Here is a 72,089-nt window from a genome sequence, read left to right on the forward strand (position 1 = left end):
TACATAGAGTGCCCTCCAGAAAGTCCCAGTCAACTCTATCGTAGGCCTTCTCAAAATCAAGAAGAAAAATCATCAGATCCTCACCACGGAGCTGTGCAAGGCCAGAAGCCTCCCAAAAAGTAAAGATGTTGTCAAGGATACTACGCTCCTTGACAAAACCTGTCTAAGCCCCATGTATAATGCTCTCCAGAAGTGGCTGAATACTCAAACTTAGAGCCTTGGCAAAATTTTTGTAGGCTGAGTTGAGGATGGTGATGGGGCGCCACTGTCGAATCTCATCCAAGGAGCCACCCTCCTTGGAAATGAGGTAGATCCAGCCCTCACTCATGCTACCAAGCATCTCTCCTAAGTGCAGGATATCCTAAAAATCACTACAGAGATCTAGGCCAAGTAGGTCCCAGTACTCCAAGAAAAAATTAGGAGTCAAGCCATCCTCACCTGGACAGCTACCACGGGGGAGTGCACTAAGAGCCGTGTGCAGCTCCTCTAGTTGAAGAGGCATCTCAAGCCTCTGACACATCTCCTCAGTCACAAGGCAAGGCATCTGTGCCCACACTTGCTCTTTGCATGCATCCTGACGCTCCGATTGAGGCTCTTCAGACAATAAATCGCGGTAGAAGTCAGTAGCAATTGCACGCATGTCCTTTGGCTCTGAAGCAACTGACCCATCATGCCTCCTCAAATGATTAACCTTGGAATGCATATGCCAAGGTCCCACTTTCTCAAAGAAATCACCTTTTAGTCTGTCACCCACCTAGGTCCACTGAGATGCCTGCCGATGGAAAGCAAACTCATGGCACCTCTCCTCTGTGTTAACAAGCTCCTGGTGAGCCCACTGTAACTGCTCCTCCAACCAAGGACTGTTTGGATGCTGCTCCTGCATCCTCTGCAAGGAAGAAACACCCCGCCGGAGATGTTGTTCCTCCTCTCTTGCTTCATCTAGGCAAGGAAAAGACTCCTGAAGAAAGAATCAACTAAGCTGATCTAGTCCTGAGGCCACTATGTCAGCAGGAGCATCCTGCATGCCTAATTTGTTTGTCCAAAGAGCCTCCACTTGCTTGTTGATCTTAGAGTCTAGCAAGACCTCTGAGGGATGCGTAGCATTGTGCTGCCCCTTCTCTGCCTATCTATCACTGTGAGGATCACTGGTGCATGGTCTGAAAAGGAGGTCCCTGCTAGAATGCCAATTGTCCCACCCAAGTCATAGAAGTGGTCACTAGTGTAGAAGCGATCTATTCGCGATAGATTCACTCCTCTCACTCTGCTGTCCGAATGAGAGAAGGCTAGGGTGTCTGGGGTCTCACAAACCTAGAATGCTGCCACACATCCAAAACCCTTAGAGTCATACAAAACTTCTCCCAAGCTGCCAGCTCAACTCCATGCACAGTAGTATGGCTACCACCAATCCTGTCAGAGGGGTCCTCTAGCATGTTGAAGTCACCCCCTATGCACTATTGCTCTACCTGTGGTAGAGACTCAACAATATGTGACCAAAACTCTGCTCGTGCATGCGCAACATGGGTGCATAGATGTCTAGAAATCCCACAAGACAACCTTGAACCTACATAGTGATCCACTGAGCCCTGCCTGGCACAATAATCCCTCTACCCACAATGGCTTGCTACAAAGAATACACAATACTCATACATACCGCGCCTTGGATGCCTCCAGGTCCAAAAGTAGTTGACCAAAATTATTATATCGTCCATGCAAAAGCTGGCCACAACGTCTAATGCGGCTCTCACACAGATGATGCTCCTGTAGCAAAATAATGTCAATCTCTCCTCCCACAAGGCATCACTGAAGCTCCTGACATAGTCGGCCCCTCTTATGCTAAAACTAGGGCTCACCTAATCCCTGTACATTCCATGAGACAATCCTTATGGGGAGCGAGAGAGAGCAGCTACTAACGCAACAGCTAGACGTGCTATCTTTGAGACTGGCTTGGATGAGGAGTAATCCGCATCCGAGCATCCTCAAGATAGGCATGATTGCAAAGAGTGCCTAGCCCCAACCCCTAGCCCCAGCCCAAGTAGACAGAGCCGTGCGTAGAGCAACCTCCTCTTTCCAAGAGTCCTCATGTATAAGTACATAGTTAGGCGGGCATTGCGTATCAGCAAAAAAGTGAACCATAATGTGTCTACATCTTGTTGCGTCTGGAGGTGTCACAGCAAACTTGGCCAGTGGCCAAAGAGTCTGAATCATGCCTGTAACCCTAGGTCTCCCATGTGATGAGAGAAATCCAAGGCCTCTATCCCCCTAGCAGCAAGGAAAAAAACATGAACCCTGAAGCAGGGTTCCTCAAGGTCGGATGAGGAGTCGCCTAGAAACCAGGTAGAGTTGTAGGCAAAGAAGTCCCACCAACATCGAATGTCGAAGCTCGTCAGACCACAAGGGACTGCTGCAAAGGGAGACGTCTGTACCAAAAGAGGGGGTCGCAAGAAAGGTTGTCCCTCTCTCCCTAAGCGACTTGTAGTAGCAAAGGTGCTACCATCAAGAGATCTCCTAGCAGCCAAGGATGGCCCTGCCCCGTGGGTCGATTGCGGGACTGGAGCAGGAGGGGGGGTGAGAGAGCAGGGGGAGGGGGATTGACAAAGGTAGGAAAGTGAGGTGGAGAGGTGGAGGGAGCAGGAGACGCGGGGGGGGGGGGGGGGGGGGGGGGGGGGGGGGGGTTGTGAAGATGAGGGGGGGAACTTGGGGGGAGGGGGTCTGTTAATGGTGAGGCGAGAGTAGGGACCTTGTCCTCTTGGAGAGGGACCAATCGGTTCCCCGTGGGAATCCACTGCTGCTAGGCAGGCACCTGAGGACCACCCTGAGAGCCAGGTTGTCGGTGAGGCCCCTGCCGTCATTGACCATGAACCTGCTACCAGCCCTCCTTCGCTTGAGCCCCTGGCTCGGAGGGTGGCTCTACCTGTGTGCTCTGTGTCTCTACCTACTGCTACTGGCCAGCCCTTGCAGGCTGGGGCTAGGCCTTGGGTGTATGTCGGGGCCTCCTCTGTGGATAGGACTTCGCAAGATGGCCCATATGTCGACAAATGAAGCACTAATTTAGGAAGCCCAATACTCCACGCTCTGTCTAAACCAACCCCCACTCACCCGAGGAAGTAGGATGACCTTCGCGAGAGTGTGGTTGTCCCTAACTAGAATGCGAATTGAGGGAATGCTGGTCACCTTGGCAATTGAGGCTGTCGTGCGAGGTGTCTCCAGGATATTCCCAATGACTGAGTCTATCCTGGACAAAAGTGGTAGTGTGAGGTCCCCACCTCGCCATATCAAACAGCGGATCTGATGGTGAACCTGGTGGCCACTAGATCTATTGTGGAAGCAAACAAAGTGGTTCGGGGGATAGCTAGTGGACGATCTCTCATCACAAAGTGAATCGAGCTCAAGCCTACTAGCAATGAGATCTAGCTCCACCTCGCAGGGGAAGCGTACTTAAGCTATCTAGAGATCCTAAGACTCACCTTCCAAGAGGAGAGAAACCCCGAGTGCCTTTTTCCCCATGTTTCAGAGGCACGTACTCTCGAGATTTCACCGCTCTAGGGGCAATGAGTATTACTAATATCGAAGTAGGCACTATGGGGATAGAGAGTTCCCGACCAATCGGGACCACCCATCTCGCTGGCATTGGCAACCTGAGCCAAGCCCCCACTTTCCACCCCCACACTCACACTTCCTTGTGTGACCTAATTACTACCACAAAGGTTGTTCAACATAAACATTCCTTGTTTTAATTCCGAAGCACATTGTTCGTTAAGACAGCCCTTCAACCAGTATTGCAAACAACACCAAGACAGTATTCTAGTAAAAATTCTACTCAAACTTATTCATTAAAATTCCAATGTTCTGGAGGTACAACATCCCCCCTCCAGCGAGAGTTTACTCCTCCCGTTGTCGCCTAGCTGCCCATACAACTAGGTATGTCCACCGCATAGAAAGCACGACATGGACATTCCCACCACTTAACCAGCAGACGTGGGTATCCACCGCTTAACCAGCAGTCGTGGATTCAAGAGCCCTTAACCAGGAACTCTGCCCCCTGTGATCAGGAGGGGTTTCATGACTAATTCAACATTGGAAATAGAATGAACATGCCGAGCTAAATTTTCCCTAGCAGACATTCTTTCCTATTGCAAATAGTATATCCGTCAATCATTTCTTTCCTACTTTAGACTTTAATATACAAATGAATTCAATTTCCGAGGTTGTCGTCAGATTTCTCCAACATGTTTGGGGATATGTTCATTCCTAGCTAAACGTATGCAATGTTAAATTAAACAACTTGAATAAAACTGTGATCTACCTCTTCCATTTCTTTGTCATTGGCTTGTGAGATGGCCGGTGCTTGTTCGACCATGGGAGCTTTTTCTTTTCCATTTGTATTGCTCGTTCCCACCTCGTGGTCGTGGGCACCACCAAAGCGAGTTCTCTTAACCGGGGCCATTTTACTCACTACTTTAAATGATAAACTTGAAGAAAAGAGCTAAAGTCCGAGAGCATCATAACAACCAAATGGCAGATTAGAATTATTAAAGAATCCTCCTTAGGCAAGAGATTAGATTTTTCCTTCGAGACCTAGCAATTTTATGGGTAATTCCTTACTTACCCTATGGGAAATGGCTCTAAGGTTAATTACTTGGCTTAGATGATTAAGAAATTCAGAATTTTACTAATTGATTCACGAAAGAGATGAAGTAAGCAAGCTCATCCATTTTCCTAGAGCAATATGAAGATACAGAATTGCCGCAGGCATGTGTGACATAAAATTCTCTTCTTAATGGCCTAATGACGGATTAATTTTCAGCCTTAATCACATTTTAATGTGGGAGAAGATTGAGTCTAATTTAATTACAACACTATTGAGTGGTAAAAGAATGAATTTCATCAAATCTACACTATTACTGGCTGACAATTTATTAACTATGCTGCCTAGAGAGAGAATCTTTCCTAATCATGCATTAATCCTTGGTTAAGGATGATGAATGGCTGCATAATTTAGCTAATTGAATGATGATTATGTAATAGAGTATAGCTATGGAGATTTAGAGAGCAGCTATAGGGAATTATAGCCAGGATTAAGCATAGTAGCTAAGGAATTTGGAGAATAAAGATGAGAATTAAGAAGAGCAGTAATTAAACCATGATTACCGTGATTAGGGGCTGAGAATCGTCTGATTTTTCTGATCCAATGAATCCTCAAGATGAGAATTTCGGCAGCACCTCCCTCCTTGCTTCTCCTTCAAAAACTGTGTGTGTACCGGCAGCACCTCCCCAAGGTGTGTGTGTGTGTGTACTGGGTGTGTGTGTGTGAGCATGTCTGTGTGTGTGTGTGTGTGCAGGCCTTTAAATAGGCTCCTGCAGGCTGAAAATCGACCAACCTTGCTATTTGCATCTGGGGGAGCGCTGAGTCTCTGCATTGGCAAGTCAAGTTCCCCTACCCACCAAGTGTCCAGTTGGCTTGGTTAACTAGCTCTGACACTTAGTTACTGGCTTGGAAACTCTCCCAGGACTCCCACAAAGAGAGAAGGTGCCCCCTAGCTACTAAAGCTGAGCTGGAGTGGGCTGGAACCATTCCCCCCCAGCCAATTTTGGGAAAAATTGATTTTAGGCTAAAACGGGTCATACGAGTCGGAATTTGATGCCGAAAATTGCTATAGCAAGCTCTAACTAAGGCGTACTGGCCCGAGTACCTGCCATATTTAGCAGCCCCCGAGGTTCGAAAATGCTTTTTTTTCAAATTTGGAGTACGGGTGCAGTTTTTCGAGACGGTCAAAACTGGATGGGTCGAGTGGCCAAAAACTTACTATTTTTTGAAATTTTTTGCAAAAATTATTTTAATTCACATTTAGGAGCTTTAAAACATTCTAAAAATCATGGCACTGACAGAATTCAAAAAACTGCTAAAAATAGTAACTTTTTCTATTATGATCATTTCAAGGTACAATGGTGCTCTTTTTGATCGGGGTCAGAGACCTTACAGGTAGGTACTCCCTCCTCAAACTAGGAAAGCAGAAAAAAATGGGAAGGTCTTCCTCTCAAGGTGGCACAATCGCAATTTTTTGGCTTTGGACTTGGCTTTGGACTCGCTATGCGACCAATGGGCAAAAAATAGATGATTGTGCAATCGTGGACTGTCAAGACGGATTACGATGCCCATGAAACTTTTTAGGGTCGAATATTAGTGTGCTACCCCAACCCCCACAACGTTTCATGGCCATCATCTCTCATCTCCTTGGTCCAAGGGGACACAATCGCCAATTTTTTGGCTTTGCACTCGCCAAGAGCCCAATTGGCGATTGTGCCGCTATGGACTGTAGAGACGGATTGTGATGCCCATGAAATTTGGGAGAGGCTGGGATTAGTGTACTTCTCACACTCCTACAAAGTTTCATGGCTATCTGCTCCCATCCCATAGGTCCACAATGGCACAATCGCCAATTTTTTTGGCTTTTGGCTCGCCAAAAGACCCAATGAGCGAAAAATTGGCGATTGTGCCTCTGTGGACCGTCCATACGGATTACAATGCCCATGAAACTTTGTAAGTATGGATATTTGTGTGCTTTACAAACCCTTGCAATGTTTTATTGCCATACGCTCGCGTCTTGTCTGTCCAAGGTGACTCAATCGCCAATTTTTTGGATTTGCACTCGCCAAGGGCCCAATGTGCAAAAAAATGGTGATTGTGCTACCGTGGACAGTCGAGATAGATTTCCATGCCATGAAACTTTACACGGGTGGGGATAGTGTGCCTTCCCTACACCTGCAAAGTTTTATAAACATCCACTCTCGTCTTATCGGCCAAGGTGGCACAATCGCCAATTTTCTGTCTTTGCGCTCACCGAGGGCCCAATGGACAAAAAATTGGCGATTGTGCTGCGGTGGATCAACGAGACGGATTGTGATGCCCATGAAAATTTGTAGGAATGGATAATAATGTGCTTCCCCCACTTCCTCGATCTAGGGTGGCACAATCGCCATTTGTTTTGGCTTTGAGCTCGCCAAAGGCCCAATGGGGAAAAAGTTGGCAATTGTGCCACCGTGGACCATCAAGATGGATGTGATGCCTATGAAACTTTTCATGGGTGGGTAGTAGTGTGCTTTTCTTTCCCTACAAAGTTTCATGGACATCTGCTCCTGTTTCGTCGGTCCAAGATGGCACAATCACCATTTTTTTGCCATTGGACCCTCGGCGAGCCGAAAGCCAGAAAAATGGCAATTGTGCCTCCGTGCTTCCCCTACCCTCCCAAAGTTTCATGGTCATCCGCTCCCGTTTCTTCAGTCAAGTGTGGCACTATCATCAATTTTTTGGCTTTGCGATAGCCAAAGGGCCCAATGGGAAAAAATTTGGAGATTGTGCCATCGTGGATGATCGAGAACGATTTCCATGCCCATGAAACTTTGCAGGGGTGGGAATTAGTGTGCTTCCATAACCTTTGCAAAGTTTCATGGACATCCACTCCCGTCTCATTGGTCCAAGGTGGCACAATCGCCAATTTTTTGGCTATGAGCTCCCAGTGGGAAAAAGATGGGCGATTGTGCCGTTGTGGACAGTCGAGACAGATTACAATGTCCATGAGACTTCGCAGGGGCGAAGACTAGTGTGCTTTTCACACCCATGCAAAGTTTCATGGACATTTGCTCCCATCTCGTAGGTTGAGGGTGGAACAATCGTCAATTTTCTTGGCTTTCTACTCGTTAAAGGCCCAATGAGCAAAAAAATGGCGATTGTGCCACCGTGGACCCTTGAAACAGATTACAATGCCCAGGAAACTTTGTAGGTGCAAGGATTACCCAGCCCTGCAATGTTTCATTGCCATAATCTGTCATGTCGTGGCACATGCATAATGTGAAAATAAAAATATCTACCTCAGTTTTAATGTTTTTGATGTGTGGGACCAAATGCTACAATATACATAGTGTGATATATGTGAAAACGGATGCCATGGTTGTAGGCACGTACATACCTTTCCAGGATAGCGAGGCCCTAGACGTGGAACTATTGCATGTTTTTTTACATGAATATATGCCTTAATTTCTTTAAAAATGTATAAATATCAAGTGTATCAAAGTGGCATGCTTGTTTTGCCTAGAAAGTTCAATGCGGACGATCTCGACAAACATAAGTGATGCATCCAAAGTGCTTGCCAAGTGGTAAATTGAGATTCAAGATTAAATTTAATCCCAAGGGATTTTTCCACAATTTTAGGAATTTTTCCCAGCTCGTTTGGGCTTTTTACGGGCAAAAATGACATTTTTGGGCTAAAAATGACAAAAATGGTTTAAAAATGGCTCAAAATGCCACATCACTCATGGTGCGGTGACTATGAGGAGTGAGGGAAAATTTTAGAAGATCAATATCAAGACTTTAAGCTCCTCTATGAAGGGATACAAAGCCTGCATCTATGGTATGCTAGTGCAATCCCGTGCTGTTCCAGCCCTGTATTTGAGGTTGTAAGGGCACCAATTAGGGTTTCCCCTCTTTAAATACCTACTTGGGAATGTATAATGAAGTTCTGAAGCTTCCATGAAATGTCTACGACGGAGAATTGAAGCGTTTGTTTAGGTTTTTTATCAAGGCAAAAGAGCACTGCAACGGTGTAATTGGTAGCAAGGCTACACCAAATCATTACACACACAAGAGTTTTGAGTTGATCTTGGTTCTTTTTCAAAGATAAGATTTCATGCCCGCAGTTTTGTTCTTTTTAGTGTGTTTTTAGCCATGCCATGAAACTTTACACCGGCAGGGATTAGTGTGCTTTCCCTACACTTGCAAAGTTTGATGAACATCCACCCCCGTCTGATCGGTCCAAGGTGGCACAATCGCCTTTTTTTTGGCTTTGCGCTTGTCGAGGGTCCAATGGGCAAAAAATTGGCGATTGTGCTACCGTGGATCGTTGACACAAATTGCGATGCCCATGAAACTTTGCAAGGATGGACATTAGTGTGCTTCCCCCACCCCTACAAAGTTTCATGGCCATCCGCTCCCGTCCCCTAGGTCTAGGGTGGCACAATCTTCAATTTTTTTGGCTTTGAAGTTGCCAAAGGCCCAATGGGTGAAAAATTGGTGATTTTTCCACCGTGGACCATCAAGATGGATTCTTTGCATGGGTGGCGAGTAGTGTGCTTTCCCCACCCCTGCAAAGTTTCGTGGCCATTCTCTCCCGTCTTGTTGGTCCAAGGTGACACAATCGCCATTTTTTTGCGAGCCCAAAGCCCAAAAAAAATGGATATTGTGCCGCCGCGGATTGTCAAAATAGATTAGGATTCCCATGAAACGTTGCAGTGGTGGGGATTAGTTTGCTTCCCCTACCCTCCCAAAGTTTTATGGCCATCCGCTCCTGTTTTGTTGGTCGAGTGTGACACAATCATCACTTTTTTGGCTTTGTGCTAGCCAAAGGACCCAATGGGTAAAAAATTGGAGATTTTGCCACCGTAGACGGTCAAGAACAATTTCCATGCCCATAAACTTTGCGGAGGTGGGGATTAGTGTGCTTCCCCAACCTCTGCAAAGTTTCATGGATATCCACTCCCATCTCATTGGTTCAAGGTGGCTGCTCTTGTCTCATAGGTCCAGGGTGGCAGAATCGCCAATTTTTTTGGCTTTTGGTTCGACAAAGTTCCAATGAGAAAAAAAATGGCGATTGTGCCGCGATGAATTGTTGAGACGGATTACAATGCCCATGAAACTTTGTAGGTATGGGGATTAGTGTGCTTTACCCACCCCTGCAATGTTTCATTGCCATACAATCCTCTCTCGTCGGTCCAAGGTGGCTCAATCACCAATTTTTTAGATTTGTACTCGCTAAGGGCCCAATGTGCAAAAAAATGGTGATTGTGTCCTTGTGGAAAATTGAGACAGATTACCATGCCATAAACTTTACGCAGGCAAGGATTAGTGTGCTTTCCCTACCCTTGCAAGGTTTCATGAACATCCACTCCCGTCTCGTCGGTCCAAGGAACCCCATATTAGTAAATTTGGGAATTACCAATTCCCACTTCTAAAAAGAGCTTAACATTTGACCACATGGTCAAATATTATCCAAAATTTTGAGATCATACCTTGAAAGATCTTTTCAAGTACTACTTTGTGGAAGGCTTTGGTCTTAAAAAACAATTTGAAATTTGTTCATATGGCCAAATCTTTAAGACATCCGTGATTCCCAAATTGGCTCTAAAGTCTGTGTGCTTCCCCAACCTGTGCAAAGTTTCATGGACATCCACTCCCGTCTCATCAGCCCAAGCTAGCACAGTCGCCAATTTTTTGGTTGTGCGCTCGCCAAGGACCCAATGGGACAAAGCTTGGGGATTGCGTCGTCGTGGACATTCAAGACGGATTGCGATGTCCATGAGACATTGCAAGGGCATGGATTAGTGTACTTACCCCACCCCTCCAAAATTTCATGGCCATCCGCTTATGTCTTGTTGGTCCAAGGTGGCACAATTGCCATTTTTTTTGGCTTTGGGCTCGCCAAGGCCCAATGGGAAAAAAATTGTTGATTGTGCCGCCGTGGAACATCGAGACGGATTGTGATGCCCATTACTCTTTTCGGGGGGGTTTCTATTAGTGTGCTTCCCCCACCCTTCATGGCCATTTGCTCCCCCGTCGCATCGGTCCAAAATGGCACAATTGTCAAATTTTTGGCTTTGCACTCGCCAAGGGCCCAATTGGCAATTGTGCCGCTATGGACCGTCGACACAAATTATGATGCCCATGAAACTTTGCAAGGATGGGGATTAGTGTGTTTCTCCTACCCTTGCAAATGTTCTTGGCCATCTGCTCTCGTCTTGTAGGTCCAGGGTGGCACAATTGCCTATTTTGTTTTGTTTTGGGCTCGCTAAAGGCCTAATGAGCAAAAAATTAGCGATTGTGTTGTCGTGGACCATGGAGACATATTACAATACCCATAAAACTTTGCAAGGGTGGGTATTAGTGTGCTTTACCCACCCCTGCAAAGTTTCATTTCCAAACGCTCTCGTCTCGCTAGTCCAAGGTGGCTCAATCGCTAATTTTTTAGCTTTGCACTCACCAAGGGATTTATGTGCAAAAAAATGGCGATTATGTTGTCATGGACAATCGAGACAAATTTCTATGCCTTGAAACTTAATCCGGGTGGAGACTAGTGTGCTTCCCCTACACCTATATGTTTTGATGAACATCCACCCCCGTCTCATCGGTGCAAGGTGGCATAATCACCATTTTTTTGGCTTTGCGCTCGCCATATACAAAAAATTAGGGATTGTGCCAGCATGGATCGTCTAGACGGAATGTATGCCTATGAAACTTTGCAAGGTCATGGATTAGTATACTTTCCCTACCCTCTGTAAAGTTTCATGGACATCTGCTCCCGTCCAATCGGTCCAAGGTGGCACAATCGCCAATTTTTTGGATTTGGGCTCGCCAAGGGCCCAATGGGCAAAAAGTTGGTGATTGTGTCACCGTGGACCGTCGAGACTTTTTTGATGCCTATGAAACTTTGTAGAGAATGGGATTAGCATGTTTTCCTCAGTGTCTCAAAGATTCATGGGAATCCACTCCCATCTCGTAGGTCCAGGATGGCACAATCGCTATTTTTTTTAGCTTTGGGCTCGCCAAAGGCTCAATGGGAAAAAAAATGGCGATTGTGCCGTCGTGGACCGTTGAGACGGATTGCGATGTCCATGAAACTTTAAGAGGACATGTATTAGTGTACTTTCCCTATTCCTACAAAGTTTCATGGCCATTCTCTTGTGTCACGTTGGTCCAAGGTGGTACAATAGCCAATTTTTTGGCTTTGGACTCGGCAAGGGATAAATGGGCAAAAAATTGGTGATTGTGTGTCGTGGACCATCGAGACGGATTAGGATGCCCATGAATCTTTGCAAGGGAAATAATTAGTGTGCTTCCCCCACCTTTGCAAAGTTTCATGGACATCACAATCCGTCTCAGCAGTCCACGGTGGCACAATTGCCAATTTTTTACCCATTGGGCCCTTGGTAAGTGCAAATCCAAAAAGTTGGCGATTGTGCCACCTTGGACCAATGAGATAGGGGTGGATGGCCAAAAAACTTTGTAGGGGTGGGAGAATCACACTAGTTTCTACCCCTGCAAAGTTTCATGGGCATCACAATCCGCCTCCACGATGGCACAATTGCCAATCTCTTGCCCATTGGGCCCTTGGTGAGCCAAAAGCCAAAAAATTGGCAATTGTGCCACCTTGGACCAAGGAGACAAAAGCAGATGGCCATGAAACTTTGTAGGGATCGGGGAAGTATACTAATCCATGCCCTTGCAAAGTTTCATGGGCACCTCAATCCGTCTCAACGGTCCACAGCGGCATAATCACCAATGTTTTGTTCATTGAGGCTTTGGCAAGCCCCAAGCTAAAACAAATTGATGATTGTGCCACCTTGTACCTACGAGATGGGAGCGGATGGCCATGAAACTTTGTGGGGGTGGGGGAACCACACTAATCCCTCATACGTTTCCTACGGAAGGACTAGTGTGCTTCCTCCACCCTCACAAAGTTTCATGCCCATCCGCTCCCGTCTCGTCGGTCCAGGGTGGCACAATCGCATTTTTTTTTGCTTTGGGCTCGCCAAAAGCCCAATGGGAAAAAAATTGGTGATTGTGCCGTGGTGGGCCGACAAGATTGCGGGAAGTGGGTATGCTCTATCTTGCATACACCCGGCATGAATGGTCGTCCAAAAGTTGTAATGGAACTGATATTTTGTTATTTACTACAGTTGACATGTGGAAAATGCATACCTTCTCTATGGAATGTGCAAAGGATAGAAGATTCATTATCATTGTATTATTAAGAGCTCTTTGTGAGCTATAGTCACTTTATGTTTGGGCGAACAATGTCCATTCATTTTTGAGCATTTAAAAATCTATAAGTAAATACGTGCAAGAGGAAAATGCTCACTCTTGCACGGGGGGAGATTGAACCTAGTGTCTGCATTGTTCTTCTCTCCTCTCCTCTCTTCTCTCTCATCATGCTGGTGTAGCATTCCATCTAGGAGGTGCGCTTGCACGTGCTCTCTTGCTCTATCTCTTTCTTTGTCTCTCTATGTTCACATACAACTTGGAGTATGTGCAAGGATGGTCGCCAGGTATGCAGATTTGTATGTTTCATGGATTGTGGTATATAGTTTTGGTATTTTGCAGGGCCACCGCGCCTTCCATTTGTAGCGAAAATAACCTCAAAGTTGTTTATTTTCCCAAAGTCTACTATGGAAAATGTATGCTCATTATGAATCCCACAAGAGGATACAATTATCTGTTGAAGCATTCCTAAGAGTCTTTTTACAAATCCATCTGCTAGTTGCAATTTCATACGTGCTTTCTTGAGTGCTGATCTTTCCCATTTTCTTGGTTGCGATGGCTACCCCGACCCCATTTTCAAGTACAGCTATCATCTTCACTCCTTTGTACTCAGGTGGTAAGGTGGTGTTTCCATCGTCTCCTTCACAACAGTCACCCACCTTATTCACTAGTATAGGCTTTGCGTTTGGTTTCTTGGGTCAAGTGTTATCCATGTTTCCATCTGTAGGTATATCATGTGGAGGGATCTTCAACCCTATCTTTTTCAAGTTTTTGCCCATTTGACCCCATAAATGTGGTCTTATCTTTAGAACTTCTATGAGAGTAATGGTGCATATTTATAGAAGTTGACATCAATTTTTGTAGGCTTTTAGTGCTTGTCATCTGTGGAATTGGACTCCATTCAGATGGCACAATCTTCACCTCTGGTTTTGTCTTAGGTTCCCCTATAAAAGAAGGTAAAGTCCATAATGTTCTCCATTTACTCTCTACAAATACTTTTAATAGGGCATAGCTAAGTAGATATTAGAGTAGTTTTCTTAATGGAGAGAGATAATTTTCACAAACAAGATTAGAGAGAGAGAGAGAGGCAGAGATAGCACATGATATACGTGGTTCACCCAATGTTGGCTACATCCACGGAAAAGCAACCACTCAATGGATTTAGTACCTCAAACTAGAAGTAGGTTACAAAGGGATTATACCCTTAATGGAACTCCCGCCTTACTTTACTCTCACCACCTCACACACACCTTGTTTTATTAACTTCACAATGCAAATTGTGTGTAGAAGAGGCCTCCTTTCATAGGCCAAAAGGGTTTTTCTCTCTCATGAGAGGGAGCCATGTGTAGCCTCCCTTGTGGAGTTCTACCAAACATCGAGCGAACTTAGCCGATCAAGCTCAAAACCGAGCAAATTTATTAAGTGAGTTTCTCACGTATATATATACATCTTTTCTAAAAAGAGATCTAAGAGAGAGAGAGAGAGAGAGAGAGAGGGCTTTCTCTAAACCCAAACAATAAATGCCAGCACCATTGCTTCCCAATCATGATTATACAAATCTAGTCGTCCTTATACATGTCACCATTGCTAGCAATTTTTTCTTTTCTGGAAACTCAAATATAGATCAATTGAATAGCTTAGTTCACAAAGATGGAAGATGCAACTCCTTTCCATTTTGGATCATTGTTTGGAAAAATCTAGCAGATGTCTAGAAGGCCATAATTTGTTTGCAACAAATTTCAATCTCTTTTGAGCTTGTGTCTGCTCAAGACAACTAGAGAAGACTCTAGAAGATGGTGCATCATGTAAGAATCCAAAGGTTGCATGCCAATTCGATTGAATAGTGGGGTGCTCTCAACCACAAAGCAAGGTGGTTACATGCCAACCCTATTCACCATAAGTAAGAGAGAAAAATGACACTACACCACCACATAGACAGTTAGAACAATAACAATAGTAATAACACACCAAAATGAGAAACAAACAAGATAATTATATTAGAAGAGCATTAGCTCAATTCGACAACCAAAGCTATTACCATAACCATAAGCTTCATGATGAAGGGCTACAATGAAAGCCATCTCTGATGCACAAAAAAATATCTCAACCCAGCCAATGGTATCTCCTGTAAGAGGTATCAAAAGTCACAATAGAAAACACACAACAAAAATATAGACAAGTATTGTATAAAATTATGATTGAAACACAAACCTGCCATAGAGACCATGATCAACAACCACCCAGATTCTGGCAAATTCGAATATGCAAGTTGCATGCCTGCACGAACATGATCCTCGCTACAAACATCCCAAAGGGGCACAATAGGGGATGCTAAGTGGGAACCACCAAAGGGAAGATCCAAAAAAATAAAATCAGAAGCCCATATGACTCTTCTCCTACCACGCACGCACAAGGTCCCATTGAAGCGTGCACATCCCATGTGCTCATGAACACAAATCCATGCCGGATGTCGAACACTGGCCCTAAAATCAGCAGCAATAGCTATGTAGTCCCCAGAAATGGCCATGCACCGTGAGTCAGACAATGAGGACAGACAAGACAAGGGAATATCAACGATGTAGATAAAAGAAATGGTTTTCTTTGCAACAATCTCCGTAGGAGGTACTGCAATACAAGAGGCTAAACAAAGTGACTTAACTCCAATAAATAAACAAAACAAACAACTACATCGTAAGTGAAATCTCACCATGCTCTTGCTCCATGTTTTCATCCACCCTAGCCTCAACAATCACCTCCTTTCCCTTGTGAGAAGTATTTGTAGCTTAGAAAAAGCAGAAAAACACAATATCACCAGTTTGTAAAGTAAATAATTTAAGGAAAAAGAGAGTTTAAAGCTCTTCAACCATATATGTTTGAGATTGTTTTGAGTAACCATTTACCGGATATCACCTCATCCACTCTAGGAGGTAGAGGCATAGCGATGGATGTGCCACCAACTCTCATAGTATCATGAAGCTCTCTGTCTCTCGCCAATACATGCCCAGAAGCCATGTCTATCCACCATGGACATGTGAGCTTATGTATGGAAGGGGAGTACATGAATTCTTCCCCAGCAAATAGTTGCACCCACTGCTTAGCTAAGAATGGAATCCCTAGAAGAAAGCCTTTTCCAACCAAGGATAATAGAAATCTAAAACAATCAAACAAAATAACATCACTACAAACTTTGTAATTATGAAAAGCTTGAAATAAAAGCATGATCTTAGCTTCAACCAAAGGAAAAAGATAGGGTCGTGCTTCAAACTTGAGCTCCTCAAAGTAAGAGGCAATAGAGCAATCATGAGGCAACAAAATACCACCAGCAATGTTGGTTAAGTCCTCCACAAACTTTGTGGCACTATCAAAAATCCTTTGTAGAAGGCCCTCTCTACGAATCCAGCTACATAACAAGGAAGATGAGAAAAAACTAAAACAATCACAAAAAACTAGCAATTCTACATCAAAGATTCTTGAAAGTCAAAGGAAACTTTACTTACATGTGATACACATGATCTCCTTTCTTTAAACCATAAGAAGTCCTAGTAATCTTGTTTGCCTCAAGAAAGGAAACCCATAACAGTTTTCTCAAGACAAGAGCATCATGCATAGCAATCAAGTTCAGTTTCTCAAGTGTAGCCCAACTATTAGGACCCCACTTGAGTGCAAGAACTCGAACCATCCAATCCGGTCCAAGATTTGGATCAACAATATTTAGCAACTTCAATATTTAAGCAACGAATAAAAAACCAAGTTTGAATAGCTATTACACTATGTGCAAAACACCTAAAAATAATAATTCAACCACCTTCCCAATGCGCTCTCCATATTTGAGTGCTAAGTCATTCAATATCTTCTCCTCCTCCTTTATAAGTTCTTCATTTTTCATTGTGTGCCTAGCTTGCTCTATTCTTTGGCTCAAATCCTTGGACATTTGAACCTTCAACACATACTTAAAAATAAATAATTTGCAAAAAAAACAAGCACATACTCTTTGGCTCAATTACTTGGATATTTTATCCTTCAACATACACAATTGAAAATATATCATTTTCAAAAAAAGCAAACAAGAGATCGTTCTAAAAAGCAAGCCAAAGACACTTACATCATATAAGAGCTTTCCCAAGTATCGACGAGTAAGTGGATACCAAGGCTCCACACCCTTCGAGTATTTCTTGTGGACTACAGCAATCAACTTTTGATCTTTTTCTAAAAGCCACATTACATAAGCTTCATGATCTGCTGCACAAATGTGGGAGTAGTTGACAAGCTCGTCCCAAAGATGGGTGACCACAAGAGCATGTGTGTTCATGATATTCCAAGTTCATATACAATACATACAAAGTCGAAAACATAACATAGACATTTTCTGCTAAAATATATAGAAAGTTATAAAACTTACAAATTCATTCTTTGCAAGCTACTAAGAAGAGCTATCTTTGGCACTCATGTAGGATCAATAAATGTACAAATAACACTACAATGTTTCTCTCGATCAGTGGAGAATATCTCTTTAATAGCAACCGTCCAATCGATTGTTCTATGATTACCCTCCAGATATAGAACATTTTATTAGAGACAACTTGAAGATTTGGTCTTTTAGAAAGCTCAATTTCAAACTCTTTATGTATATCAACCCATATTGGGTCCCATGAAGTAAGAAGGTCCTCTACAAAATATATAAGCATAGACAGAAAAGCATACTCAACTACTATTTATGAGAACAACAAAAAACACAATAGAAATAGACAGTAGGAAAAATCAAAGTAGAGAAACGAAATACCTGTAACATAAGCTTCCTCCTTCTTGAAATTCCAAATTGAAACAATAAAAGCTCATTTCTCTTGCATGTAGCCCTCTTTGCAAAAGCAGATTTCAATCCCCTAACATCATCTCTTAAGCCTCTCACCCTTGCATAGGGGATCAATCGACATAAAGGAATTGGCGGACAATCAAAACAACTAAACATGCGAGTACATTGAAGAATATCTTTTCCTCTATGCATGTAAAGCTTGTGCTCATCCCTTGTCTCAGTATCAACTGCTACTTCATCTCTTACGACATAAGGTACTATTTGTAAACATGCCTCTTGTGGAGCAAGAGATTCATCAACTTCATTTATGGAGCCAAGCTGCAAGTCTTGACTTTGCATCTCCTCTTCCTGTGTCTCCAAACCTTTTGTCATATCTGTGATAGATTTTGCACTTATTTGATCATTGCTCTCTAAGATACTAGAAGCTTGAGTTGAAGAAAGTCATCTCCCTCTGCGACCTCGTCCAGGAATTGAAGGACTTGCAAAACACAACCAAAACCAATTTATTTACTTCACTGAAATTGCTTCTAGGCGTCCATGCCAACGCAAATGCCTAGAGTCAATTCAAACAATCAAAAACTTTATCTTATTAATCATCCACGTCGGCGTGGATCGTTAGAGGGAGCTAACAGATTTAAAAAAAGCATGACCAATTATAAAAATTTATCTTTAGAAATCCCTTCTATCCATCCATGTCACCGTGGATGGCTTGAGGGAGCTTCCTGAGTCTCATGAATTGTGACTAAAATCACTACAAGAATGAATCACTACAAAAAAAACAATGTCACTAGAAACTCCTTCTAGCCATCCACGCCGGCGTGGATGGCTACAGATAGTTCTAAGAGAAGCTATGCAACTCTGCAAATCTCTAGAGAGAGCTCATATATAGATAAATTCACAGATTCAAAACTTCTTTCTAGCCATCCGCGGCGGTGTGGATGGCTACATATAGTCTGAGCTATGCAATTTTGCAAATCTCCATAGAGAGCTTATCTATAGATAAATTATCACATTCAAAAATTCATTCTAGCCATCCACGCCGGCATGGATGGCTATAGATAATTCCAACAGAAGCTATAAGACACCATAAATCACAAAAGCAGAAAATTTAAGGTTTAGAATGCACATTTGTTGTAGTTTAGTTTATCCTTCTGCAAATGTTAGAAAGCTTTAAAAGGTTTCTGTAGTCTTTAAAAGAGGCAAAGATTTAAATTAAAACTAGTAACCTTACAAAACATTATCTTAAACATTGGAAAAAAAAAACTACCTGTAGCCATCCACACTGGCATGGATGGCTACAGGTAGTTTACAAATGTATTTGGCTGTGGGACGCATGTTTAACCTCACCATCCTATCTTATTGCAGTATTAGAGAGAACCACAAATAATTTGTCAATCCATGAGATGAAGCTGACTCGCCTAGTGCATAGAGGCTACAAGAGGTTGTTAATCTCTCGAAAAACAACTAATAACTCGCATCTAACTCAAGCTACACTCCAGTGACTGAAATCACCAAAAACCAATCGCTCATGGACAAACAAATCACATCAGTTACAGCATCAAATGACATCCAAACGTAATGAAACTTCTAGGACATGTTTATAAGACTTAAGCACACATGCTTATGGTCTCAACCCCACTCTAGGTCAAGTTCCAAAATCGCGATTATTAACAGCAGTGGATTTTTGACCTAGTCGTTTTCGACCCAAAATGCATCTAAATGCTTAGCAATGATGCCCCAATACCCCGCCTATGCTTAGTTTTTGATTTGAAAGTGTAAATTCCTAGTTATGATAAAATTAGGATGCGGGTCGGCGATGCCAAAAACTACGAACTATTGTGATGTGTTTACGTCAATGCGTAGAGCTCTTACCCGCGGTTTCAATGCAACAAAGGTGACTGCAAGTGACAACCAGGAAGGAGTAGGAAGAGCGAGAAGGAGAGGAGTGAGCGCCGTTAGCTCACGGTGTGTATTTCATTATCCAAAAACTTAAGAATAACTTACAAAAATTGGCTTTTATACCTTAGCCAAGGTTTTTGGTGGTCAAAACTAATAATCTAAGAGTTCTACCAAAGATGGGTAATGACGGATTGATACATCGAGGTATCATTTCCACGGAGAAAAAATAGACATCTGGTATCATTTCCTAGACAAATGATCTTCTCGTTGATGTCAAATTCCCTTTTTCACAACACAATGAAATCAAATTCCATAAGAATTATGAACCATCTCACTATTCTTCTTGTGCTGCATGGCTTGTTGACCAAGTACAACAAATCTTGGTGGTCCACAAAGAACACAAATTTGTTGGCTAATAGGTAATGTCTATACTTTTTAACAACATAGATCATTCCTAATCCTTCCCTTTCGATGGTGGTGTAATTCTTTTTCGTCATGTTCAACTGTCGGCTAGCATAAGAAATAGGAAAGTCAATTTTCTCGTCTCCTGGTTGAGCTAGTATACAACCGATAGCAAAATTGGAAGCATCTACATGTATGTGGAATATCTTATTCCAATCTGGTGCTTTCAATATTAGAGCTGAGGTGAGATATTGCTTAAGCTTCATGAAGGATTCTTCACATGCCTTGGTTCACTCAAAGTGTGTAATCAAGCTATACATGGGCTTTGCAATTATAGCGTACATGTAGATGAACCGTCGGTAATATCCACAATGCCCCATGAAGGCTTGTACCCCCTTGACTATTGCTGGTCTAGGCAAATCAGCAATGACATGAATTTTTTCAATATCAGTAGCTATGCCATTTTTAGACACTATATGTCCAAGAGTTTTTCCTTGTCTACCCATAAATGTGCACTTTTCACGATTTAAGAAAATCCTATAAAGTATACATTTTTTGAATACCTTTTTGAGGTGTTCAAAATGATCAGCTCGGATTGATGAATGTACGCATAGATCATCCATATATACTTCTAAGAATTTCCTAAGATGTTCTTTAAAAGCATGGCTCATCAACCTTTGAAATGTGGCTTGAGCATTAGTTAACCCAAACGGCATAACCCAATAGGCAAAAATACCCCATTCTGTTCAAAAGCAGTTTTATGCTGATCTTTTGGGTCAACTAAAAGTTGATTGTATCCCGAAAATCCATCTAAGAAGCTGTAAGCTTCTTTCCCTACAACTCGTTCCAAAACGTGCTCAGTGATTGGAAGAGGAAAGTTGTCTCTAATGGTAGCTGCGTTCACCATTTTGAGATTAACACACACTCATAATTTTCCATTTGTCTTGGGTACTACCACAATCGGAGACACCCAATCTGTGTGTTCAATTTCGTAAATGAATTCGGCTTCCTTTAGTTTTTCAATCTCTTCTGTTATCTTCCTGGCAAATGTTTCATTATACGTGTATGTCCTTTGTCTACTTGGTTTCGCATCATCTCTCATGGGTATGGTATGTTGAAAGATTTCTGGATCAACACCCTTGAGATCCTTCTAAGACCAAGCAAAGATATCTCGGTATTCTTTTAGCAAGCTCAGCAAGAGCTCTTCTTCTTTCTCTGTTAGGTTGTTTGCAATGTAAGCAGGTCTAGGCTCTTCTCCTGGTTCAGCCAAGTCTATCTTTTTAGCGTTTTCAGGCCCTTCATAGGACTTGCCTTGTTTTGACTACGATTTTTTCATCTTGGAGAGTACACTTTTTGTAATGTGATGGAACACTCATTACATCCTTACCATCCTCTTCCGTGGTTTCCATTTTGATCGTATATATCTCCTTTAGACCTTTTTTCAACTCTTGATATTTCGTTTTCTGCTCAACTCGGGTCATGAGTGGTTTCTTATCCTGTGGGTTTGCTTGAGTATCCTTCCTTGTTTTTCTCGATGTTTTAGACATTTCTGAATTTTTGTTTGAAGGATATCTACCAGTGATTTTGTCCTTGACATAATCATTTGCATCTATCTGCATCAGGAATTGTGTTCCACTAGAGACTGATGGCATAGGTCGTGTTTTCACGTTTTTGGTGTCTCTTTTTCTTCTATACCATTTTTGTCTTCTTGATTTTTGATTGGGAAAGTCAAAAAACTTTTCCTCCCCTCCTTTCAAGAGTAGCTTGGCTCTCACATGTTCTTTTTTGACCCCAAACCTTCTGAGATAGCTGAGTGTTCATCTAACTCATCTATTGCTTCATAGTAGAGGTCTGAAAAGACATGTTGAGCTTTCATCAAGTCCTTGGGTTCCTCATCTTCGTCTTCAATGTTGAGGATTGAAATCATTTGGATGGGAATTATGTCGTAGACATCCTCATTGCAAAATTGAGAAGGCATAGACGTATTCACACATACATCTATGGTCGCTAAAATTTGAGTCCACTCGAATGGCTCAAAAAAATGCTCTAGAAAGGGTTCAGGTACATAGGCTTCGTCTGTGCAGTCCCTTTCTAGAATACATTCTTCTCATTTTAAGCTTCTGTTTTTTGAAGCTCCACACATCCAAATAGGAGTGTCTTTGTTTAACCAAGATGGAAGCTTAGTTTCAGCCAAAGAGACTGAATCAAACTCTTGTATGGGTGTTTTCAAGACATCTCTATAAGTGTGATCTTTTAGATTTACACTTGTTATAGATCCCACTTACTTCAAGTATAGATAATTGTTTCCCCAATCTTGGATAATTTGTACCTTTCACATGAAAGGTATTCCCAATATAATTTCATAATTGAGTTTTTCCCAAAGTCCACTATGGCAAAAGTGTGTTGATATTCAATTCCACAGGAATTGACTATCACCTTTTCAAGCATCCCTAATGGTCTCTCAATGTGTCCGTCAGCCAATTGCAATTTCATTCAAGTTTTTCTAATGGCTGGTTGTCCCTAGGATTCCCATACTGCTTTCATGGCTATGGTTATGCCTGCTCCACTATCCAGTATTGCCATGGTTTCAATGTCATTATATTTCACCGGAAAGGTGGTGTTTCCTTTTTCCCCTTCGTAATAATCTCCAACTTTGCTTATTAGAACGGATCGAATCTCTTTGTTGTCCATTTCATTTTTTAATTTTCCCAATTGTTTTGAGATTAGCCCCGTTATCCCTACCTTCTCTAGGGTTTTTTGTAGATCATTCCATAAGTATGGTCTGAGTTTTAACAGTTCTCCCAAGGTAAGAGTGCATTGGCTGAGTGTAGACATGATTGAATGAATGTTGGCTACTTCTAGGGTCTGTTGAGCTCTTTCACTTGAGTGGTTTTACACACTATGGATTCATCTTTGTTATCTCCCAAGTAAGAAGATAATGTTTTCAAGGTCAATGGCCCTTGACATTTCCGAAGCTTCAGATCCGCAATCGCCATACAAGGATTGTACATCCATGTTCATATCAGAAGGTAGGTTATCCAAACAAACTTCCTCTATAGGAGCTAACTTTAGAGTCAGGCTCCCATCATTGATCTCTCTAACTTTTTCCCATAAGTGTCCTGGCCAGTCTTCCTCTATGAATGGAATATAAGTTCGGCACTATAAGTTCTGGTTCTTTTGTTTCAAGGTGGGGTTCTGCCACCACATCGGGATTTTCTTTAGGGTCTCTTACCACAAGCTTCTCAGGTTTTGTGATACTTTCAAGCTTGGGTTTTTGTTTTTCTAGCATTTCTTGTGTGATTTTTACCAAATTTTGATAAGCTTCCAACTTAGTTGCCTCCATGTCTGGAGAAGGATAGTTTTTCCATTTGTTTTTCATGTTTTGGCCTGCTTTATGTCCTGCTTGGTAGGCTTCCAAGGCTGTGTTAATATGATCTATCATAATAATCAATATCTAATTCTCCTAAATGATTTTCTCATGTTAAACTGATCATTTAATGCGGGGAAGTGACAGGGGAGAAAAAGCTAGAATATTGGTTAAGCTAGCAGTCGGCCACCACAGTAGGGATCCAAAGGAGGGAAAATAGGGATCCAAAGGGGGGGGCATCTACAAAAGAGCTATGTGCAAACAATGGGCTCAAAAGATCCTAAGGTTCAGCCCATTAAGACTTCCAAAATGCTAAGGTTCCCAAATTCAAAGGTTGTGTCCAAAGGCCAAACACTAGAGAAATTGGATGCTTAGTGTGTGTCACAAAAAGACTTTGTTAATCCCTACATAGGAGGGGGTGAGCCTTGCAAGTAGTGGATGAGAGAGAAACACACACACACACACACACACACACAAGCTCCCTTTACACAAAGGGAATGAGGGACACATGTCAGCTCCCTAGCCCAAATTCCCACAAGGTGTACCCAATTCCTATTCGATGGCCTTGGAGGTGGACCAATGAGAATTAGGCTAGAGTAAATCTAGTTTAATTAATTTAAAAACACTTAATAAAAGAACCAATAAGAATTAAGCTCTCTAGAAGACTACTGGACAGTCTCCCAAGGGGACCAATGAGCATTCAACAGCCCAATGGCTTGCCTGATTCCTATTGGCCAGGAGCCAAAGGGGTCCAATGAGAGTTTAGTTGAATTAAATAATCACCTAAAGCTCTCACAAAAGGGGAAAGGGGGACACATGTTAGAAGGATATCACTTATGCTGCAGCCTGCTTAATTACCATTGGCTAAGCCTGGGGAGGTCCAATAGGATGCTAGCAAGAGCAAAAAGCAAGAGGAGTCGACCAAGAGAGAGAGGGGGCTGATTTTTGCAAGGCATTAACACACACACACAGTCACACAATCTCATGTGTGAAGTAAAGAAGACTCGCTCTCCTTCTCAAGATTTAATGGAAAGCTTACCACCTACTCCAAGCTTGTGAGAAGGGAGGCCTACACCAACAACTCTTGATTTTGTGATGCAAATCCAACCAAGATCCAAGCTTCCATGCATGCTCATCTCCTCTACCATGCTAATTACTAAGCTAGGCTATGCTAATATGAGTGATTATGTGAGGAGATGTACATCTTTCTCGTAAGAATACTCCTTCTTCCTCTCAATCTACTCTCATACCCCGCTAGCTCTCACCATCTTTGAAGGTGTGTGAGGTCTTCGGTCTGAGACCATGAGGGAATTGATGTTGTGTTTGATAAGTGTTTTGCATAGTGCATGAATTTTCCATCTTCATTGCACTATCTAGTATTGAAGGAACACAAGAAATTGTATTGTAAAATGTCTCTCTTGATTGGAGAAACCATAATACAAAGCCTTTTGGAGGGGGGACCGACTACATGAAAATCCGGTCCTCAACTGTTGTCAATTTCTTAATTTCTCTCTCTTTTGAAGTATTTTTCATGCTATCTAACTAGTTGTTATGATTTTTGTTGCTCTCTCCAACTCTTGTTATTCTCATTAGGAAGCTATTCTAATGAAATGCTCACTATGTTCATGCTATTTTCCGCTACACACAAGCTACTAGACCATTAAATGTTACATTGGCATCAGAGCACAAGGTTTCTCTTTTCTTGCTCAAGAAGGGAGGTCCTCAAGCTAGCTATAAATGGTTGGTACTATTAATTGCATGTGAGTAAGTAGAATAGGGATTTTTCAACCTTGCAGTGTGCCTGCCTTTGTGTAACCACTATTGAGCTAGTAGAAGCTTGACAGGAGCCAGTCCTGTTTTGGTGTTGAACGACCCTCTCTTCTATTCCTTGCAATTAATGGTATTCAATCCACGGGTACAGTAGCTTGAGTGCGTTTTCTAAAGGGGTAAAGAGGAGTAGCAACTAGGGCTTGAAGTGACAAAGTACACCTAAAAGTTGTTAGAATGGCTGACAATAGAAAAGAGAGTGAAATTAATGTTGATAACTCTGATTTTTCTAATGAGCAAGCTAATAATGATGCCCCGATGCTTGTTAACTATCTTGTTTCTAGGCTTCAACAAGCCATGGGCAATCCATCCCTCCAAAGTGAAGTGCAACGGTAGCTTCATGCTCATGGGATTCTCTAACCTCCCCACCATGACGAGAGAACACCTAGGAAGCCTCCTTGTGATACTTCCGAAAGAGGTCTCTCTCCGATTCGGGAAGAAGAAGAGGATCCCTATGAAGGGCTCAGAAATTTTCTCCTTGATGACGCATCTCCTTCTCAAAGGAGAATTCAAGAGCCTCCACCAAAGGAACGAGAAAGAAGTGAGTCTCCTGCCACCTCGGCGGAGATGGCTCCACGAAGACAGCGGGCTAAACGCTCTCCATTGCCTCCAAAATGGAGAAGACCATCAAATACTTCTCCACACCATACTTCAAAGAGGGATGACAAAAGGCAAGAGAAGAAAAAGGCGAGAAAGAGGACACCCTCTTCTCCATCTTCTTCATCCTCTTCCTCTTATGAAAGTGATGGTGAAGACAATGAAGATCAAGGCAAGCAAAAGGCAAGAAAGAGGTCACCCTCTTCTCCATCTTCCTCAAATTCTTCATCTTCTGAAGAAAGTGATGGTGCAACCTTTGAACCATCAAAAAAGAAGAGGCCATAGGAAATCCTATGCCGTGTGGAAGAGTTCATCCAAGCTCAAGAATTTCAAAGAGGTAGGGAAGAGCATATCTTTCCTTACCCATGTTGTTCATCATGTCATTCATCCTTTTGAGCATATCTTCTATGGATGAAAGTGGTGCTATAGCAGCCGTTCCCACTTGTGCTGGTTTAGTGGATGTTGTTTTCTCACTTTGGTTATCCTTAGGGACATCTTCTTCGTTAAAAATATCACAATTTTCTCCTAAGTCAATAACATCTGACACACACTCTTCTAGGGTTGTATTTTTATTACTATAGAGTATAGCATGAAGTTCTTTGTTTAGCAGTCCCTCTAGAAACAAAGATACAAGTCGTTCTTCTGCAGGTATCTCTAGACCTGGGCATCTGGCAATGTATTGTTTCATTTGAGTTGCACAATCCCTAACAGACTCACCATGTTTCTGTTTAAAGCTGTAGATTTGAGCTACCATATTATGTTTGATCCCCATTTTGGAACAAGCAGCTACAAATCCTTGAGCTAATGTGTTCAAGTCCATGATTGGCCTTGGTGGAATGTTTTGGAACCATGTCAATGCTTTTCCTTCTAATGTCATTCCAAACCCCTCGAAATGAGTATGGAAATCGAATATACGTTTTGCTCTTAGCACTTGCTTAAAGCTTGCTAAGTGGTCATATGGATTCCCTGATCCACTGTATTTTTTGACCCATTTTTGAAAATTCTTTTGTTGACATATCTAAGATTATGGTATTTAATTCTAACCCCCATTTGTCTACCACATCAGGGTTTTCGACTTGTAGATATTGAGTTCCGTTTCTGTCCATGTACATTTTTCCTTGTTTGTTTGCCATAATCTCTTCTTTGAACTCAATACCATTGTCATCAATGCGAATAGCATACTCCTTGTTAGGGTCCAGGTAAACCTGAGCTCCATTGCGGTTAGTCTTATAAAAAGAGAGTACATGCTTATAGTGCATTGTTGTTCCGATTTTTGAGTGAGTCGAGTAAGAAGACATTTCAGATGTTGAATCTGAAAAAGTGTCTGAGACTTCTTCAAGGATTGTGTGCAAGGAATTGCCTTGATTCAAGCTTTCTTCGGTGGATACTCTACTAGAGGTTTCTCTGTGTATGCCCTGATTTCCTAGTACACGACCAGATCTAAGGTTCATAAAGACTGGTGAAGCCCTGGATAGAGTACTTACCTTTGGATTGACTTGTTGTCAATTTTCCACTTGATTCGATTGCAACTTTTTGTCAAGCTACTAATTCCGCGTCTGCAACGTGATTCCTGTACAAATTTGATCAAGTTAGCTATTCTTTTATAAAGACAGTAGAGTTTTTGCTAATTGTCGTGACTGGTCTATGTGTATCACTTCAATTCGAGCTATGGGAGTCAACAATTGACTTTCAGATTCACCTTTAGCAAAAACTTCCTACGACGTTATAACTCTCTTCTTCAATGTGTGTGTGCATTCTTTGTTTATGTATGTGTGTGTGCGTTTTTGTTTATATTTGTACTCTTTCTCTCTCTCTCTCTCTCTCTCTCTCTCTCTCTCTCTCTCTCTCTCTCTAAAACACTATGTGTGTGTGTGTGTGTGTGTGTGTGTGTGTGTGTGTGTGAGAGAGAGAGAGAGAGAGGGAGAGAGAAAGAGGGGAAGGGAACATGAGAGTGAGGAGAGGGAAGGAGCATACCTGGCTCTCCTTCCTCTCCTCGTGTGTGTGTGTGTGTGTGTGTGTGTGTGTGTGTGTGTGTGTGTGTGTGTGTGTGTGTGTGTGTGTGTGTAGAAGAAAGAGAGAGAGAGAGAGAGAGAGAGAGAGAGAGAGAGGGAGAGCGTTACCTGCTCCTTGCTTGAGGGCGCCGAAAAACTCAGATCTGAGATCTGAGTTTTTGGGTGCTCTCTGTTATTTTTTTTAGCCCAGCCAGCGTCGCTATGAGCGTCGAAAATTTACTTGTAAATTTGCGACGCTCATAGCGACGCCGGGATTTTTTTTTTTTGAGTGTCGCTGTGTGAGCGTCGCTAATATGAATAGCCTCTTGTAGTGAAGGTGGATATGTGAAGTGAGGATCAGATTGATGCTGGCATTGGTAGAGTTTCTCAAGACAAGAAAGACAAGAAAGTACCTCTCTTAGAGATCAAGGCGAGTGTGATTGACATGATTAAGTGCATGCCATTGCAAAGGAATTTATTTATTGTGCTCCATCAAGCCAAGAAAGTGGTCTCTACTGATGAGCTCCCAGCTCATCATGATGGGTATATTGCTTGTGAATTACCGCCAGCTAGTCATTCTTCAGGTATGAGTGGTATGGAGCAAAGACATGATAGTCACATGTGGACAGAATATGTCACTTGTAGTATTGATAGTTTTGATGGTGCTGTCAGATTTACTAGATGTTCTGGGCATTTGTGTTGCATCAACATTGATTGTCCATTTTATTTGCACTCAAATATGTCCAATGAGTCTCAATGGCGAGGCCGGCTTGTTAAATCTAGTCTTAAAGGATTGATCTCTTCTCAGTATGCCACACTGGTATGCACTCATTGTGGAGAAATTCTCAAATGTGTTTCTACATATCCTGCAGTTATTTACTATTGTTTGCCTACAGATAAGCATAATTGTACTAGGTGTGCTTTGCATCTTGGAGACCATAATCATCCATGCACAGAAGGGAGGAGTCGGATGGTTGAAAGTCACATAGATGAAATTTTGCTTGATCGTGCAAGTCGAGATCCTTTGGTGACTGCAAAATAATTGGAGCGGGCCACCACTCATGATCTTATCATGGAAAAGCTTATTGGAGCAGGCTCGACTGCAAGTGCTATGATTGGAGATTTGGAATTTGCTGAATTCCTTGACAGTGTGACTCCCCTGTCAAATAAAAGGAGAGTGGAATGAAGCTTGGAGTTTGCAAAACGATCAAAGAATATCACTGCAAAGGGTCTTGAGGTAGTGCTGACTTGAAAAGAAAGTGTAGATATCCTTTCATCCATAGTATCCTTTTCCCAGGCCAATTGGGTGATAAGGTACAACCTCATGTATTTAAAATGTCAATTAAGGGACCGAGCAGTGGAGTTGATTTGGTGAATCGGATGCGCCTTGGAGGTAATTTAGAGCAAATTTGGGTGCACTTTGATCATGTTCACCGTGTACAAAGATGGCTGACTATGTCAGTGCATGTCTATGACCCTTACGTACGAGAGTTGCTCACCATTGCAATTGTTGAGTTTAGCATGGAAAATAAATATGCTCAGATTGAATTTTGGAAGTTTCTGAACAATGTGGGTAAGGAACAGGGTTTTGATTATCCAGAGTTCAGGGGATTTATGGCAGATGAAGCAAGTGCCAATTGGATTGATGTGCGTACTATTTATTTTGGAGGAGCAAATAAGTCTATTCCAAACAAAGAGAGATCATGTTTGTTTCATTGGGAGCAAAGTATGGTTTGACATACTATCAAGTGCATCCATCGTGCATTTCAAGAGGAGCACAAGATGTTGTGCCACAAGTGGAGAACTGCACCTACAGAGAATGCGTCTGAGCATTGTAAGGGAGAGCTTAAAAGATTTTGGAAAACAGTAATGGCCATTGAAGGGGAGATTGCTTCGTTGGAGACATGGTTGGCTTGGTGGGATGTACGAGTGCCTCATTGGGGGGAAAGATTTGTATCACAAGGTGTTGCAGGAATCTTTTTCTCTATCACAAACTTGTGAGTCAAAACATGCTAGTATACATGCCTCTGTTCGTTATAAGGATCACATAAGTTTGTATGAGGCAGTATGTGCAGATATGGATTTAGTTGTAAGGTCCTCCTCTTAGCCCTTACCCTTGATGACATATCTAAGCTGCCGACTTTTCAAATACAATTGAGTAAATTTGGTCTATAGTCAAGCACCCGAGCTACCCACGAGACACTTTCAGTTTTCACCATGGAAACATGGATATAACCAATGCAATGCTATCCACGAGACACTTTCAATTTTCACAAATGCAATGCTATCCACGAGAAAGAATAAGGATAAGGTGAAAAAAAGTAACTTGTTGGAAGTAGCTTGTTGAAGAAGCCACTTGTTGAAAAATAGCTTGTTGAATAAGCCACTTGTTGCAAAGTAGCTTGTTGAAAAAGCCACTTGTTCAATTGAAAAGTATCCACGTGTAGGAAAATAGCTTCTTGCATAAGCCACTTGTTGGGAAAGTAGCTTCTTGCATAAGCCACTTGTAGGAAAGTAGCTTCTTGCATAAGACACTTTTAGAAAATTAGCTTCTTGCATAAGTAACTTGTTGGAGAAGCTTTGAGAAGGACGAAAGCATATCAAGATTTGCAAAAGTAACTTACCACAATAAGTTAAGGGCCTTATCGAATTAATCTTAAAAGGAGGCCTTCCCTACTCATTAAACACTTCGCTACACTTCACTTCGCTACACTTCACTTCTCTTCACATTTTGATAGTGAGCTATGAAAGCCAAAGCTAATCCTCCCTCACACACACCCTACACACACTTCTCTCCTCAAGAGAATCCATAACCATAATCCAAATTACCATTACACTCTTCACCTTCTCTCTCCTACCTACAAGCTTTCCATAGCTTCAGTTTTCTTAACCTCTCTCTATTCACATAGCCAAATCGGTGGTTTCAAGCAAAGGGAAGCGAAAAAGAACCGGCGACATCAATACACCTCATCGTTGCTCTTCCAAAGCAAGGAGAAGACTCTGCTAAAGACACATTAAGTTTGGAAACCATAAGCCTCTTCTAGCAACATAATTAATCCTCTCCATGGTGGTAAAGGTACACCTAAATCCCTTCTTAAGAAGAATTTGTTAATCATTCATACACTATTACATGCATATTTTATGATACACTACATGTCCACTCTTAGGAACTTTGCTATTTTTACACTACCATGCATAGAAGGGTTTTACTCTTGCATAAGCACTCAAAGGAAGTTTTGATTAGTTGCCCAAGATTGCAAGTTGGTGCATTTCAAAGTTTTGTGTGTAGCACGCAAATACACACCAAGAGAAACTCATTATAGAAAGCATATCCATTGTTCATTTCAAGTTTGTTTTGCAAATTCAAAGGGGGGAGTAAGGGGATAGATTCACGAATGTCATGACCGTGTTGCTTGAACATAAAACTCCCAATGCTTTCATGGAGATGCCTCAATGATGGAAAGGATAAAAAGGGATCAAAATGGGATACATCGAACTTGGGGTTAACTTGAAACTTTCGTCGAGACAAAACCTTAAAATTCCAAGACATTCGTTGATTATTAAGGTCTTGTTTGAGTAGAAAATTAAAAGGAAATAGGAATTAAGGGATTATAGCTCAAGGAGCTTAATCTAAATTTAAACTAGGATTAAAAACTTTATCAAGAAGATTGACATGGCATTAGAAAATTTCGGAGGTCATTTGGAGGGCCTTGTAAGAAATTGTATTTCTTTCTCTAGAAACTTTTTTTAAAATGCACTTGCACCTTGTGAGTACGTCCAAAAGGACAACCAGACACTTTAAAAAGTAGATTTTTATTCCCAATCGTCCTTGAAAACGGTCACTTTTTTATTTAATGCGAGCGTCTTTTTCAGGAGGCAGGTGCGGCGCATTCAAGGCAGCTTACGTCATCACTGAAAGTTGAAAAGTCACAAACTATCCAATAGTGATAGATTTTGAGGCTTTTGACACCACCAATGCGTCCGGAATACCAAAATACCCTAAAAACGAATGTCTACTTGTCTCATTCCGACATCCGGAGAGGCAAAAAATGTCAAAAAACCCCAAAAAATGGGCTTTTTACTTAAGGCGCGCGAGGAGGCATTCTAAAATGTTAGAATGCCCCTCTGCGCGCCGTTAGTACAAAGCTTCTTTTAGTGATTTTTGGACAATTATCTTTCAAGAAAGACTATCCATGTTTCTCTATTGCACTTTTGCACCATGCTCTCTCTCTCTCTCTCTCTCTCTCTCTCTCTCTCTCTCTCTCTCTCTCTCTCTCTCTCTCTCTCTATCCTTTCTATAGCTTAGCATATTTAAAGAGAGAGAGAGAGTGAGAGACTCCCATTACTAACGGCGCGCGTGGAGCATGTTTTGAGCTCAAAAAAGACCTCCTCGCGCCGTTAGTATAAGGTAACAGAAAGACTCTCTCTCTCTCTCTCTCTCTTTCCCCCGCCTTACTTCCTCTCTCTATAACACTCACACATACACACATAAACACATACACTAGTGGATGCACAATACTAAAGGCGCGCATAGAGACATGCACACCGGTTGTGCCTCTCTACGCGCGCCTTTAGTAGAGAGAGAGAGAGAGAGAGAGAGAGGGGCTGTGTGTGTGTGTGTGTGTATGTTATATTTGTGTGTCTGTGTGTTTGTGAGTGTGTGTGTGTGTCTCTATGTGTGTCTGTCTGTGTGTGTGTATGTTATATTTGTGTCTTTGTGTGTTTGTGTGTATGTTATATTTGTCTGTCTCTGTGTGTGTATGTGTGTGTGTGTGATCAAAATGCACTTTGTAGAATTGTAACAATGGGTGTGCGTGCTCACTCTTATAGACCCGAAATTATGATCTCTAAGGCTAAGATGATGAAGAAAAAACCTATGTGATAGATGGAGGCCTTTTTAGAGATTTGTTGACATTTTCCTCTCAAAAATCTCCCTAAAAGAGAAAAAAAGGGGCTTTTTACTAATGGCGCGCGGTGAGGCATTCCAAAATTTTGGAATGCCCCCTCACGCGCCGTTAGTAAAATGTTCTTTTAGGGGTTTTTGACATTCTTTGCCTCTTTGGATGTCGGAGCCAAGCAATTAGACATTCATTTCTAGGATATTTGGGCGTTCCGGACGCATTGACAGTATCAAAAGTTTCAAAATATTCCACCACTTGATAGTTTTGTAACTTTTTGAATTCTAGTGATGACGTAAGCCGTATCAAATGCACCGCATCTACCTTCTGAAAAAGGTGCTCGCATTAAATGAAAGAGAGTGATCGTCTTCAAGGACCACTAGATTATTAAATGACGAGAGGGACACCTTTTATATTTTTGTTAATATCAATCTATTTTTCTACGTAATGTAGGCTCTTCTCTCATTGGAGGAGCTTATTTTCCTCTCTCTTCCAAAAGGCCCTAGCATAATATAGAGATTTAAGTGTGAAATTGTCTTCATGTTTGGAAAAAGGCCGGCGCAGGTGTTTACCATCATAGTATTACCTTGGGAAGGTGCATTTATCAAACGGTTTGGTGGATGGGTGGGCGGATTCCGGAGAGTTAATTGTTGGCCGGAAATTTGAACCCAATTTTAGGTTGTCCTAGAAGTAAAGTTCAAGAGTAGGGGAAAGGGACTCCGATCTACGGAGCGGGAGAAATACTTGGGATTGAGGGATTCATGTAGTTATAATACACTCGCCTTAGGGGAAGGCATTGACGGATGTGCTCGGTCATAACCTGGGAAAAAGTGTCAATGACCTTGAGCCAAGGGTGAATTAGAGAACTCCCACCAATTGACCCTGGAAGGTTGAGTTCCAAGTTAGTCTGATGACTTTGATTGGTAAGTTTGATTGGTAAGCAAAGGTTCTTTGGGGCTAACGGATCCATATGAGAGAAAGTGAATGTTGTCACCCCCTTGAGTTGGCATTGAAGGGCCTGAGGAGTCATGTCTTCGTGTCGGTCTCAAGCGGGAGGGATGTCAAAGATCACGGTGTATCCATGTGGAGATGGTATAGCCAGTGGTCCCCGGGCATGGCCCTCACAAGTGGTATCCGAGCGCAATTTTTGTCCTTCGATAGATAAAGGACTTACTTGACTCTTGTAGAAAAGAGTGAGATAATGGAAAGTAACTTCTCAAATTGCATGAAATCTTTCAGATGATGTGGACCTCTCAAGAAGAGGAAGTACTCAAAATTGTCCATAGGCAAATGGAAGAAGAAACTATGGAACAAAAGGAGGCCATGTTAGAACACTTTGTTCACCTCCTTTTTCCTGCCAAAGGGACACCTGGAGCTCAACAAATGTGGAAGACCCAATGCAACATAACTGAAGTAACTCTTTGGGGCCACGAACACCTTCTAAATAATCTTCACTTGGCCATGATGAGGAAGAAATTGAGACTAGGTCCCAATCGCTATTGTATTATTAGTTCTCATACCATAGAATATGAAAGCAAGCTTCTTATATTAAAAACCAATCTCCCTCATGATAAGATGTTTATCTACCCTCAACAAAGAACAGCACTTACTGGACCATTTACACATAGCCCTTGGAAACAAGTTGGTGAGGCTATATGTGCTTGCAAGTCACTTTCTTCTCAAGTCCACATACTTGTATTTTTTGAGACTTGTAACCTTAGGGATTTAAAGTCCGTACTGACAAAGCAAGAGATGGAAGAACTTGATATATAGAAGTTACTAAAGAAGTGCAAGCCTATATCAGTAATTATTTCCCTGAGGTGTAAAAGTTTTTGGCATAATAGAAAAAAAAGGTTTTGAAAGAGAGAAAAATAACAAAGAGTCTACCTTTAAAAAGAATTTAACTAGTCTTGTATATCTGAAAGAATCTTAAAGTTGGGCAGATTTGAAGTAATTCTAGGGATGGATTGCCTGAGCAAACATAAAGCCAACATCCATTGCAATGAAGGAAGCATCTATTTTTCAAACTCAAACAGTGAACAAGTCTTAGTGCAAGGCAGAACAGGGAAAACTCCCCTAAAGGTGGTCAAAGCCAGTCGTTTGGTTAAGGGGTTAAAGAAAGGACTCTCAATTTATGTTATAAGACTCAATAAACCAAAGACCAAATCATAAGAATTAGAGCCTGAATGGCTAAATGAATATCAAGATATTTTTCCATAGGAATTGACAACTCTTCCACCGCCTAGGGAATTAGTGTACAAGATCGAGATCATTCCCTGGTGCCCAACCAATAGCAAGGACTCCCTCTACAAGATGTCACCTACCAAATCCATAGAGTTGAAGAATCAATTGACTCAGATTTTGGAACAAGTTTTCATCAAACCCAGTGTCTCTCCCTGGGGTGCTCTTGTACTCTTCCAAAAGAAGAAAGATGGAACGTTCATACTTTGCATAGATTTTCGAGGCCTAAATGAGTGCACTGTCAAGAACAAGTATCCCTTACCTCGCATAGATGACCTGCTTGATCGACTCAGTGGTTCCAAATTTTTCACCAAGATTAATCTCAGGTCAAGCTATTACCAAGTTGGGATAAAAAGGGAGGATATTCCAAAAACAGCTTTCAACACAAGGTTTGGGCATTATGAGTTCACCGTCATGCCTTTTGGCCTAACTAATGACCCTACCACATTTAGCCATCTCATGACTGACCACTTCAGGACAGAGTTAGATGATTTTGTTCTAGTCTTCTTTGATGACATCCTTATATATTCAAAGACTAGAGAAGATCACGAACGGCATGTATGCCATGTCTTGGAGATTCTCAGAAAAGCCCAACTCTATGCCAAGCGGAGCAAATTCTCTTTCTTTGTAGAGAAGGTTGCCTACTTGGGATACATAGTTTCGAGAGATGGTCTTTCTCCCGACCGAGCTAAGGTGGAAGCTATAGTTCAGTGGCCCATTCCCAAGACTGTTTCAAAAGTACGGGGATTCCTTGGCTTAACAGGATGGTGTAGAGTATTTTTCAAAAACTATGCACTCATCGCAAGCCTTCTCACTAACCTCACTAAGAAAGAGGAACCCTTTTTCTGGTCTGACAAGAGAGATAGAGCCTTCAACAAATTAAAGGAGATCTTGGCCAGTGAACCTGTTCTCAAACTTCTAGATTTTCAAAAAACCTTTGAAGTGATAATGGATGCTTGCATACAAGGTATAGGTGTAATCCTACAGCAAGAAGGCCTTCCCATAGCCTATGAATCACGACAGCTCAGGATTCATGAGAAGAATTATCCCACCCATGACCTCGAACTACTAGCTGTGGTTCATGCCCTCAAAAAGTGGAGACGCTATTTTCTAGGTCAGATGTTTGAGCTTGTTAGTTACCACAAAAGTCTCAAGTGGATTTTCAACTAGTCAGATCTCAATATACGGAAAAGGCGATGGGTTGAATTCCTACAAGAGTTCACTTTTGAGATCAAATTTAGACCAGGCAAGGAAAATCAAGCTGCAGATGCTCTAAGACGATGAGTAGTGGCCCTTGCCATTACACTAGTCTATTCAACTCTACCCAAAGAAGTTCAAAATGCCCTCCAAAACGATGAGCAGTTCGATCCGTTGATCCAAGAAATCCAAGCTCAAGTTCAGAAAATATATTTGGAAGACTACTCTATTCAAGATGGACTCTTATTCTTCAAGAGTCGATTGTGCATACCTACATGCTTAAGGATGCAAATACTAAAGGAAGCTCATGAAACTCCTCTTGTAGTGCACCCAGGTTATCACAAAATGTTTGCTTCTCTTAAACAAAATTTCTACTGGCCTGAGATGAAAAAGGATACTTTAGAGTACATTAACAAGTGTTTGGTATGCCAAAAGGTGAAGGCTGAAAGAGTTAAGATCCCTGGGAAGCTACAACCATTCGATATACATGAAATGATGTGGGAGTGCATCAGTATGGATTTTGTAACAGGGTTACCCAAGACTGCTAGAAATTTTGATTCTATTTTTGTGGTGGTGGATAAACTCACGAAAGTAGCTCACCTTGTCCCAGTCAAAACCACTACCTCTACAGCAGATATTGCACAAATTTTTATAAAATAAATTATCAAATTACATGGAATACCTGCTAGGATAATCAGTGATCGTGATGCCAAGTTTACCTCTAAGTTTTGGAAGGCCATGTTTCAATTCTTAGGCACTCAATTAAACTTGAGTTCAGCCTATCATCCAAAGACAGATGGACAAACAGAAAGAGTTAATCAAGTCATAGAAGATATGTTGAGATCATATTGCAATCAGCAACCTCATCTTTGGATCAAATATTTACCCTTAGTGGAATTTGCTTATAATTCTTCCTACCATAGAAGCATAGGAATGTCACCATTCAAAGCTCTTTATGGACAAAACTATATCATTCCTCTTAGAATGGCCGACCCAAGTCTCCTAGTACCTGCAGCAGCAAAGAATACACTTGAAGAAATGGATCGCCAAATCAAAATATTAAGGGAGAACCTTAAGAGAGCAAGTGACAGGCAAAAGAGTTATGCTGATTTACATAGATCTCCTCGGATTTTAAAGACAGAAGATAGAGTTTTCCTTAGGGTCAAGCCAAAGAGAAGTTCACTCAAATTGGAAAAATATAAGAAGTTAGCATATAGATATTGTGGACCCTTTGAGATTCTGAGAAGGATAGGGTACCAATCTTACGAACTCGCTTTACCCCCTCACTTGCATGTGCACAATGCTTTTCATGTTAGCTTGCTAAAATGATATGTTGCAGATCCCATTCACATCCTAAATGCTGAAGATACTATTCTTATCACAGAGGAAGAATTCTAGATGGAGCCTGAGAAAATTTTAGACATGAAGGAGTGAAAGCTACGGCATCGAACAATTTGGGAGGTTTTAGTCCAGTGGAAGGGCTATCCCATTGAAGATGCCTCTTGGGAAGATTGGGAACACCTTACTTCTTAGTTTCCTCATCTTTAGGATTCTCCTCTTTTTTTGTACTCAAACTTAACCGTCTTAGCCCATGTAACTACAAATCCAAGTTCTATCTTACTAAACTTTTGTAACCTAACCTTTTGTTAAATAATAACAAGATTAGTGTTTTCTTTTACATATTGTGACTCGGATCTATGTATGGAATTACAAAATCCATAAATAGATTTAGCTAAGTTTGAAATTCTCTCAAGGACTTCTATCAAACACAAGATATGAGAACTCAACCAATTTCATTATATCGATTAAGAAAAAAAAAATAGAGGAAGAAAGACTTAAGGCAAGGACCAAGATCTTAGAACATGATGAACTTGTTAAGGGATACAACAAAGATACATTTTCTAGAGGTCAATAAGCCCGTCCATTACATGATCACAAAAGAAACTATCACAAGCAGGGCACATATTAGGCCTCTCATCAGTAGGAAAGATTCGCTGTGAAATTATTGCACTGATCTCTCTAGTATGAGGTGGGAAGTTAAAGGGTCCTCTAAGTGGTAAACCAAAGTGAGGGTAAAGATATATCTTTTGATGAGGAAGAAATTGAGCAAGCAAAAAGACTCGTTCTGAAAAACCTTGATGCATTGACCCCATCACGCAGTAATACCGAGGACCCAAACCCATAGCTTCAGTAACCATAGCCAAACAGACATTATTATGAAAGTGATCCCAACCCCAAAGGGTCACCCTTGTTACACTTTGAAATGTCCACCATTTGGTTTGAGCTACTAAAGTTTCCAAGTGAGGAAATAGAAGGCACCCATATCGCTCCACAAAATCTCTCCTCACAGATTCACTTGTATGTTGTAGATGAGGAATGGCCAAAGATAAAACTAGCTCTTGCCAACGATCCATAAGGTAAGATAATGAGCAAAAATACAAACCTAATAAATTTTGATAAGATATGGGAATAAGTGAAAGACAAAGGGAATAATACTGTAAGAAATGAAAATATGATTCACTATATATAGGCCAGCCAGCCAACGAAGTCTAAACTAGCATTATCCAAAAGCTGAAAGTGTAACTTGCGGATCAAGATCTACCAACTTCCTTATTTGTTTTGAGTTGAGGATAGCTCTTTCTTTTTGTTGGGGAGTTTGTAAGGTCCTCCTCTTAGCCCTTACTCTTGATGGCATATCTAAGCTGCCCACTTTTCGAATACGATCGAGTAAATTTAGTCTATAGTCAAGCACCCAAGCTACCCACAAGACACTTTTGGTTTTCACCATGAGAACGTGGATATAACCAATGTAAAGCTATCCACGAGACACTTTTGGTTTTCACCAATGCATAGGATATTAGTTTTATCCCAAGATATTAAAAAAATCATAAGAAAGAATAAGGGTAAGGTGAAAAAAAGTAACTTGTTGGAAGTAGCTTGTTGAAGAAGCCACTTGTTGAAAAATAGCTTGTTGAATAAGCCACTTGTTGCAAAGTAGCTTGTTGAAAAAGCCACTTGTTGAATTGAAAAGTAGCTAACTTGTAGGAAAGTAGCTTCATGCATAAGCCACTTGTCGAGAAAGTAGCTTCTTGCATAAGACACTTGTAGGAAATTAGCTTCTTGCATAAGTAGCTTATTGGAGAAGCTTTGAGAAGGAAGAAAGCATATCAATATATGCAAAAGTAACTTATCATGATAAGTTAAGGGCCTTATCAAATTAATCTTAAAAAGAGGCCTTCCCTACTCATTAAACACTTCACTTCACTTCTCTACACTTTGCTTCACTTCACGTCCCTTCACTTCTCTTCACATTTTGATAGTGCAAGCTTGATAGTGAGCTATAAAAGCCAAAGCTAATCCTCCCTCATACACACCCTACACACACCTCTCTCCTCAAAAGAAGCCATAATCATAATCCAAATTACCATTACACTTTTCACCTTCTCTCTCCTACCTAAAATCTTTCCATAGCTTCAGTTTTCTTAACCTCTCTCTTTCCCGATAGCCAAATCAGTGGTTTCAAGCAAAGGGAAGCGAAAAAGAACCGGCGACATTAATTCACCTCATTGTTGCTCTTCCAAAGCAAGGAGAAGACCCTACTAAAGACACATTAAGTTAAGAAACCATAAGCCTCTTCTAGCAACATAATTAATCCTCTCCACGATAGTAAAGGTACGTCTAAATCCCTTCTTAAAGAAGAATTTGTTAATCATTCATACACTATTACACGCATATTTTACAGAACACTAGCATGTCCACTCTTAAAAACTTTACCATTTTTACACTACCATGCATAGAAGGGTTTTACTCTTGTACAAGCACTCAAAGGAAGTTTTGATTAGTTGCCCAGGATTGCAACTTGGTGCATTTTGAAGTTTTGTGTGTACCACGCAAAGACACACCAAGAGAAACTCATTATAGAAAGCATATGCATTGTTCACTTCAAGTTTGTCTGCTTTCAAGTTTGTTTTGCAAATTCGAAGGGGGGAGTAAGGGGATAGCTTCATGGATGTCATGACCGTGTTGCTTGAACATAAAACTCCCAACACTTCCATGGAGATGCCCCATGGATGGCAATGATGAAAAGGGACCAAAATGGGATTCATTGAAGTCGAGGTTAACTCAAAACTTTCGTCAAGACAAAACCTTAAAATTCCAAGAGATTCGTTGATTTATAAGGTCTTGTTTGAGTAAAAAATTAAAAGGAAATAGCAATTAAGGGATTATAACTCAAGGAGCTTATCTAAATTTAAACTAGGATTAAAAACTTTACCGAGAAGATTGACATGGATAGCCCTAGCATAACATAGAGATTTAAGTGTGAACTTGTCTTCATGTTTGGAAAAAGGCCGGCGCAGGTGTTTATCTGCGAGATACAACGGGGGATGGTCCTTTTTGGCTAGGACTGATAACAGTTGGTCTATGTTTTGAGCTCAGGTTCATTCAGTGCCCTAGAAATGAGATTGAATGGGAATGTGTCACGGCCGGGTGGATGTGACCCGCATATGCATCTGGAAATTGGCCTAGTCCACGTAGGCCTAATGCCAACGGGGAAAAGGAGGAAGGAAAAAGTATCCATGGAGGTATCATGATAAGGGAGGAGGATGTGATTTAATTAAGGAACTCTTCAAATTGTTTGGTAAAAAGGAACCTTGGAAAGGTTAGGAACCTAAATGGGCTATTTCGCAATTGTCCTCATCAGCTGATTTTTTGCTCTTCTTCTCAGGATTATTGATTTAAAAGGAACCTAAAGTAGACTATCTTTGAAGCCTTTCCCACACAAGATAAAGAAAGATAAGAATGGGAATTTGTGTAAAGGCGCCGCCTTCTCACGTGGCAGAGGGGACAAGATACCCGAGTCCTGGGAGGAGGATTAGGATATGCCTGGAGAAGTATATGTGATTGCTTAAAAGATAACTAGATAATTTTACTAATATTGTGGTGTGTGGTTGTGTAGATTATGTGTCCGACCACCTAGGGTGGGAGGACACTCAGTTCTTGGCATGTAGTCTCTATTGGCAATATAAGGAGCTGTATGACTCTCTTGTGGGCAAACTCATTTGGGTTTTATTCTTGTCCACATGTGAGCACACCACATTGGTGGAGGAGACGTGCACGGGTAGTTAGGGACCTTGCTTTATTTCAGTTCTTGCTCTGTGCACGCAGCCATGGAGTTCTTGCTTGACACAGGGTAAAAAGAGAGAGAACTAGAGAAGGGCTGGTGCTGTCATCCCATATGCTCGCACCTTTTTCAGCCGCAGCCCCAATCCTTTTCGACGTGTAAAGTGTGCCAGCCTACCATTTATCTTCTGCTCCACACACATCGTCATATCTATCCTTGATCTCCACTCTTTTCACGCCATGAAAGTGTCACCACTGTTGCTCATTCATCATGATCACTGGAGCTTATCACAATACCTGCACGAATCCCTGTACTCACAACCCTGGTTGGCTGTCTTCCTGTATGATTATCTCAAGCTCACTCCAAGCTGACAATACACTATCCCATCAGCACCCTCTTACCAATTATGGACCTACGCACGCCGGCCATACACCTCAATTAACATCAACCCAATCTGGAGTTTCACTGCATGTGCATGGCCGAGTCACTTTGTACATGATGATGAGCAACAGAACATCGATTTATTGCTTACGGACAGGTGCTTCTTTGCGGAAATCAACAGCATTTTCTCTCAAATCAAGCAGTTGTTGCTCATGCAGCCCCACGATCAGCCCTTCTCCTGCCTCAATTCTGACCTCTTCATCCCCGTCCATATGCAAGGAGTCCCCGACAAATTCATACCCAGAAGCTGCGGTCTCTATACCTGCAGGCAGAGGTTGCTGCTGCTTGTAAACTACATTCAAGAAGGAGCGTTGTCTCTTGAAGACGCCAGTCATGATGCTGATGCTTCTCCTCAAACTACGCAGCCTCCAATGAACATTTCTCTACTTCTGCAACCACCGATCTCTGCAATAGCTCTTGCATTTAATGTTTTCTCTTCTGAGGTGTTCCTTCACCATACCCAGACTGTGCTAACTCTGCTGGCCCTTGCCCAAATCTCAATGCAGCAACCTATTCTTGCTACTATGCACCTGGTGCTCCATAATCAATCAGGTGCCAGTGAACAAATGGAAGATGTGATTGAGCCGGATAATTGCAACTTCTTGATGCAGCTATTGTTCACACACCAAATCGGCGGACAAACACTCTCCAAGCAGTTTTTGCTGCCATGCAAATGCTTTGCCCAACTGGCAGTCTCGCCTTTTCTCAGCGATCATGATTCTCAACAATTTTGCTATTTTGCTTGCAGCAGAGGCTCTTCTTTGTCATCAATCAGATTATTGGCTGATCTGAACCAAGCTGATTTGAGACCTAATGATTGAAGAGCTACCATAACTAAAGAAGGTTTGTTGCTCTGACTGCTCACCCACCAAGGAGTTGCTACAGTATTAGTATTGTTGGAGACGTGCCTTTTTGTGGTGATCACATCTAGCCCAACATCTCCATTATGTCGTAGCTTTATGTCTCTAGCCTTACTTTCTGTTAGCTGCTTACCAGTGTTCAATAAACCATTGCACCAAACCCCTTTGATGAGATTCAATGTATGTCACAAAAAGATCGCATCCAAGTCGCTATGATGCAGTCCCCATAGTCTATCCGGTATAGCCATTTGCATTGGGATAGCGACCTGATGCCATGCTGTAAGGTTTCTAGTTTCTGAAACCTTAAAGGTTGTATAAAGCTTAATCAAATTGATATGATTATTGAAAAAGCAACATAGAATTGTCCGACCATGGCAAATATTGGTATTTTTGGAATCTTAAGCATAGCAAAAACCCCGGGCTAGAAATTTTGTGTATTGAATTCCGATAAAAACTGGCATAGTTATGACCCCTGGAAGTTTACACTGTGAATTGAGTAAAATCGGTAAAATTGAAGGGTTGCAGTAATCATTTAAGCATAGACTTTATTAAAGGCCTCCTAGATATTTACAAGATATTTACCAATTAAGCAAAAATAGGTCAAAATATAACGGAATTGATATTTTACAAGCTGGCAAGTAATGGGAGGGTCATCACTGACCTGCCAGGGACTCATTTAGCAACAGGGGGCGTTTTTTGACCTGTAGGGGACTGCTTGAACTGCAAGCAACTGCCTTTTTCAGCTGGTGAGAGCTTATGAGTGCCAGAAAACTATAAATAAGACCCCTAGCTTCACATTTACACAGACTCGGAGCTTTGATACTCTCTCTCTCTCATCTAGAGAGAACACTATGTAGAAATCATTAGAGATTAATCTCTAATTGATTAACCTAAATGGTAATTAGCATAATCCTTCTTAATTAGCAAGGTTACATTAAGCTATTTTGTTAATAAATCAAATATTAGGCCTATGTATACTCATAAAACCTCTCTTAATTAATTAATCTCTTCTAATTATTTTAATTAAGCTTAGTAATATTAAGCTAACTAAATATCCTATCATATTAGGGCTGAAATTAGCCAAATTAACCATGAATTAATGGTAAATATATTAATTAAGCTTAGATTAAGTTGAGGTAATTATTAGAGTTGCATTAGATAGTCATTAAGCTAGAAAAATTATCATATAATTTTTTGAGTAATTTTCCTAATTAATTAGGCATAATTACTCTATTTTTTGAGCAAATTAAATAGGGAAAGTTAGTAAATTAATTTCAAATGCTGTGATATATTTATCACTAGTTAGATAGGTGTTAAGAAACCCGTGATAGTTAGGATAAGCTCAGAAAATCAATCTAGCTAATTACTTTAGTAGAAATACTCTATTTTTTCAAAAATTTAAATAGGGAAAATTAGTAAATTGATTTCAAATGCCATGATATATTTATCAGTGATTAATTAGCTGTTGAAAAACCTGTGATAATTAAGAGAAGCTCAGATAATTAATCTAGATAATTACTTAAGCATAAATACTCTATTTTTTGAGCAATTTAAATAGGGGAAATTAGTAAATTGATTTCAAATGCTGTGATATATTTATCAATAGTTAATTAGGTGCTAAGAAACCCGTGATAATTAGAAGAAGCTCAGACAATTCATCTAGCTAATTACTTTAGCAGAAATACTCTTATTTTTCATCAATTTAAAATGGGGAAAATTAGTAAATTGATTTTAAATGCCAAGATATATTTATCAATGGTTAATTAGGTGTTAAGTAACCCTTGATAATTAGGAAAAGCTCAGATAATTAATCTATCTATTTACTTTAGCAAAAATACTCTGTTTTTTGAACAATTTAAATAAGGGAAATCAGTAAATTGATTTTAAATGCCATGATATATTTATCAATGATTAATTAGGTGTTAAGGAACCCATGATAATTAGAAGAAGCTGAGATAATTTATCTAGCTAATTACTTTAGCATAAATACTCTATTTTTTGAGCAATTTAAATAGAAGAAATTAGTAAATTGATTTCAAATGCTTTGATATATTTATCAGTGGTTAATTAGCTGATAAAGATCCATGATAATTAGGAGAAGATCAGATAACTAATCTAGCTAATTACTTTAGCAAAATTACTTTGTTTTCAGAGAAAATTAAATAGGAAAAATTAGTAAACTGATTTTAAATGATGTGAGATATTTATGAGTGGTTAATTAGGTGTTAAGAAACCCGTGATAGTTAGGAGAAGCTAAGATAATCAATCTAGCTAATTACTTTAGCAAAAATACTTTGTTTTTTGGATAATTTAAATAGGAAAAATTAACAAATAGGTTCAAATTGAATTGAGTTATTTATTAGAGGTTAATTAGATGTTTGGAAAATTGTGATAACTATACTAATCTCAGATAATTACTTTAATTAATTATCTTAATGGAATTACGCTGTTTTTAAGGATAAATTAAAGGGGAAAATTAGTAAATCATGTGCCATGATTACATGTTATTTATTAGAGCTATATTATAGGGTAAAAAGACCGTGATAATTATGCCAAGTTTAGAAAAGTAGTATAGATATTTATCTAAGTTAAATAATACTATTTCTAGCTAAAAACTAAAGAGGGAAATTAGTAAATCATGCTATATGGTTACATGCTATTTATCAAATCTATATTATAGGGTAAAGAGGTCGTGATAATTATGCCAAGGTTAGAAAATTAGTATAGATATTTATCTAAGTCAAATTATCATAATTTTAGCTGAAAATTGAAGATGGAAATTATATAATTAAGTTTGAAAATAATAAGATAATTATCAGACGTCAAAAATATCCTTATCTACTTGTGGTAATTATACCATAGTTAATTGGTGAGGTTAAAAAATTATAATTGACCAAACATCCTATTTTTAGTGAATGATTAATTAAAATAAATAGACTTTGTGGTCAAAAGTTTTTAGAAAAATTATAGTAAGTGTAAACCTATGATATCAAGTTGAGGAAATGAAATCTTTAAGATAAATTAAATACAATAAATATTGAGCCCAAAATAAGTAGATTATTAGCTTAAAAGTCAATGGAAAAATTAGGGAAAAAGATATAGAAAATTATAATAAAATTAGGAGAGCTTAGAAAACCCTTAGGGAAGTGGTGGAAAAAGTTATCATACCTATATAGATAAATAAGAAATTACTAGGTCAAGAATTTACCAATTAAGACTATAAATTTAACCTTGGATGGGTTACGATTGAATACAAGGTTAAGTCTAGATTTTTGAACTATTTACCTAATGATTAGACGTCCTTTTTATAAGGAGAAGAAGTTATGATACCAAAAAGGACCCGAGAAAATCCTACATCTGATGATGAGGACGTAGCTCCAAAACGAACTAGAGTGTCGCACGAGGAGGAAGCCGGGCCTAGAAGTAGGCCTACGGAGGAGAGTCTTCAGGCAGCAGCGCAACAACAGATGGCCAATCAATCCCAGGTGGGTTTCCCATTATTCAATTAAGTCTTTAATTAGTTTAAGTTCTTTTATAAGTTAGCATTGCATACGTAAGAAGGATAAACTGGTTGAAAACGGAAGGTAAACTCCCAACGTGCATTTGTTTATAATGTAGGAAAGAATTGTTTGGGTTAAAACTGGTTGAAATAGGAAAGAAATGTTTGACCATCCTTAAGACAGCTTGTCTCAAGACACCTCCGACTCCTTAGTATAAATTGATGATAATGATTGGCTTTCTAGCCTCGGATAAGTCGATTATCCCCATGAACGTTGTGTTTCTACTCCGTGTAATGTGTTGATGTTTCTACATAAGTTAGGATACCGCTTTTTATCCTAGGGGAGCCGCCCGGTTGTATGGGCAACTGGTTTGGTGTATGGGCACCCGGAACCTTGGGTGTGGGTTTATCTACTCCGGATTTGAATAAGGAATGGGTGCCGTTTTTCACCCTTAGGTGGTCTTGAGACAAGAGTATTGATCATGGTTATTATGGATAATGTTTTGATTGACAGTACCCTGTCTTAAGTTTAAAGATGTCTGTTTTCTAAAACAATGCTTTCAATGTTGTCTTCAAGGAATTACTATGATGGAACGTTAAAAGAAACCATTATTTTAAATGTTTTAAAACAATGTGATAGTAAAATAAATGAATCATGTGTGAGTGCGGGGTGGCAAGTGGGGATTGACTAAGGTTGTCAATCATGGACGGGTGGACCTAATTAGTCAAGTAACTATCCATCCCTGCGCACTAAAACGTTTAGAAAACTTCTTAACTTGGAAGAGGAGTCCACCAGCGGCTGTGCCCTCACATCTGTTGGGGGAGGAAAAGCGTTGGTTGAGGATACCTTAGCCCAATTGTGGTAGTTATAGGGCCAAAATAGTTTTTTTGGAATTTTAAAAGGTTGTCCCGTTCCGCTGCGAGACAGGACTAGGTCTTCTTTTAAGGCTATAGACCCAAGCCATTGTCAATGGTAAGAGTCTATTCCTTGGATTTTTCTTCTTTAGAGACTCTGATTTTTATCAGACCTAGAGACCTGTCAAGGATCCCATCCCGATCTCGGTATAGGCGGGATGGGGACCTTACAAGTGGTATCAGAGCATAGGTTTCAGAGCCTGGGTTAGTTTGGAAAAATTTCGTATTGTCTGAAAATATAAAAAGAAAATATATGTGTGTGTGTGTGTGTGTATGTATATATATATATATATATATATATAAATATAGAAAAATAAATAAATTTGGTTAACTAACCAAAGGCTTATGCGTCGACAATTCAGGAAGATCCTGTGATTGAATATCGCAAATTCCAAGTCTTTGAGCTCATTTATGAGAGTGCTTGTCATTCTCCAAACTATTTTTTTCGCCGGAGCGTGATGGAGCTACTGATGAAGGCTCACACTCCTCATTCGACTCAGATAGATAAAGGCTGGGAGCTTGAATGGAGCAATGAAGGCGGGACATATTACATCAATGTTCGGAAGCTGGGATGTCTTACCACGGATTTAAAGAAAATATGCTGCGTTGAGGAACTGAGAGTGGTTCAGTTGTACTACTTCTTGGATACAAACTCGAGTATCATTGTTCCCACTTATCCAAGAGGCACGGGGAACCCCTGAACGAATGGGTATGGGATAAAGTGGTGGAGATAATTCCATATCGAAGAATCAGAACTTTTCTTAGAATACCCCTAAGAATTTGGACCTTATAATTTACTTTCCGATTTCCAATTAGTATAAGAACTATTATACCAATCAGTTAGAAGATTGTAGAAATTTGACTCGTTTGTATCACCATATTCCAAATCAGCCAGTTATGCGGATCCTTTAAAGGTCGCAAAAATTTACAACAAGTTAGGATGAGATACCTAAGGCTCTTTTGTAAGGCTATCCTTGTAAATATTCACCTTATAAATAAAGAACCAAATCTTTTGAATTGAATATCTTGATCTTGTGTCTATTCTAAAGTTAAATCCTAGTCGTGTCATAAGTCTTTAAATTGTTAGTCCATCGATCTTACGAAACCATGTAGATACTTGCTTCTATTCTTTGTACCATGCTTGTTTCTTCTCAAACAAGTGCAACCCCCCAACTTCAAAGGTAAAGGGGTCAACATGGAACGAGATGCAGAGGTATGGATCAAATCCATGAGGCATACATCAATACAGAATGCCCTTCTCAGGGCTAAGCCTCTTGCAGCTGAATGAACCAACTCTACAAAGAACTATAATGGATTTAGTAACTTTAGGGGAAGAGACAGGGAAAATTCCAACTAGGGATATCAACAACGTGGAGTAGCTGCAGTAGTGAACTAAGAACAGATCTTTCCAAACGTTAGGTGCTATGGATGCAATCAAATGGGACACTTTAGAAATAACTGTCCAGAAGAACAAAACCCTCGAATTACTGCTAGAGCCATTCCTCAAAATCAAGGAGATAATCTAAGAGGAAGTAGAAATGGAGGACAAGGTAGAGGAAGAGCAAGAGGAGCCAGATCTTATGCAATCATAGGAGAAGCAACCCTATGAATAAGAAAGATAAAAGAGCCACTCGCTTGGCCATAGTTAGCAATCTTAGAGCTTTGTAAACCACTATAAATCAATAATGTAAAAACTTGAGTTACTTATATATTATAATGGAATACATGATTTTCTTCTCCAAAATTACTTAATGAATCTAAAGTTAAGTTGGTATTTAATCAAGAAATTAAGGGTTGATCTAGCAAATGAGACAGAAGTTCTCGATAGTATGAAAAGAAATTGAATCTTGAGATTGAGATAGTTATTAAGCAACCAACTCACATTCTTTGTGCACACGATAACTTTCCTTGGAAAATAACCTAGATATGAAAGTATTAAGGTAACGAGACTAATAGGAAGACGAAAAGAACTCTTGGTATGATACTTCTTAAACCCCCTATACATATTGTTGGTCAACCGGGTTAGAGCACAGAGGGGATACCTCTGGTGCAATGATAGGAGCTTGTGCCGAACGTCGATTGCTCAGAATGGCAAGAACACGCTGAGCGCATTCAGATTGGCAAAGCTAAAATACATGATACTTGTCGAACGCTGATTGCTCTAAATGGTCAGTTAGACCGAGCGTGTTCATGTTGACAAGGTGGATATATGGATCTTTATGGAATTGAATTAACCTGGTTTTTGAGATGATACAAATGGTTTGTAAAGGTTTTTAAGATGGGCTCAACACTAAGAGTTTCTTGAGGAAAAATTGGCTAGCAAGTAACTCCAACTAGAAACTAGAAAGAACTCTTAGAATAATCAGTAACATTTGGTAAAGTGGAAAGGTTATCCCTTCGAAGATGCCACTTAGGGGGGATGAATTTCTCTTCTCAAAGATTTTCCCAATTTCGGTTGAGATGAGGACATCTCAAATTCTTAAGTTGGAGTGATTGTAACGTTTTCAGTTTCTGAAACCTTAAAGGTTGTATAAAGCTTAATCAAACTGATATGATTATTGAAAAAGCAATGTAGAATTGTCCGACCATGGCAAATATTGGTATTTTTGGAATCTTAAGCACAGCAAACCCCGGGCTAGAAATTTTCCGACTTGAATTCCGATAAAAACTGGCATAGTTATGACCCCTGGAAGTTTACACTGTGAATTGAGTAAAATAGGTAAAATTGAAGGGTTGCAATAATCATTTAAGCATAGACTTTATTAAAGGCCTCCTAGATATTTACAAGATATTTACCAATTAAGCAAAAATAGGTCAAAATATAGCAGAATTGATATTTTAAAAGCTGGCAGGTAATGGGAGGGTCATCACTGACCTTCCACGGACTCATTTAGCATCAGGGGGCGGTTTTTGACCTGTAGGGGACTGCTTGAACTGCAAGCAACTGCCTTTTTCAGCTGGTGAGAGCTTATGAGTGCCAGAAAACTATAAATAAGACCCCTAGCTTCACATTTACATAGACTCGGAGCCTTGATACTCTCTCTCTCATCTAGAGAGAACACTATGTAGAAATCATTAGAGATTAATCTCTAATTGATTAACCTAAATGGTAATTAGCATAATCCTTCTTAATTAGCAAGGTTACATTAAGCTATTTTGTTAATAAATCAAATATTAGGCCTATGTATACTCATAAAACCTCTCTTAATTAATTAATCTCTTCTAATTATTTTAATTAAGCTTAGTAATATTAAGCTAACTAATTATCCTATCATATTAGGGTTGAAATTAGCCAAATTAACCATGAATTAATGATAAATATATTAATTAAGCTTAGATTAAGTTGAGGTAATTATCAGAGTTGCATTAGATAGTCATTAAGCTAGAAAACTTATCCTATAATTTTTTGAGTAATCTTCCTAATTAATTAGGCATAATTACTCTATTTTTTGAGCAAATTAAATAGGGAAAGTTAGTAAATTAATTTCAAATGCTGTGATATATTTATCACTGGTTAGATAGGTGTTAAGAAACCCGTGATAATTAGGATAAGCTCAGAAAATCAATCTAGCTAATTACTTTAGTAGAAATACTCTGTTTTTTCAAAAATTTAAATAGGGAAAATTAGTAAATTGATTTCAAATGCCATGATATATTTATCAGTGATTAATTAGGTGTTGAAAAACCTGTGATAATTAAGAGAAGCTCAAATAATTAATCTAGAAAACTATAAATAGGATCCCTAGCCTCACATTTTACACAGACTCGGAGCCTTGATACTCTCTCTCTCATCTAGAGAGAACACTACGCAGAAATCATTAGAGATTAATCTCTAATTGATTAACCTAAACGATAATTAGCAGAATCCTTCTTAATTAGCAAGGTTAGATTAAACTATTTTGTTAATAAATCAAAGATTAGGCCTATGGATACTCATAAAACCTCTCTTAATTAATTAATCTTTGCTGATTATTATAATTAAGCTTAGTAATATTAAGCTAACTAATTATCCTACCATATTAGGACTGAAATTATCCAAATTAACAATGAATTAATGGTAAATATATTAATTAAGCTTAGATTAAGTTGACATAATTATCAAAGTTGAATTAAATATTCATTAAGCTAGAAAAATTATCCTATAATTTTTTGAGTAATTTTCCTAATTAATTAGGCAGAATTACTCTATTTTTGAGAAAATTAAATAGGGAAAATTAGTAAATTGATTTCAAATGCTGTGATATATTTATTAGAGGTCAATTAGGTGTTAAGAAACCCGTGATAATTAGGAGAAGCTCAAAAAATCAATCTAGCTAATTACTTTAGCAAAAATACTCTAGTTTTTTAGAAATTTAAATAGGGAAAATTAGTAAATTGATTTCAAATGCCATGATATATTTGTTAGTGATTAATTAGATGTTAAGCAACCTGTGATAATTAGGAGAATCTTAGATAATTAATCGAGTTAATTACTTTAGGAGAAATACTCTATTTTTTTAGTAATTTAAATAGGGGAAATTAGTAAATTGATTTCAAATGCTGTGATATATTTATCAATGGTTAATTAGGTGCTAAGAAACTTGTGATAATTAGAAGAATCTCAGAAAATTAATCTAGCTAATTACCTTAACAGAAATACTCTGTTTTTTGAGAAATTTAAATAGGAGAAATTAGTAAATTGATTTCAAATGCCATGATATAATTATCAACGATTAATTAAAGAATAAGGAACCCGTGATGATTAGGAGAAGCTCAGAAAATTAATCTAGCTAATTACTTTAGAAGAAATACTCTATTTTTTGAGCAATTTAAATAGGGAAAATTAGTAAATTGATTACAAATGCCATGATTTATTTATCAATGGTTAACTAGGTATTAAGAAACCCGTGATAATTAAGAGAAGCTCAGATAATTAATCTAGCTAATTACTTCAGTAGAAATACTCTATTTTTTGAGCAATTTAAATAGGGGAAATTATTAAATTGATTTCAAATGCTGTGATATATTTATCAGTGGTTAATTAGGTGTTAAAAAACATGTTGAGCCGGGTAATTGCAACTTCTTGATACAGCTATTGTTCACACACCAAATCGGCAGACAAACACTCTTCAAGCAGTTTTTGCTGACATACAGATGCTTTGCCCAACTGGCAGTCTCGCCTTTTCTCGGCGATCATGATTCTCAGCAATTTTGCTATTTTGCTTGCAGCGGAGGCTCTTCTTTGTCATCAATTAGATTATTGGCTGATCTGAACCTAGCTGATTTGAGACCTAATGATTGAAGAGCTACCAGAACTAAAGAAGGTTTGTTGCTCTGACTGCTCACCCACCAAGGAGTTGCTACAGTATTAGTATTGTTGGAGACGTGCCTTTTTGTGGTGATCACATCTAGCCCAACATCTCCATTATGTCGTAGCTTTATGTCTCTAGCTTTACTTTCTGTTAGCTGCTTACCAGTGTTCAATAAACCATTGCACCAAACCCCTTTGATGAGATTCAATGTATGTCACAAAAGGATCGTATCCAAGTCGCTATGATGCAGTCCCCATAGTGTATCCGGTATAGCCATTCGCATTGGGATAGCGACCTGATGCCATGCTGTAAGGTTTCCAGTTTCTGAAACCTTAAAGGTTGTATAAAGCTTAATCAAATTGATATGATTATTGAAAAAGTAATGTAGAATTGTCCGACCATGGCAAATATTGGTATTTTTGGAATCTTAAGCACAGCAAACCCCGGGCTAGAAATTTTCAGAATTGAATTCCGATAAAAGCTGGCATAGTTATGACCCCTGGAAGTTTACACTGTGAATTGAGTAAAATCGGTAAAATTGAAGGGTTGCAGTAATCATTTAATCATAGACTTTATTAAAGGCCTCCTAGATATTTACAAGATATTTACCAATTAAGAAAAAATAGGTCAAAATATAACAGAATTGATATTTTAAAAGCTGGCAGGTAATGGGAGGGTCATCACTGACCTGCCAGGGACTCATTTAGCAGCAGGGGGCATTTTTTGACCTTTAGGGGATTGCTTGAACTGCAACCATCTGCCTTTTTCAGCTGGTGAGAGCTTATGAGTGCCAAAAAACTATAAATAGGACCCCTAGCTTCACATTTACACAGACTCGGAGCCTTGATACTCTCTCTCTCATCTAGAGAGAACACTACGCAAAAATCACTAGAGATTAATCTCTAATTAATTAACGTAAATGGTAATTAGCCTAATCCTTCTTAATTAACAAGGTTACATTAAGCTATTTTGTTAATAAATCAAAGATTAAGCCTATGTATACTCATAAAACCTCTCTTAATTAATTAATCTCTTTTTATTATTGTAATTAAGCTTAGTAATATTAAGCTAACTAATTATCATATCATATTAGGGTTGAAATTAGCCAAATTAACCATGAATTAATGGTAAATATATTAATTAAGCTTAGATTAAGTTGAGGTAATTATCAGAGTTGCATTAGATAGTCATTAAGCTAGGAAAATTACCCTATAATTTTTTGAGTAATTTTCTTAATTAATTAGGCAGAATTACTCTATTTTTTAGAAAATTAAATAGGGAAAATTAGTAAATTGATTCCAAATGCTGTGATATATTTATCACTGGTTAGATAGGTGTTAAGGAGCCCGTGATAATTAGGAGAAGCTCAGAAAATCAATCTAGCTAATTACTTTAGCAGAAAAACTCTTTTTTTCTAGACCTAAAAAACTAGGTGAGCGGCCTCCACGGACACTCACCAACACCTCTAGAGTGTCGAGGTCACATGCACCTACACTCTGATCGTTTGCTAAAGGACGATCACATCAAGAGTGTCTCTGTTTACGAGGCCACTCATTATTCCTCTACCTTAGGCTCTAGGCCCTCAGCGGGAATCCAAGGTAGTACCACTCAGGACCCGCATATAGCAATTTAAATAGGGAAAATTAGTAAATTTATTTCAAATGCCATAAAATATTTTTCAGTGGTTAATTAGGTGCTAAGAAACCTGTGATAATTAGGAGAAGCTCAGAAAATTAATTTAGCTAATTACGTTAGCGGAAATACTCTGTTTTTTAGCAATTTAAATAGGGGAAATTAGTAAATTGATTTCAAATTGTGATATATTTATCAATAATTAATTAGGTGCTAAGGAACCCGTGATAATTAGAAGAAGCTCAAACAATTAATCTAGCTAATTACTTTAGCAGAAATACTTTATTTTTTGAGCAATTTAAATAGGGAAAATTAGTAAATTGATTTTAAATGCCATGATATATTTATTAGTGATTAATTAGGTGTTAGAAAACCCGTGATAATTAGGAGAAGCTTAGATAATTAATCTAGCTAATTACTTTAGAAGAAATACTCTATTTTTTGAGAAATTTAAATAGAAGAAATTAGTAAATTGATTTCAAATGCTGTGATATATTTATCAATGGTTAATTAGATGTTAAGAAACCCGTGATAATTAGGAGAAGCTAAGATAATCAATCTATCTAATTACTTTAGCAGAAATACTCTATTTTTTGGACAATTTAAATAGGGAAAATTAGCAAATAGGTTCAAATTGAATTAAGTTATTTATTAGAGGTTAATTAGATGTTAGAAAAACCATGATAATTATGCTAATCTCAGATAATTAGTTTAATTAATTATCTTATTGGAATTACGTTAATTTTAAGGGTAAATTAAAGGGAGAAATTAGTAAATCATGTGCTATGATTACATGCTATTATAGGGTAAAGAGGCAGTGATAATTATGCCAAGGTTAGAAAAGTAGTATAGATATTTATCTAAGTCAAATTACACTATTTTTAGCTAAAAACTAAGGAGGGAAATTAGTAAATCACACTATATGATTACATGCTATTTATCAAAGCTATATTATAGGGTAAAAAGGCCGTGATAATTATGCCAAGTTTAAAAAAGTAGTATAGATATTTATCTAAGTCAAATTATACTATTTTTAGCAAAAAACTAAAGAGGGAAATTAGTAAATCATGCTATATGATTACATACTATTTATTAGAGCTATATTATAGGGTAAAGAGGCCGTGATAATTATGCCAAGGTTAGAATTGTAGTATAGATATTTATCTAAGTCAAATTATCCTAATTTTAGCTGAAAATTGAAGATGGAAATTATATAATTAAGTTGGGAAATAATAAGATAATTACCACAGGTCAAAAATATCCTTATCTACTTGTGGTAATTATACCATAGTTAATTGGTGAGGTTAAAAAATTATAATTGACCAAAAGTCCTATTTTTAGCGAATGATTAATTAAAATAAATAGACTTTGTGGTCAAAAGTTTTTAGAAAAATTATAGTAAGTGTAAACCTATGATATCAAGTTGAGGAAATGAAATCTTTAAGATAAATTAAATACAATAAATATTGAGCCCAAAATAAGTAGATTATTAGCTTCAAAGTCAATGAAAAAATTAGGGAAAAAGATATAGAAAATTATAATAAAATTAGGAGAGCTTAGAAAACCCTTAGGGAAGCAATGGAAAAAGTTATCATACCTATATAGATAAATAAGAAATTACTAGGTCAAGAATTTACCAATTAAGACTATAAATTTAACCTTGGATGGGTTACAATTGAATACAAGGTTAAGTCTAGATTTTTGAACTATTTACCTAATGATTAGACGTCCTTTTTATAAGGAGAAGAAGTTATGATACCAAAAAGGACCCGAGAAAATCCTACATCTGATGATGAGGACGTAGCTCCAAAACGAACTAGAGTGTCGCACGAGGACGAAGCCGGGCCTAGAAGTAGGCCTACGGAGGAGAGTCTTCAGGCAGCAGTGCAACAACAGATGGCCAATCAATCCCAGGTGGGTTTCCCATTATTCAATTAAGTCTTTAATTAGTTTAAGTTCGTTTATAAGTTAGCATTGCATACGTAAGAAGGATAAACTGGTTGAAAACGGAAGGTAAACTCCCAACGTGCATTTGTTTATAATGTAGGAAAGAATTTTTTGGGTTAAAACTGGTTGAAATAGGAAAGAAATGTTTGACCATCCTTAAGACAGCTTTTCTCAAGACACCTCCGACTCCATGGTATAAATCGATGATAATGATTGGCTTTTTAGCCTCGGATGTCGATTATCCCCATGAACGTTGTGTTTCTACTCCGTGTAATGTGTTGATGTTTCTACATAAGTTAGGATACCGCTTTTTATCCTAGGGGAGCCGCCCGGTTGTATGGGCAACTGGTTTGGTGTATGGGCACCCGGAACCTTGGGTGTGGGTTTATCTACTCCGGATTTGAATAAGGAATGGGTGCCGTTTTTCACCCTTAGGTGGTCTTGAGACAAGAAGAGTATTGGTCATGGTTATTATGGATAATGTTTTGATTGACAGTACCCTGTCTTAAGTTTAAAGATGTCTGTTTTCTAAAAGAATGCTTTCAATGTTGTCTTCAAGGAATTACTGTGATGGAACGTTAAAAGAAACCATTATTTTAAATGTTTTAAAACAATGTGATAGTAAGATAAATGAATCATGTGTACGTGCGGGGTGGCAAGTGGGGATTGACTAAGGTTGTCAATCATGGACGGGTGGACCTGATTAGTCAGGTAACTATCCATCCCTGCGCACTAAAACGTTTAGAAAACTTCTTCACGTGGAAGAGGAGTCCACCAGCGGGCTGTGCCCTCACATCTGTTAGGGAAAAAAAGCGTTGGTTGAGGATACCTTAGCCCAATTGTGGCAGTTATAGGGCCGAAATAGTTTTTTTGGAATTTTAAAAGGTTGTCCCATTCCGCTGCGAGACAGGACTAGGTCTTCTTCTAAGGCTATAGACCCAAGCCATTGTCAATGGTAAGGGTCTATTCCTTGGATTTTTCTTGTTTAGAGACTCTGATTTTTATCAGACCTAGAGACCTGTCAAGGATCCCATCCCGATCTCGGTATAGGCGGGATGGGGACCTTACACATGCCTATGTCGAGATGTATGTTTTCTCTCTTGTCGATTCTAGCCCCCAAATTCAGTCCCTAACTCCCAAGCCCTTGTAAGCTCACTCCCCCCATATGAGGTCTTGGAGTTGATGCAGTCCGTTCAATCATGTCGAGTCCCTTCTCAGTCCAATCTTGTAAAAAGATGTCCAATCTTGTAAAAAGATGTCCATCTTTTTCTCCCTAAGGGGGGAGATGTGGTGTGTGGTTGTGTAGGTTATGTGTCCGACCACCTAGTGTGGGAGGACACTCAGTTCTTGGCATGTAGTCTCTATTGGCAATATAAGGAGCTGCCCGACTCTCTTGTGGGCAGACTCATTTGGGTTCTATTCTTGTCCGCATGTGAGCACACCACAATATTAAAGGAAAAATAAAGTAAAAATATTATATAAAGAAAAAAGGTGGGAACGACCTGATAAATGCACATTTGTAAGGGTATGCAACAGTTTGCATGCTGCTTTCAAATTCTTGAAATGTATTCTTGGTTTGACATGATTGGAATACTCTTCTCTACTATCATAGTATTACCTTGGGAAGGTGCATTTATCAAATGGTTTGGTGGGTGGGTGGTTCCAGAGGGTTAATTGTTGGCCGAAAAGTTGAACCCAATTTTATGTTGTCCTAGAAGTAAAGTTCAAGAGCGGGGGAAAGGGATTTTGATCTACAGAGCGTGAGAAATACTTAGGATTGAGGGATTCATGTAGATTATAATACACTCACCTTAGGGGAAGGCATTGACGATTGTGCTCGGTCATAAACGGGAAAAAAGCGTCAATGACCTTGAACCAAGGGTGAATTAGAGAACTCCCACCACTTGACCTTGGAAGGTTGAGTTCCAAGTTAGTCTGACGATTTCGATTGGTAAGTTTGATTGGTAAGCAAAGCTTCTTCAGGGCTAAGGGATCCATATGTGAGAAAGTGAATGCTATCACCCCCTTGAGTTGGCATTGAAGAGCAGGAGGAGTCATGTCTTGGTGTCGGTCTCAAGCAGGAGGGATGTCGGAGATTACGGTGTATCCATGTGGAGATGGTACAGCTGGTGGTCCCCGGGCATGGCCCTCACATTATCTGTGCTTCATAGTGTGAAATATAATGCCTATTTGAAAGGTGTTGGGATCTCCACCGGTCCCAGTATTCAAGATTTTGCATATCGCTTCATGAACCGACCTTCATATGCTTCAGTGCAGTAGGAAAGAAACTAGTTGACCTCACACATTCTTCAATGCCAAAAATGGGTGTCAATAGTCCTGAAATAAGGAATAGAAATATACTCCAAGAAAAGAGTATTAGAAAAAAGAGGCCAATTTTTGTTGATGCAAATATGTCTTGGAGGAGGATAGCCACAAGCCAGAGTATGTTACAATGACAACTTCAATTGGTGGGCTTCAGCACCAAAAAAAAAAACTTCAAGGGATGTCCCATATCCCGAAGTAAATGTAGCAAAGTCAATTTGGCCAATAAGGAGAACAAAACCTGGGCAAAAGATGACTGGTTATGATGTGGTGTCAAAAGATGGAGATTGATGTGGGCGGTTCATTTTAATGATTATTCAATGGATGACAAAATAGGGGTGCTAACTCCTTGTTTTTGGGGTCCTAGAAAATATCCTCCATCTGGTTCACAAGTGGGAGGCCTTGTGGAAGGGTTCATTTGGTTTTGTAACTCCAATAACATGCACACGTGGAAGGTTCACAACATATTTGAAGGGCCGCCAGGTCCAGCTCCCAGTGTTTAGGTGGTCGTAGATGGCACAAATTTGCAACCTCAAGAGGTAACGCAATTGCAAGCCAATCGTTTTCTTTTTGCAAGCAGGAGTGACATCAGGAACAAGAATGCATGACACAATTCCATTGAACCAAAGATTTGCTAGCAACATCCGTCCCAAATTTAGAGATGGAAAGATTGTGAAGTGGAGATCAAGATTAACAAAGGAGTTTTATGGCAAAATTGAAGTGGGTAGAACCATGGCAGCAGAGTTGGTGCGAGAGGTCATTATGGTTTGCAACAAAACACATATTTTCTATGTTAAGACTATGGGGTCAAGTGCAAAGGGAGTGACATACTCAGTGACAATGTCAGATTTTCCTACATGTACTTGCAAGGATTTTCAAAGCCGAGAAAGCAAGCACCTTGTGTATATGCCATGTAAGCACATTTACTTAATATTTCTACAAGTGCTTGGTGTTGACCCTCATGCTCATGAATTCATGCATCAGGCTGCTCTAACAAAATTGGAGTTAGTTCCAAGCACTTGGAGGTTCACGGGTGCTGACGCGGCCTTAAAGGCTTGGGGACCTTGCAATGGTTTTGAGAAGTAGTTTTTTGGGTGATATGTGCTTATGAGTATTAACTTTTGCCCCAAATATTCTCATGCGGTAGTATTTTGTTTGTTGCACTCTCCATTTTGATTTGTAGATGCAATACACCTTTTTGGTTAATTTCAATGTTGATGGAAGGTTTTTTGCATGTGTTAGTGATAAAACAATTTAAAGATTATTTTTATAGTTAAAGAAACTATGTAGGGAGTGTCTCTAACCAATAAAAGTCCAAGATATATACAACTAATATATTGCATAAGGATATAAAAAAACATTGTACGTTTTGCAAAGTTTATGGTTTGCTCAATTTTGTATCAAGAAAAATTATAAGTTTTTCTCGGTTTATGGTTTGCTCAGTTTTATTGGCTCGGATTTTGGGATCCCCCCCTTGTGTAGACAAGTACGAGTTGAATTCTCCCATGCACCCATGTGTGGACGCCCTTAAGAAGACAAGTCTGCCTAGAAATCCGCCATCACCATTAAACCAGGCCACCGAAAAATTGGCCAACCGATCACCACTATTTGACTACTTTTCAACTGTCGTCGGGCCATAATATTTCAATGAAAAGGAATATTCCGACTGGGTCTTACAAATGCATGTTTCTTAGACTAAAAGTTACAAGGGATGAATCATGCTCCATACTTAACAAATACTTCCATCCTTGCATGTCTGTATAATGATTGTATATCCCCAGGATAAATCTCATGGTCCATATTGATTATTGGGAGGGGTGTTGATTGCAGCATGGCATTGCCATCTTTTGGGTTTTGATTTCTCCCATAAGGATTGTTGCCACCACTCATCCAATTTAGGTATTGGCTGTATCTCATGAGACTTGGCCTCATCCGTTGTGTTTGCAACCACCCTCATATCCAATGGATTTTCCTTCCCTGGTTTTGTTGGTTCACCCGTTTTGTTTCTTTTAGTATGATTTCATCCTCTTTTTTAGGTGTAGGCTCTACTTGTTAACTTAATTATATAATTTCCATCTTCAATTTTCAGTTAAACTTAGGATAATTTGACTTAAATAAATATTTATACTATTTTTCTAATCTTGACATAATTATCACGAACTTTTTATCATGTAACATAACTCAGATAAATAGTATGGAATCATATAACATGATTTACTAATTTCCCCCTTTAAATTTCATCCAAATTTGGTATATATTTTGACTTAGATAAATATGTATACTAAATTCTAGCCTTGACATAATTATCATGGCCTTTTTATCATGTAATCTAGATCTAATAAATAGCATGTAACCATATAGCATGATTCACTAATTTCCCTCTTTAGTTTTTAGCTAGAATTAGTATAATTTGACTTAGATAAATATCTATACTACTTTTCTAACCATGAAATAATTATCATAGCCTCTTTATCCTATAATCTAGCTTTGATAAATAGCATGTTATCATAGCAAATGATTTACTAATTTCCCCTTTTAATTTGTCCTAAAAACAGTGTAATTCTGTTAAGATAATTAGGTAAACTAATTATCTAAGAATAATATAATTATCACGGGTTTCCTAAGATATAGTTAACCTCTAATAATTATCTTAAATCATTTTGAATCAATTTGTTATTTTCCCTCTTTTAATTTGTCCTAAAAATAGTGTAATTCTGCTAAGATAATTAGGTAAACTAATTATCTGAGGTTAACATAATTATCATGGATTTCTTAAAATGTAATTAATCTCTTATAAATAACTCAAAGCATTTTGAATCAATTTGCTATTTTCTCGCTTTTAATTTGTCCTAAAAATAGTGTAATTTTGCTAAGATAATTAGTTAAACTAATTATCTAAGGTTAACATAATTATCACGGGTTTCCTAAGATATAATTAACCTCTAATAAATAACTCAAAGCATTTTGAATCAATTTGATTACTTTTCCCTTTATTTTTCTCTCAAAAGTAGTGTAATTCTGCTTAATTAATTATGAAAATTACTCAAAAAATTATAAGATAATTTTCCTACCTTAATGACTGTTGAATGCAGCTCTGATAATTACCTCAACTTAATCTAAACTTAATTAATCTATTTCCCATTAATTTATGATTAATTTGGATAATTTCAGTCCTAATATGATAGGATAATTAATTAGCTTAATATTCCCAAGCTTAATTACAACAATCAGCAGAGAATATTTAATTAAGAGAGGATTTATGAGTATACATAGGCCTAATCTTTAATTTATTAAGAAAATAGATTAATCTAGCCTTGCTAATTAAGAAGGATTAGGCTAATTACCATTTAAGTTAATCAACTAGAGATTAATCTCTAGTGATTTCTGCGTAGTGGTCTCTCTAGATGAGGGAGAGTGTGTCAAGGCTTCGAGTCTGTCTGAAATTGTGAAGCAAGGGTCATATTTATAGGTTTCTGGGCACTCACAGGCTGGAAAATGGCAATAACTTGCATCCCAAGCAGCCCTACAGGTCAAAAAATGCCCCTTGCTACTAAATCTAGTCTGAGAGAGTTCATCATTACCCCACACAACCCCCCAGATACACATAATCAATTTTTACTAATTTTTGTAATTTTTAATGATGAAAATTGGAAATATCAGTGATTTCTAGAACCTTAGGATAAGAAAGTCTTTATTGATAATAATTACTGAAACCATCCAATTTTACTTAACTAATTAAATTCCTAGTGTAATCTTTTAGAGCCCGTAACTTTTCCAGATTTTATCGGAATTTTGTTCTGAAATTTTCTAGCTCGGGGTTTGTTGTGCTTAAGATTCCAAAAATACCAATATTTGCCATGGTCAGACAATTCTACATTGCGTTTTCAATAAACTTATCAGTTTGATTAAGCTTTATACAATCTTTAAGGTTTCAGAAACTCGAAACCTTACAGAGATAGACAAACTAAAGGATGCTGAGTTTATCTACGAGATTGAACACACCAATTGGTGTCCTCGATTGTGGTAGTACCCAAAAAGAATGGCAAATTGCGTGTCTGTGTAAACCTCAAACAGATAAATGATGCCACCATCGGCGACAACTATCCACTACCAATCACATAACATGTTATTGAGAGAGTTGCGGGGAAGGAGGCCTATAGTTTTCTAGATGGTTCTCAGGCTACAACAAGTCAACCATCAAAGCAGAAGATTAGTATAAGATAGCTTTTGCAACAGAGTGGGGCATATTCGCATACAAGGTAATGCCTTTCGGCCTGATGGCCAATGCACCTGCCACTTTCCAAAGACTAATGAGTCATGCATTCAAGGAATATCTCAGACAATTTTTAGAGATATACATGGATGATCTTTGTGTTCATTCTCACCTGAGAAATGATCACATAACGCATCTAGAGAAATTCTTCGAAAAGTGCAAAACTTACTGTATTTGCTTAACCCCTGAAAAATGTGTCTTCATGGTAAGACAAGGTAAAATTTTGGGCCACATTGTGTCCAAAAACGATATTTCCACTGATCAAGAAAAGATACAAATAATTGCCGCACTACCGAGACCAACAAAAATGAAAGAAGTGCATGCATTTATGGGACACTATGGTACTACATGCGCTTCATATACATGTATGTTGTAATAGCTAAGGCGTTATATGCCCTCATTGCTAAATTTGAATGGATAGAAACAGTTTGAAACAGCAATTAATTTTTTCTCCAATTTTGCAAGCCCCTGATTGGAGTAAGATCTTTCACGTTCATGTCGATGCATCAGCCTATGCCATAGGCTGCATATTAGCCGAGCTAGTAGAGAAGAAAATGGATTTTCCCGTTTGCTACTCTAGTTGGCAGCTGAACAACGCGGAGAAAAATTATATCACTACGGAAAGAGAAGGTCTAGGCATTAGGGAGAATATGCGGTGTAGATGGGCCTCTTTATTTTCTATCAGCTTATGGAGGTGATTAACATTTTGATGAATAGGTATACTCCATGTGTACAAGAATGGTGGATCTGTAAGAGTAAGGATGCACTTTTCCCTCCAAAAAGGAGGTGTAGAATTTTATGGTTTTTGGCCTTCTATAACTCCCACGTATGGTCTCCAATTTGAGTGGAGATCATAGATCTACAATCTACACGTGGATCTCTTTCCATAGATATGCTACATGATATGGGTTTACCTGCTAGATTTAAATTCCATTTTGGAGGGAAACTTTGAATTCAAATAAACTAGCCCTTTTTCCTATTTGAATTCAAAAGTTGTCCTTTGATTACTTTCTAAATACAAAAGGTTTGACTTCCTTAAACTGCCAAATAAAGAGGCCCTCCTAGACCCCATTCTCTTCCTAATGAATGATATATGCTGTCAAAAAATTTAGACACTATCTTCTTGCAAACAAGTTTTATTTCTTTGTAGATCACCAAGCACTATTATATCTGGTAAACAAACCTTGCAACACTAGAAGGATTGTTCGTTGGTTTATATTGTTGCCTGAGTTTGACTTCATAGTAGTCGTAAAAAAGGAGACTACACACACACACACACATGAGCATATCATCTTTTGAGATTGTTCCATGGGGAAGCACGTGAAGGTATTGATGTGATGATCTTCCAGATTTGTACCTGTTTAACATTGAAATGGTTCCGAGGTGGAGTGAAGAGGTCATCCCTCTACTCACAATCGGATCATTGTAGGTGGAAAGACAACCATCAATAATACATCGAACAAGAAATCTCCAGCTTTTAGCAGGATGACTATATAAGCATAGAAAGGATAGGAGTTTAAGACTATGTGTACAATCGGATGAATATGAATTCTACCTCAAACAAGCACATATAGAGCATACAGGGTTTCACAATGGAGAAACACAAACATACCAAACACTAAAGAGACTAGGAGGCTACTGGCAAAACATGGAAAACAACATCCATACTTATGTAAAATCATGTGATATCTGTACAAAGCAACCTCTAGTGGAACACGCCACTCTGTTTCGAGTAGTACAAGCACCCAAATGGAGTACTCACATAACTGAGTACTTAAAAAACAAGACCTTCCCAGAGGGATGGGGTAACGCAAGAATGAGAACTGTAGCAGAAGAAGTAAAACATTATTTGCTAATTGCAAACCAACTATATAGGCGGGGTAAGGACAAAAAACTACGGTTGTGTGCTACAAAAAGTAAATATTTCTTTATCCTAGAACAAGCACACTCGGGTCTGCTGATAAAACGCAAAGCTAGTACTTCATTCAGGCATATGGTGGCCAACCTTGTATAGGGATGCAAGGTATATGTCAAACGATGTGATAAATGTCAACGCACAAAACCACCCCTACAGAGAGATGAAATGCCATTACGGCCAATGATGGAAGTGCGCGCTTTTGCCAAATGGGGCATTGACTTTATTGGCCCCATCATACCTCCTACATATAGGTCGCACGCACAATACATCATAATAGCAATAGATTACATGACTAAATGGGCAGAAGCAAATGCAACATAGAAAAACGATGCACGGACTATGGCTCAGTTCCTTTTCAAACATATCTTTACTAGATATGGTCTACCCATTGAAATAGTGAGTTATAGAGGAACATACTTTTTGAACAACGTCATTAAAAGCTTACTTGACGAATTCATGGTGATCCATCGCAAATCAGCACCCTATCACCCACAAGCTAACGGACAAAGCCGAGAGCACCAATAAAATCTTATGCACGGTGCTCACCAAAATAGTCAGTGACTCAAGAAACGATTGGGATCAAAAGCTACACAGTGCATTATGGGCTTGCAGAGTAGCTTTTAAAACTTCCATCGGGACCACTCCTTTTAACCTTGTGTTTGGGATTAATGCAATTCTACCCATGGAATTTTTAATTAAAACACTACAAGTTGCAACACAATTAGGATTGATGGGACACAAGCTATTGAAGAGACTAGACACCCTGGAGCAATTAGATGAAACTACAGTGAGAGCGATAGCCGGGATATATGCTCAAAAAAGACAAATGAAATCTTTCCATGATCAACATGTGATTAGCAAGGAGTTCCAAAAAGGGGATTACATTTTGGTGTATATCCTCAAACAACACTCCAGAAAACTCAAAGAGCGAGGGATGGGGTCGTTTGTAATACATGATATATCACATAGTGGTGCCATCAAGCTTGCAACATTGGAAAGAGAGGAGATGCCTAATTGGATGAGTGGCTGCAGATTAAAGAAATATCTTCTTCCGTTGACACCAAAAGAACTCCAAATAATACATGCGGCAGCTCAGTGCAGAAGTCAAGCCCATGACATTCGGGAACACACACAACAAGAAGCCAAAATCAGAATATTAAAGCAGAAGGAGTAGGCAAACTTTTCGAGAAATAACCAACATAACAATTGTACCAATTGCCCTCCAATAGAATCCATACAAATGGAGGCTACATGGTTAGGTGGCATAGATCTACGCATTATGTTGCAACTTGGAGATCACACCACCACGCATGCATTAGTGGACACGGGGGCAAGAGAAAAAGTTGCCAACTACTCCACTTTCATGCAACTAACAAAGGAACCTCTAACGCAAAATACTATGGGGTTCATTCAAAGTGGCAAACAAAGGCACAATGGACATTCTAGGACATGTCAATTTGCCAATAACTATTGATAGAACAGTTTATCCTCACCAGTTTCATGTAGACAAGGATAAGAATCTTAACAAGGTAGTTATTCTAGGAGTGCCATGGGTGCGCACTTATCAGGCCACATCAAATTGGCGTGATAATACATTGTAGCTAAGGCAAGATGACAAATCTTTTGACACATCATTTGTACAAACAGAGTATGTATGGGAACCTCTCCAATCGGCATCTGCTCTAATCCAGCAATGTAATCAAAAAAATTTGGGTAAAAAGTCTATTATGCAAACCAATCCAAAGACATTATGGATACCCAAACGACATGACAATGCAAGTCCACCCATGATGCATCAACAGAAACCCACCCTTGAAAAACCATCCAAGGATTTTGTCAAGCAACCTAGGCCAATCCAATCTCAACATCGACAACAAAAAGAATTGTAGTGGGTATGGAAACCAAAACCACTTCGCTAGTCTACACCAAAGAAATTTTAGTGGCGACAAAAACAGATCCCTCAATCACCAGACAATGCAGTGTCACAACTTTTAGAGGCCACTGTCAAACAAAGAGCGCGTCTTCTACAATTACTTTTGTTTGGACCACGCAGCTTCAACCTAACCTCACCATCGAAAGCCACTCAACTTATTGTTTAGAACCCATATCTTGCACAACACTTTGCTACCCCATGCATATCCTCAATTCACATCATAGAGCCACAATATACGGCTATGCATAGACACATACTTTGTACCCATGCACTTTTTTGCATGTTCGTCTGGGACGATTCACTCTAGGAAGGGAGAAAATATAGCAAGATACTCATCATTTTGTGCATATTATCTTCTTTTCTTTTTCTTTTCCTTTAACAGTTTTTCAGAGCTTTTTAACTCTAAGCAGGCATAACCATGAGCCATATTGACACCATGTTGCAAAAAGTGTTGGAACATGGATCATGATCCATGTTCTTCAAACCCTAAAATCAAAGAGATTTGCATAGTAGTATCCCCATATGCCCATGAACAACCTCCACTAGTTGGGATTTCAAAATGCTTTCCAATATGGATTGCGATCCATGTACCTTGATGACAAAATCAGGGCAGGAGTTGTTCACTAGTTACCTACAGGATGCAAAATTATAACTGACCATGCAAAAATACTCACAAAAAGGGTTTTTAAATCATCAAACCCTGATGGTTTGTTATCTTCAATCTACAAATGGTCATTTGACAATAATCAAAGGAAAAAAGGTTAGTTTCCAACAAAAACATTATGGAGTAGGGTTAGGAGAAGGATATGAAGCTACCCTATTATCCAGAGCAACAATTGAGACATCTTGGGGCTTTATTCCAAATCCAACTAAAACAAAAGGGAGTCCGAAAGAGGGTGAAACACAAGGATCAAGGAGATGTAACATTAAAGGGCTAATTATGGTCAAAGCAAAACAAATGAGTACATGCAAAGTTGTGCAGATTGCCTGGAACAATTTCCCCCTTCAGATGGATCCAAAAACTGATGAAAGTTGGTGGGGAGATAGGCAAAGCCGTGGGTTTTAGACACAAATCATTGAGAATCAAGGCAGTATCAAAAGGAAGTGCCAAAAAGTGGTTCCAAAAAACCAATATGGTCAAGACAGGAAAAACATGGCCATAAACTGGGAAATTGAGTAAACACAAGAAAAACATATCCAAATTTGAAAATATTTCACCAGTGTGCTAGGAAGACCTATAGGAAAATGTGTGCAAAAGTCTGTACCAAAATCCCTCCCAACATGGATCGTGATCCATGTACCTTTTTGCCCAACCAAATAAAAATTCTTATCATCTAGCTCAGAGTATCAAACAAAGCCTAGCCATGAAGTTTCAAGTCATTTGGATTCCAAAAGCCACATCAAAATGCCAAATTTCTTTAGGCCTAAGGATGATTTCCAAAAATTGACCTAACTGCCAAACCAATTATCCAAATCCCAAAAAATTTAGACCAAGGCACCATCTTGATGAGCCCTACCAACTAGTATAATCAAGTCTTCAATATGTATAATGATCCATGTACCTTTCTGCCAGAATTCATATGTTACCTTATGCCCTTGTACCTATAGTAATCTTAGATGCACTGGTGAAATTTGGTCAAATTTGGGGTAGTTTTGACAAAGTTATGCTCTTTTTTCATTTTATGGTCAAAGTTTGCATTTTCTTCAACTTTTCGACAGTTTTGATCAATTGTTGCTAAAGCATGTTTTCAATCTGAAACTGACCTTAGGATGCCTCGAAGAAAAGCACAAAGGGATTGGGGAGCAGCTCCATATGAGATCACAGATATATCCTCAAATGAGAAGGCCCATATACAGAACCGATGCTCAAAGCAATACCTGCCAATATATTCATAGGAATATTTCAAGCAGCAAACGGAGAGATAGTAAAGACCACCATTTTTCCAAGGAAATTGTGGGCACTACACCAGAAGTCTGAAGTGCAATCTGGGGCCAAGTGTCTACAATTGGATAACTTTCTATGAGTACTGCCATGGGGAACAGATTTCAGAAGAGCTCATGAACTCATAAGCTCAATTCAGTACAATGGGGAAGCCACACTTACGGACAAAGATGAAGCGACATTCAAAGTTGAAATCACTACAGAAATAATCCATGAAGCTCTCCATCTACAGCAGGGAACACACAATCTCTTGCAAAAAACAAAAGCAATAGATAATGACAAATACTTTCTAAATTAAAGAGGACACAAATTGACATATCAAGATCTGATCTACTCGGAGACAGAATCGCCGTTGCGCCTCATATCGCAACACTTTAAAGTACAAAAGCCACCGAGATACACTGAACCACTGCTGCACATGACAGTAGTAATGGCAATGGGGTTAATAGAAAGAAGAGTGGTTAGCTGTGACTTTGGCAACTACCTCCTCGACAACATAGTGGAAACAAATCTTAAGGGTAGCCAAAAGAGTAAGACCTACATGAACGTTGGACCAGTGCTGACACGAATCGCCTACCAAGCACTGGGAATGATTCATGATCTACCCTGGGAGAAGCACAGCTAGATTTGATCCACAAATCCAAAAGAGCAATAAAGCCGGTAGCAGGACCATCCACAAGGCCAAAACCAAAGGTCAAACAAACAAGGCAGAGCTCAACAAGAACTGACGGTGAGAAGATGGAGTCGAATGCACCGAACAACGAGAAAGCAAGGTCAAAAGAAAGAGATACTTCTTTTGAATACCATCTTCAAATGAGGAACATGGGAGTGAGTTTTCGATCAGATACACAAGACTGAAGAAGAGAACAACCCGGACGATAGAGACTATCCTAGTAACCCAAGCCAAAAGAACAATGGAAGAAGCGCAGGTTCAAAGAGAGAAAATCCACAAACAGAAACACGAGGAAGAAAGAAAAAAGGGAATAGAAGCGGATGACAAAAAAGAAAAAGAAGAAGAACTTAAGATGTACCTTTACTGCGTAGACAATCAGCAGCCCTAAAACGGATCAAGCAACGTAATAGACAGGAAGCGAAGGAGAATCTGAACATTTCCAACAAAATGCAGCAAGGGATTCAGAATGAGATCAAACAAAAGATGGAGCAAAGAGAAAGAAAGAATACAAAGCGGCCACGCGTTGATGATCTCGAATCATATGATGAATCTACCAAGACCAAGGAAAAAGATGAAAGCCAAGTAGAGAAGGGTGAACAGGGCACACAAGACCAGCAAGAATACGATTTCAAATCACCAAAAGACAAAGAGTTACCTTCAGAGGGTGGAACAAAAAAAAGACAAGAATCTATAAATCTTCCAAAATAAGTGGCGGATAAAGTGTTGTCACAAAAGAAGACAAATCAAGGAAAAGAGACAGCACCGCCAAAAATTACTATAGCTCCAGCTGCTTTTGAAGTATTAAAAACAAAGGAAAGAATGACGGATGAAGCTTGAACCTCGGATCAGGGCCAAACAAGTTAGAAAAAACCAAGATCGCCTCGTTCACAAGCGGTCACAAAGGAGGGAATTGAAATGATCAGGTCGTTTGATGTTGATGCACATTTAGACCCGGTCGAGTTGCAGTTCACATGCCAAAGAGCTCTCTACAAGTTGCACAAAGTAGAGCTGGAGGACACCAAGAAAGAGGCAATGAAAGTAGCTAAAAACACATTGTAGCTACAAATTAAAATAGAGGAGTTGCAAAAAGTCCAGTTGCAACTGGGTCCTTGGTGAGCGCAGAGCCAAAAAATTGGCGATTATGCCACCTTGGACCGATGAGATGGGAGTGGATGTCCATAAAACTTTGCAGGGGTTGAAAAAGCACACTAATCCCCACCCCTACAAATTTTCATGGACATGGAAATCTTTCTCAATTGTTTGCAGTCGCACAATCACCAATTTTTTGCCCATTCGGCCCTTTGGATAGAACAAAGCCAAAAAATTGATGTTCGGGACCGAAGAGACGGGTGCGAATGGCCATGAATCTTTGCGAGGAAAGGGGAAGCAAATTAATCCCCACAATTGAAATGTTTCATGGACATGGAAATCTGTATCGATAGTCCACGGCGGCACAATCGCAAATTTTTGGGCTTTGGGCTCGCCGAGGGCCCAATGGCCAAAAAATGATGATTTTTCCACCTTGGACTGATGAGACGGAGTGGATGGCCATGAACATTTGCAGAGGTGGAGTCAAGACACTAACCCCCACCCAATCAAAGTTTCAAGGCGATTGCAATCTGTCTTGACGGTCCAGAGTGCCACAATCACTAGTTTTTTTCCCATTAGCCCTATGGCAAGCTCAAAGCCAAAAAAATTGGCAATCGTACCACGCTAGACCGAGGAGACGGGAGCGGATGGCCATAAAATTTTGTAGCTGTGGGAGAAACACACTAATCTCCATTCTTGCAAAGTTTCATTGGTATCGCAATCCGTCTCAATGGTCCACGACGGCACAATAGCCAATTTTTGGGCTTTGGGCTCGTTGAGGACCCAATGGCAAACCAAATGGCAATTGTGCCACCTTGGACTAACAAGACGGGAGCAGATGGCATCAAAACTTTGCAGTACTGGAAAAGCATACTAATCCCCACCCATGCAAAGTTTCATGGGCATCGCAATCCGTCTTGATGGTCCACGGTGGCACAATAGCCAATTTTTTTTCCATTGGGCCTTTGGCGAGCTCAAAGCCAAAAAAAATTGGTGATTGTGCCACCCTAGACCGAGGAGACACAAGTGGATGGCCATGAGACTTTACAAGGGTGGAGGAAGCACACTAATCTCCATATCTACAAAGTTTCATGGGCATCGCAATCCATCTCGACGATCCATGGAAGGACAATTGCCAATTTTTTGCCCATTGGGCCCTCCGCAAGCACAAAGCCATAAAATTGGCGATTGTACCACCTTGGACCGAGCAGATGGGAGTGGATGTTCATGAAAATTTGTAGGTGTAAGAAAAGAACACTTATCCCCACCTGTGTAAAGTTCATGGCATGGTAATCTCTCTAGACTTTCCACGGTGGAAAAATTGCCACTTTTTTGCACATTACGCCCTTGGCTAGTGGAAATCCAAAAAAATGATGATTGAGCCACCTTGGGCTGACGAGATGGGAGCATATGGCAATGAAACATTGTAGGGGTGGGAAAAGCACACTAATCACTACACTTACAAAGTTTCATGGCATTGTAGTCTTTCTTGACGGTCCACAGCGCCACAATCATCAATGTTTTGCTCATTGCACCTTTGGCGAACCAAAAGCCAAGAAAATTGGTGATTGTGCCACCCTAGACCAACAAGATGGGAGCAAATGGCCATGAAACTTTGCATGAGTGTGAGAAGCACATGATTAGTCCTCTCCCTTGTAAAGTCTCATGGACATCACAATCCATGTTGATTGTCCACAAAGACACAATTGCCAAGCTTTCTCCCATTAGGAGCGCATAGCCAAAACATTGGCGATTGTGCCACCTTGGACCGATGAGACGGGAGTGTATGTCCATGAAACTTTGTAGAGGTTGGGGAAGCACACTAATCTCCACCCCTGCAAATTTTTATGGGCATGGAAATCTTTCACAATCGTCCACAGTGGCACAATCTCCAAGTTTTTGCTCATTGGGCCTTTGGCTAGCGCAAAACCAAAAAATTGATGATTGTGCCACACTCTACCGATGCGACGAGAGTGGATGGCTATGAAAATTTGGAAGAAAACAAATACCCATGCTTGCAATGTTTTATGGGAATCACAATAGGCACAATCACCAATTTTTGGGCTTTGGGCTCGCCATGGACCCAATGGCCAAAAAACTGGAGATTGTGCCACCTTGAACCAATGAGAGGGGAGCAGATGGCCTCAAAAATTTGCAAGACTTGGGAAAGCACACTAATCCCCACCTATGCAAAGTTT

Source organism: Adiantum capillus-veneris, chromosome 18 (assembly GCF_014529385.1).
Source record: "Adiantum capillus-veneris isolate H3 chromosome 18, ASM1452938v2, whole genome shotgun sequence".
In the NCBI taxonomy this organism is placed as follows: domain Eukaryota; kingdom Viridiplantae; phylum Streptophyta; class Polypodiopsida; order Polypodiales; family Pteridaceae; genus Adiantum; species Adiantum capillus-veneris.